Source organism: Pristiophorus japonicus, chromosome 14 (assembly GCF_044704955.1).
Source record: "Pristiophorus japonicus isolate sPriJap1 chromosome 14, sPriJap1.hap1, whole genome shotgun sequence".
Taxonomy (NCBI): Eukaryota; Metazoa; Chordata; class Chondrichthyes; family Pristiophoridae; genus Pristiophorus; species Pristiophorus japonicus.
Window position 1 is genome coordinate 32,438,204 of NC_091990.1, and position 60,948 is coordinate 32,499,151.

The window sequence follows — 60,948 nt, forward strand, 5'->3', positions numbered from 1 at the left end:
ATTGTCTTTATAGATTCAGTCTCTCAGGTGGTCTGCGCTCTCGCGTGGAGCGTCTTAGTTGTGGTTCAGTTGTTTGCCTTGGTGCCTGTTTTTCGTTCGGTGCGATTGCTGGTATCTCGCCTGGGCTGTGTGTTGAGACTGCCCTTTCCTCAGGTTGTTCCACGTGTCTGTCGCCCAGGTGTGGTGTGAGTTCCACATTGTGGTCTGCCTCTGGTTCTTCAGTGTTATCAGTGAATGTACTTTTTACTTGGTCTGCATGCCTCCGGCAGGTTTGGCCATTGTCCATTTGTACAACCAGTAGCCTGTTTCCCTCTTTTTCTGTTACTGTCCCTGCAAGCCATTTGGGACCCCGGCCATAGTTTAGCACAAACACTTTGTCCCCGATCTCATTCCACCTCCCCCTCAAATTTCGGTCATGGTACTCAGTTAGCTTTTGACACTTAGCCTCAACAATTTCATGCATGTCTGGGAGGATTAACGAGAGCCTGGTCTTTAAGGTTCGTTTCATCAATAGTTGCGCGGGGGGAACCCCAGTGAAAGAATGCGGATGAGATCTGTATGCCAGCAGCAGTCGCAACAGGCGGCTCTGCAGTGTGGGACCTTGGATTCTGAGCATGCTTTGTTTAATGATCTGCACTGCTCGCTCCGCCTGGCCATTGGAGGCCGGCTTGAAAGGTGCCAACTTAACATGATTTATACCGTGTCAACTATAAAATCGTGAAATTCTGCGCTGGTGAAGCACAGACCATTATCACTGGCCAATATGTCAGGAATGCTGTGCGTTGCAAACATGGTTCTAAGACTCTCCACAGTGGTAGAGGTGGTGCTCGAGTTTAAAATGGTGCACTCGATCCATTTTGAAAATGCATCAACGGCTACGAGGAACATTTTGCCCATGAATGGGCCCGCATAGTCGACATGCACCCGTGACCACGGTTTGGTGGACCAAGGCCAGGGGCTTAGAGGGGCCTCCCAGGGAGCATTACTGAGTTGGGCACAAATGGTGCACCGACGGATGCTGAGCTCCAAATCCGCGTCAATGCCAGGCCACCAGACATGAGATCTGGCTATGGCCTTCATAAGGACGATCCCCGGGTGCTCGCGATGGAGCTCCCGGACAAACGCCTCCCTTCCTCGTAAGGGCATAACCACTCGGCTGCCCCACATCAGGCAGTCTGCCTGTAGTGAGAGTTCATGCATGCGCCTATGGAAGGGTTTGACCTCCTCGGGGCAGGCATCGCGAGCCTCTGCCCAGTCACCGGTTAAAACGTATCTTTTAACGAGAGATAACATGGGGTCGCTGGTCGTCCACACTCTGATTTGGCAAGCCGTCATGGGCGAACCTGTGGATTCAAAGGCATTGATTGCCATGACCATCTCACAGTACTGTTCGTCGGACCCTTCTGTGGTCGCCAGGGGTAGCCTGCTAAGCGTGTCGGCACAGTTGTCTGTGCCTTATCGTGTAGTCGTAAGCCGCAAGCATGAGTGAACACCGCTGAATGCGCGCCGAGGCGTTGGCGTTGATTGCCTTGCACTCGGATAGTAGGGACGCGAGGGGTTTGTGGTCGGTTTCTAACGCAAACTTGGCCCCGAAAAGGTATTGGTGCATCTTTTTGACAGCATACACGCCGCAAGCGCCTCCTTCTCAACCATACCGTCTCCTTCTCAACCATACCTTACCGCGCTCCGCCCGCAAAAGTGACCAGGAGGCATAAGCAACGGGCTGCAATTTACCCACATCATTGACAGGCTGTAAAACGCACCCGATCCCGTATGCTGACGCATCACATGTAAGGAGTAACTTTTTACCTGGGTCAAAAAAGGCTAAAACACTCTTGGAACATAGAAGGTCGCATGCCTTATCGAAGGCACGTTCTTGGGTGTCCCCCCAAAACCAATCGCACCACCTTCTGAGTAGCACGTGGAGAGGCTCCAGCAGCGTGCTCAAGTTCTGCATAAAGTTCCCAAAGTAATTGAGTAGCCCGAGAAAGGCGCGCAGTTCCGAGACATTCCGGGGACTGCGTGCCAGGCGAATCGCTTCGGTTTTGGATTCTGTTGGGCGGATTCCATCAGCGGCAATCCTTCTGCCCAAAAATTCAACCTCGGGCGCGAGAAACAGACACTTGGATTTCTTAACTCTTAGGCCTACCCGATCCAATCGACTTAGTACTTCGTCAAGATTGCGGAGATGAGAGTCGGTGTCCCTGCCCGTGATGAGTATGTCATCTTGAAACACAACCGTCCCCGGGATGGACTTGAGCAGACTCTCCATGTTGCGCTAGAATATAGCAGCTGCCGACCTGATGCCGAATGGGCATCGATTGTACACAAAAAGGCCTCGATGTGTGTTGATGGCGGTGAGTAGCTTAAACTCTGTGGTCAGTTCTTGCGTCATATACACAGATGTGAGGTCAAGTTTCGAGAAAAGTTTTCCTCCAGCCAACGTGGCAAATAGGTCCTCCGCTCTGGGCAGCGGGTATTGGCCCTGTAGGGAGACTCTGTTTATGGTAGACTTGTAATCCCCACAGATTCGCACGGATCCATCAGGCTTCATGACGGGGACGATGGGGCTTGCCCAGTCGCTGAATTCCACGGGAGAAATTATGCCTTCCCGCAGAAGCCGGTCCAGTTCGTTTTCAATATTTTCCCTCATCACATAAGGCACAGCTGTAGCCTTGTGATGGACCAGTCTGGCATTGTGTGTGATGTAGATTCTAACTTCAGCCCCTTTGAAGGTGCCCACACCTGGCTGAAAGAGATGTTCAAAATGGCTTAGAACTGTTGAGCAGGAGGTCTGTTCCTCTGACGACATGGCGTGAACATCATCCCATTTCCAATTAAGTTCTGCTTGCCAGTTTCTCCCCAACAGGGCTGGGAGATCCCCGGGGACAATCCACAGGGAAAGTCGGTGCATCATCCCTTTGTGTGTGACTGAGAGCATGGCGCTGCCAAGGACTGGGACGATTTCTTGAGTATAGGACCTTAGTTTGGTGTCGATCTTTGAGAGTTTTGGTCTGTTGCTTTTGTGCGGCCACAGCTGTTCAAATTGTTGAACACTCATGAGGGATTGACTGGCCCCCGTGTCCAGTTCCATGTTGACGGGTATCCCATTGAGTAGAACCCTCATCATAATTGGAGGCGTCTTGGTGTAAGAACAGTGGACATTGATCGTGTTAACCCGCTGTACCTCGGCGTCCTGTGCACTGTTCCAACCGTCTTCTGGTCCGCTTTCCGACCCTTCAATTCGTATACCAGCCGAGCTGCTGTTTTTCTGCACATGCAAGCAAGGTGCCCTGTGTAGTGGCAGTTTCTGCAAACGGTATGCTGAAATCGACACACCCTGGTTGAGTGCCTTCCCCCACATCTCCAACACAGACCGTTTCCATTGTTTCCGAAGGATGAGCTGCGTCTGGCTGATCTCCCTTGAGCTTTTCTCAATCTGTTGTTGATTGCTCGCATTGTAGGTTGATGAGGTGTGATCGGCCGTTCATGTGGTCCTTGATTTTGATGGCTTCTGGCGCCACTGTCTGCTGTTGAAAGCCTGCTCTCCTGCCTTTGTCTGTGTGTGGGGGTAGCGGTTTGTTTCACAATGTGAATCCCTTGTTCTGATGCCTCGTTGGTTGTCGTACCCGAAGTATAGATCAGCCACGTTTCTTCTTCGCCTGCCAAGAACATCTGTGCGACCAGTGCTGCTGCCTCTAGAGTCAAGTTCTTAGTCTCTATAAGCTTTCGGAATATGCCTGCATGGCCTATTCCTTCAATAAAAAAGTCTCTCAGTACTTCTCTCCTTAGTTCATCGGGGAACTCACATGAACTAGGCAGCCTCCAGAGTTCCGCCACGAAGTCGGGTATGCTTTGGCCCACGCAGCGTCTGTAGTTGTAGAACCTGTGTCTGGCCATGTGTCGGCTGCTCGCTGGCTTCAGGTGGTCTCTCACCAGTGTGCTCAACTCCTCAAATGACTTACTTGCTGGTTTCTCGGGTGCCAGCAGATCTTTCATTAAAGCGTATGTTTTCGAGCCACAGCTGGTCAAGAGATGGGCTCTTCTCTTGTCTGCCTTATCGTCACCCAGCCAGTCTTTGGTCACAAAGCTTTGCTGGTGCCTTTCTATAAAGTCATCCCAATTGTCTCCAGCATTGTATTTCTCATCTGAGCTGGTGGTAGCCATTCTGTGGATTCTGTGATCCCGTAACTCGTCGCCACTGTTAAGTCCTGACTCTAATGTACTGACTAACACGATCACATGCTGAAGTCAAGGTCACTCAGGACTTGCACCTTTAATTCCAGCTCTCGAATGCCACACTTGCCTGAGACCTCCCTTTATATACCTCAGTGGTACAAGTATGGAGTGTCTCCTGCAAGTGCACCCCTGGTGGTAAGGTAAGCTTATTGTTACAGGTCATATCCAGTTACAGTCACGTATAGCATGGTAAGATAGAGTTATATACAGTAATGTGAGATACATGACAGTACAGCAATGTATTTCCAAGTCAGGATGGTGTGTGACTTGGAGGAGAATGTGAGGTGGTGGTGCTCCCATACGCCTGCTGCCCTTGTCCTTTTAGGTGGTAGAGGTCACAGGTTTGGGAGATGCTGTCGAAAACTAATCTGTGGGACAACTTTCTCAATTTTGGCATAAGTCTGACTTGGCTGGGTGTGCCATCATCATGTAAAAATCCAATGCCGAGGTCAATGTCGATTTGAACAACAGACATAACTTCACCGAGTACACTGTGCCAACTTCGATATCAAGGGAAACTAAAGCAAATCTTAGACATCTCAACATGGCTGACCTCAACATTCCAATCTTCATGCAAAAAAAATGGAAATTGTTTAACCTTTAAGCAGACATTTCCTGCTTAATTCATTTTCGAAATGTGGGTGTCAATGGCAAAGCCAGCCTTTATTGCCCATCCTTAAATACAATGTTAAAGTGATGGTAGGCCATCTTCTTGAACCGATGTGCAGTAGTTTGATATAGCTGATTAGCCTAAAGGGCCATTTCAGAGGGCAGTTCAGAGTTTACCACATTGCTATGGGTCTGGCATCATATAAAGGCCAAACCGGCTAAGAACAGCAGGTTTTCTCCCATAAAGGACATTAGTGAATCAGTAGGGTTTTTCCAACAATCTGATACTGAAAGCATCTGTCACCATTACTGATACAAGCTTTTTATTCCAGTTTTATTTAATTAAATTCAAATTCACGAACTGCCATGATGGGATTTGAGCTCAAGTCTCTGAATTATTAGTCCAGGCCTCTGGATTACTAGCCCAGTAACATAACACTATGCTACCATAACCTTCCATTATTTGAATTCTTAAATTTTGTTTAAACTACAATGAGATCAGATTCAGCTGGAAACACTGTAGCTTCAAATGATAGCAGAAGGAATGTATTCAGCATTGAAAATGATGGACTGTTATATTAACCGTTCCTTGTGGCAATATCACTCTTTGGTGGCTTGTTCAGGTTGTTTGGAAAGAGGGCTGGCTTAGATCTGCTTGTAAAGTCTGGAAGCACCATATTGTTATGGGATTCCAGAAACAGTTGCTAGAGGCATCTGGGAGGGAGGAGAAGGCATTTTCCCCAGTGAATTTAACATTGTCTGTTAAAGGAATACCCTGCAGTGCCCTTACCCTTGAATAATCATCTTACAACACAGCCCTGTAATTTAATTTAAAAGAATTAAAATTCACTACAAGGTGGTTGGTCTTTCAGTGAATGTCACCTTAGTGTTTCCAAGGATGTAATGTGGAAATAGAATCGGTCATCATCTAACAGTATGCCCCAATACGCTATTGTTTATGGAGAACAATCAGGGAGGAGTTTGACGGAGGGGGTGAGGTGGGGAAGAGGGAAGAAAATATTCGGGAGAAAATTGCAGTCAGAGGCTTCCTTCGGGCAAACGCTTCCGACCGGAAATAATTTTACGTAAATACCTGGTGGTCCCGGAGGAACGTAGGATTGCGGTCGGAGGCCTTGTTTCGCAGTCCAGTGTATGGGAACATGTCTTCCAGGTACATATTCGTATCCTGAGACCATGTGGGCCTGGACCACCAATGTACATCTGGTATTCTCATTGATAATAGTAATGGGAGCTCCAAGCTCTCATTACTATCAATGAGAATACTCCTAAAAACACCAGAACACAATTAAAAAAAAACTCACATTTAAAATTAATTGAAATTTATATTAAATGTTTTAGAAAAAAATTATTTTTTTGAATTTTTTAAAATGTGTTTTAATAAGGTTAAAAATAAACTTAATGGACAGGGTTTTTAATATAAAAATTATTGATTGAATTTAATTTTTCTATGTTTTAAAACTCTTACACTGGTAAAAGTAGGCTATACGCCTGCTTTTACCAGGAGTAAGAGTTTGAAGGACATTCGCTGGGCAAGAGTTGGGCAAATAGCCCAATTTCTGCCCCGCGGATGTCCTTCCTGCGGGGACGAGTGTGATCTGTCAAAAGAAATATTGATCGATCACAAAAGCTGGTTCTCGCTGAATGCGCATCGCTCGCCGAGAACTAGCATTTGCGAGGCCTCTTCGGGTGCGTGCGCACATGGTACGCACCCGGCGAGGCTGCACTTTTCGGCCTACTGGATATTGAAGCATAGCCCTGGAAATACCAATAAAATAGTGTCCCTGAATTAGTATGAGATAGATTCAACTGTGTTATTGAGTTTTACCCTGGAGTTAAGAGTTTCTAGAAAATATAGCGGTTTCAAGCAATGTTCTACTCATTTTTTGGGGTGCGTAGCCCCTTAAAGGGGCCGCGTGGGCCAGAGTTTCACACATGCGCGGGATTGGCAACAGCTGCATGGCCACCCAGCTTAGAGGAAACGCTGGTCTACAACCTAATTGATAGGTTGTAGACCACTGAGGTCCTTATAGACAGAAAGTATTTGCAACAATAACAACTTGCATTTATATAGTACCTTTAATGTAGTAAAATGTCCCAAGATGCTTCACAGGAGCGTGATCAAACAAAATTTGACACTATAAGCTTCACTGCTTGCTCATTGCTGAGACGATGACTTGCAGTTCAGCCTCTGAATGTGCGCAGACGCAAGCGTCGTCAGCGTACTGTAATTCGACGAGAGGATAGGACGGTCTTGGATCTAGCCTGAAGGCGATAAAGGTTGAATAGGTTCCCACTGGTTCTATAGTTTCTATATTCACCTCAAGTCGCTGGAGAAATACCACCAGCGATTTCTCCGCAAGATCCTGCAAATCCCCTGGGAGGACAGACGCACAAACATTAGCGTCCTCATCCAGGCCAACATCCCCAGCATTGAAGCACTGACCACACTTCATCAGCTCCACTGGGCAGGCCACATAGTTCGCATGCCAGACACGAGACTCCCAAAACAAGCGCTCTACTCGGAACTCGTCCACGGCAAACGAGTCAAAGGCGGGCAGAGGAAACGTTACAAGGACACCCTGAAAGCCTCCCTGATAAAGTGTGACATCCCCACTGACACCTGGGAGTCCTTGGCCATAGACTGCCATGAGTGGGGGGGAGTGCATCCGGGAGGGCGCTGAGCTCCTCGAATCTCGTCGCCGAGAGCATACAGAAATCAAGCGCAGTCAGCGGAAGGAGCGTGCAGCAAACCAGGCTCCCTGCCCACCCTTTCCCTCAACGACTATCTGTCCCACCTGTGACAGAAACTGTGGTTCTCGCATCGAACTGTACAGCCACCTAGGAACTCATGCTAAGAGTCTTCCTCAATCCCGAGGGACTGCCTATGATGATGATGATGGAGTTTAGTTCCACTCCAGCGGGGAGCTTGTTGAGCGTGAGGTGGAGCATTGCAGCGAGGAAGATCGAGAAGAGGGTTGGCGCGATGACGCAGCCCTGCTTGACCCCCGAGAACAACTTTAAGGGAAAAGCTTTCTCAGCACGGCTGGGGAGTTCACGAGGGCATCCAAATGAAGCAACCTCTAAATCCCACACAATTTCAGGCTGGCTAATCAAGCGCAGAGAAGAAACTCAAACCTTTAATTGAAACCATGTGCTGCACTTGTAAATTTGGCCCACAAAAAACAAACAGTATTTCTTGCAGGAATATGACATTTAATTTCCATAAATGCTTGCATTTATAGTTATTTAGTAAGTACTGCCTGGGGAGATCAGGGAATAGGGAAAATAACTAAAGCAAATTCAATCATCTGTAGTTTGAGGATTCATTAGAAAATGGCATGTGAAACTGCAAATGTGTCTGTGGGCTCCCAGACCAATGCCTGTATGTAAATGTGAGCCCACTTTAGGGATAAGAACATAATAGCAGCAGGAGTAGGCCGTTCAGCCCCTCGAGCCTGCTCCGCCATTCAATATCATGGCTGATCTTCTACCTCAACTCCACTTTACTGCACTATCTGCATATCCCTTGATGAGATGGGAAAAGCCCCAGACATGGATGTCTGCAAGGCAGTTGAAAATGAGTCAGTTTATTCCATTAGTGGGGTTGTTCCAATATTAATTATCCTCCCACTTGCTATAGCAGTTCTGAATGCCAGGAACATCTACAGGAGCATTCACCTTTAAAGAGTTTGACGAATTGAATTCCTCACATTGTCATCCCTGTTGTATCCAGGCACCATAAAATGGCAACATAGTGATACGGCATTACTAGACTGGTGTCTGAGCTGTGTCTAGCACAGTATGCAAAGACCACCTCTGCTCCTCCTTTCTGAATGCAGCAGACCCCAAACCTTAAAATAGAGGCAACAAAGGGAGCTTCCTCTACTTTCCATTGTGTTACATAGAAACATAGACATAGAAAATAGGTGCAGGAGCAGGCCATTCAGCCCTTCTAGCCTGCACCGCCATTCAATGAGTTCATGGCTGAACATGAAACTTCAGTACCCCATTCCTGCTTTCTCGCCATAACCCTTGATCCCCCGAGTAGTAAGGACTTCATCTAACTCCCTTTTGAATATATTTAGTGAATTGGCCTCAACTACTTTCTGTGGTAGAGAATTCCACAGGTTCACCACTCTCTGGGTGAAGAAGTTTCTCCTCATCTCGGTCCTAAATGGCTAACCCCTTATCCTCAGACTGTGACCCCTGGTTCTGGACTTCCCCAACATTGGGAACATTCTTCCTGCATCTAACCTGTCTAAACCCGTCAGAATTTTAAACGTTTCCATGAGGTCCCCTCTCATTCTTCTGAACTCCAGTGAATACAAGCCCAGTTGATCCAGTCTTTCTTGATAGGTCAGTCCCGCCATCCCGGGAATCAGTCTGGTGAATCTTCGCTGCACTCCCTCAATAGCAAGAATGTCCTTCCTCAAGTTAGGAGACCAAAACTGTACACAATACTCCAGGTGTGGCCTCACCAAGGCCCTGTACAACTGTAGCAACACCTCCCTGCCCCTGTATTCAAATCCCCTCGCTATGAAGGCCAACATGCCATTTGCTTTCTTAACCGCCTGCTGTACCTGCATGCTAACCTTCAATGACTGATGTACCATGACACCCAGGTCTCGTTGCACCTTCCCTTTTCCTAATCTGTCACCATTCAGATAATAGTCTGTCTCTCTGTTTTTACCACCAAAGTGGATAACCTCACATTTATCCACATTATACTTCATCTGCCATGCATTTGCCCACTCACCTAACCTATCCAAGTCACTCTGCAGCCTAATAGCATCCTCCTCGCAGCTCACACTGCCACCCAACTTAGTGTCATCCGCAAATTTGGAGATACTACATTTAATCCCCTCGTCTAAATCATTAATGTACAATGTAAACAGCTGGGGCCCCAGCACAGAACCTTGCGGCACCCCACTAGTCACTGCCTGCCATTCTGAAAAGTACCCATTTACTCCTACTCTTTGCTTCCTGTCTGACAACCAGTTCTCAATCCACGACAGCACACTACCCCCAATCCCATGTGCTTTAACTTTGCACATTAATCTCTTGTGTGGGACCTTGTCGAAAGCCTTCTGAAAGTCCAAATATACCACATCAACTGGTTCTCCTTTGTCCACTTTACTGGAAACATCCTCAAAAAATTCCAGAAGATTTGTCAAGCATGATTTCCCTTTCACAAATCCATGCTGACTTGGACCTATCATCTCACCATTTTCCAGATGCACTGCTATGACATCCTTAATAATTGATTCCCTCATTTTACCCACTACTGAGGTCAGGCTGACCGGTCTATAATTCCCTGTTTTCTCTCTCCCTCCTTTTTTAAAAAGTGGGGTTACATTGGCTACCCTCCACTCCATAGGAACTGATCCAGAGTCAATGGAATGTTGGAAAATGACTGTCAATGCATCCGCTATTTCCAAGGCCACCTCCTTAAGTACTCTGGGATGCAGTCCATCAGGCCCTGGGGATTTATCGGCCTTCAATCCCATCAATTTCCCCAACACAATTTCCCGACTAATAAAGATTTCCCTCAGTTCCCCCTCCTTACTAGACCCTCTGACCCCTTTTATATCCGGAAGGTTGTTTGTATCCTCCTTAGTGAATACCGAACCAAAGTACTTGTTCAATTGGTCTGCCATTTCTTTGTTCCCAGTTATGACTTCCCCTGATTCTGACTGCAGGGGACCTACGTTTGTCTTTACTAACCTTTTTCTCTTTACATACCTATAGAAACTTTTGCAATCCGCCTTAATGTTCCCTGCAAGCTTCTTCTCGTACTCCATTTTCCCTGCCCTAATCAAACCCTTTGTCCTCTGCTGAGTTCTAAATTTCTCCCAGTCCCCAGGTTCGCTGCTATTTCTGGCCAATTTGTATGCCACTTCCTTGGCTTTAATACTATCCCTGATTCCCCTAGATAGCCACGGTTGAGCCACCTTCCCTTTTTTATTTTTACGCCAGACAGGAATGTACAATTGTTGTAATTCATCCATGCGGTCTCTAAATGTCTGCCATTGCCCATCCAGTCAACCCCCTAAGTATCATTCGCCAATCTATCCTAGCCAATTCACGCCTCATACCTTCAAAGTTACCCTTCTTTAAGTTCTGGACCATGGTCTCTGAATTTACTGTTTCATTCTCCATCCTAATGCAGAATTCCACCATATTATGGTCACTCTTCCCCAAGTGGCCTCGCACAATGAGATTACTAATTAATCCTCTCTCATTACACAACACCCAGTCTAAGATGGCCTCCCCCCTAGTTGGTTCCTCAACATATTGGTCTAGAAAACATCCCTTATGCACTCCAGGAAATCCTCCTCCACCGTATTGCTTCCAGTTTGGCTAGCCCAATCTATGTGCATATTAAAGTCACCCATTATAACTGCTACACCTTTATTGCATGCACCCCTAATTTCCTGTTTGATGCCCTCCCCAACATCACTACTACTGTTTGGAGGTCTGTACACAACTCCCACTAACGTTTTTTGCCCTTTGGTGTTCTGCAGCTCTACTCATATAGATTCCACATCATCCAAGCTAATGTCTTTCCTAACTATTGCATTAATCTCCTCTTTAACCAGCAATGCTACCCCACCTCCTTTTCCTTTTATTCTATCCTTCCTGAATGCTGGATCAGATAGCATAAGACACAAATGCCACCTCTGCTATTCACAAACCAATTCTTCACAGAATTCTATCAGCTCACTCAACTTTTACAATACCAGACCCTTGTGCTGATCACCATGGCAACTGTAATGCAGCAGCACTCAGGAATTCTCCAACCCTAATGAGCGCGCAGAGATGATTATTCTTTTCCCAGGATTCTTTGCTGAACCTGGTTACCAAGGGAACTACCTTCCAAGGAAATTTGAATAAATAAATGCGTCCCCTTGATCTGCCAAAAGTAGTGCTGCCCTCGTGTCATTAAATATTCAAACCATGGTTGTCATAGTTATGCGGCAAAGTCTGCTTTTTGTTTGTAATTGCACATTTATTTGATTTAAGGGTAATGCACATAGACAGAGAAGAGTTCTAGTTGTTGGACACCAGTTTTTCAAATCTTTGATCCTAGCTGCAAACATATCTCATGATCGAGCTGCTTCTCCATGACCAAAATAACCTGTTCAATCTTTTCACCTTTTCCGGGAGACATTGGCTGAAACCTATGAAGGTAGAAAGCCAAGAATAAACAATATGTCTCCAGGATAGTAGGAATGTATGGATCAGGCATTGTTATTAGAAAAGGCCATTGCATCCAAAAAGCCTACTCTTTCCAGAGACCTCAAAGTTTGCCCTGTTGTAGGGGGTGATGTGTGGGGTCAGGTTCACCTCTGACCTTCTGAGCGGTTCGAATCGCTCCCACTCGCTGGCTTCTAGACTCTGGATTTATTTGGGGGGGGGGGGGGATAAAGTGCAAGAGACAACTGGTTTGGTGCAAAAGAACTTCGATTTTATTAAAGACAAGAAAATACAATGTCAAACTTATAATCACTTGAATAAAGAACACCATATCACACATTCAAAGGGGTTACAGAGAATAATACACCTCCCACCTCCCAATGCCTAACTCTGACTAGGTTAAACGCCAGGGCAAACAGGGACTATGTTCACCAATCCTTTATGGTCAGTTAGCGGTGGTTCACGATTTCGGGGTTCGCTGGATTCTGTAGGTTCTGCTTGCCGTACCCTGAACGTCGTAGAGGACTTCTCACTGCGTAGTCTTCAGTTAGGTGGTGTCCGCTGATGCGCATTTTGGATGTTTGGGGTAAGTACCCACGTTCATTCGTTAGAAATAGGTTTTAAAGTCTCTTGGTACTGTTTTCAACTGCTGGTGGTCAGGTTGTAGAGTGGAAGCTTTCGATTCTTCGGTTTCTTCCTTGCGGAGTTTTGTTTCGAAGTTGGTCGATCGCGTTTTTGGTGGTACCACGTTGGCTGTGGTCGGTTGCTGCTGCGATGGTGATGTTCTTCCTTCCTTTTCAATAACGGGACGTCGAGGCTGGAGAAGCTAGTTAAAACTGCTGCGGTGGTCTTTCTCCCTTCTTGATGCTCTATGATGCTAGGCTGCTGTGTGCATACCTTCTGCTAAGCGTCCCTAGCAGTGTCTTCTGAAGCAAAGCATGCATAAGGCATACCCTTTGTTAAAGCAGGGCCCAGTTATACCTTTGGAGCTGTTCTACTCTTCGTGCCAAATCAGTCCAAATTCTTTGTTTAATTTTGGCGGGCCCATTAAAAGTTAACCTGTCTCGGATGTGTCGATCTTTTAAATGTTTCTTGATGGAAATATTAGCTTTGATATTTGCAGTGTCTGTCTGTGCTTGGGCTTTTCATGCAGGCTGGATGTGTCGTTGTTATTATGCATGTGCTGGAATGGTTTTCTAGATCAGGATGATGGTTAGCTATCTCTGGGTTAATTGTTGCTATGTTAATGTCTCCTAGGGAGAAGGGTTTTCGAGTGTACACAATTCTCCCAGACAATTTGTTTTAGCTTCAATACCCAGACAGTTTCAATACTTAAACCTGGTTCCTTTGAAGGATAGTTCCTTTAGTTCTTAGCTCTGCGCACAGATCCATTCTGTCTTGTAAAATCCCAAATTCGATTAAAGTTCGTAGTTTCTTCCATGTGCACTTTAGGATCTCAAACTTTCTGGTAGATAGTTCCAAATTAAATGTCCTTTCCAATGAGTCCAAACACTGCAGGGGTGGGGGGGGGGGGGAAAAGAGAGGGTTCCCACGAATTTTGCAACTCTTCAGTGCCATGGACTCTACCTAATTTTCTTAATATACAGATGGCAGGTTTTGCAAAATTTCCCCTGTTCTCCCCTCCCCAAAAGGTAACAGAACAGAGTTCCAGAATATATTTGCAACCTTAACTGCTCCAATTATGTATTTCTAATCAGTTGTTTCTATTACATATTTTCAAGATCCCAATAGCTCAGAAACCAGTTTCGAGGAGTATTTCATCCCTATCTATATTATTTTTATAACAACCAATCCTATTCATTCATCTTTCTTCCTTTAAAAAAAAGAGTTAATCAGCACATCATTAACTGTTTTTATTGAGAGGATATTTCATAAGAACATAAGAAATAGGAACGGGGTAGGCCATATGGCCTCTCGAGTCTGCTCCGCCATTCAATAAGATCATGGCTGATATGATAATAGACTCAGCTCCACTTCCCCGCCCGCTCCCCATAACCCTTTATCGTTTAAGAAACTGTATATTTCTGTCTTAAGTTTATTTAATGTCCCAGCTTCCACAGCTCTCTGAGGCAACGACCCTCAGAAGAAATTTTTCCTCATCTCTGTTTTAAATGGGCAGCCCCTTATTCTAAATCCCTCGAGTTCTAGTCTCCCCGATTAGTGGAAACATCCTCTCTCCATCCATCTTGTCAAGCCCCTCATAATCTTATATGTTTTGATAAGATCATCTCTCATTCTTCTGAATTCCAATGAGTAGAGACCAAACCTACTCAACCTTTCCTCACAAGTCAACTCCCCCATCCCCGGAATCAACCTAGTAAACCTTCTCTGAACTGCCTCCAAAGCAAGTATATCCTTTCGTAAATATGGAAATCAAAACTGCACACAGTATTCCAGGTATGGCCTCACCAATACCTTATATAGCTGTAGCAAGACTTCCATGCTTTTATACTCCATCCCCTTTGCAATAAAGGCCAAGATACAATTGACCTTCCTGATCACTTGCTGTACCTGCATACTATCCTTTTGTGTTTCATAGAAACATAGAAAATAGGTGCAGGAGTAGGCCATTCAGCCCTTCGAGCCTGCACCACCATTCAATAAGATCATGGCTGATCATTCCCTCAGTACCCTTTTCCTGCTTTCTCTCCATACCCCTTGATCCCCTTAGTCGTAAGGGCCATATCTAACTCTCTCTTGAATATATCCAATGAACTGGCATCAAAAACTCTCTGCGGCAGGGAATTCCACAGGTTAACAACTCTCTGAGTGAAGAAGTTTCTCCTCATCTCAGTCCTAAATGGCCTACCCCTTATCCTAAGACTGTGTCCCCTGGTTCTGGACTTCCCCAACATTGGGAACATTCTACCCGCATCTAACCTGTCCCGTCCCGTCAGAATCTTATATGTTTCTGTGAGATCTCCTCTCATCCTTCTAAACTCCAATGTATAAAGATCCAGTCTCTCCTCATATGTCAGTCCAGCCATCCCGGGAATCAGTCCAGTGAACCGTCGCTGCACTCCCTCAATAGCAAAAATGTCCTTCCTCAGATTAGGAGACCACAACTGAACACAATATTCCAGGTAAGGCCTCACCAAGGCCCTGTACAACTGCAGTAAGACCTCCCTGCTCCTATACTCAAATCTCCTAGCTATGAAGGCCAACATACCATTTGTCTTATTCATCGCCTGCTGTACCTGTAAGCCAACTTTCAATGACTGATAAACCATGACACCCAGGTCTCGTTGCACCTCCCCTTTTCCAAATCTGCCGCCACTCAGATAATATTCTGTCTTCGCGTTTTTGCCCCCAAAGTGGATAACCTCACATTTATCCAAATTATACTACATCTGCCATGCTTTTGCCCACTCACCTAACCTGTCCAAGTCACCCTGCAGCCTCTTAGCATCCCCCTCACAGCTCACACCACCACCCAGTTTAGTGTCATCTGCAAACTTGGAGATATTACACTCAATTCCTTCATCTAAATCATTGACGTATATTGTAAAGAGCTGGGGTCCCAGCACTGAACCCTGCGGCACCCCACTAGTCACTGCCTGCCATTCTGAAAAGGACCCATTTATCCCGACTCTCTGCTTCCTGTCTGCCAACCAGTTCTCTATCCACATCAGTATATTACCCCCAATACCATGAGCTTTGATTTTGCACACCAATCTCTTGTGTGGAACCTTGTCAAAAGCCTTTTGAAAGTCCAAATACACCACATCCACTGGTTCTTCCTTGTCCACTCAACTAGTTACATCCTGAAAAAATTCCAGAAGATTTGTCAAGCATGATTTCCCTTTCATAAGTCCATGCTGACTTGGACCGATCCTGTCACTGCTTTCCAAATGTGCTGCTATTTCATCCTTAATAATTGATTCCAACATTTTCCCCACTACTGATGTCAGGCTAACCGGTCTATAATTACCCGCTTTCTCTCTCCCACCCTTTTTAAAAAGTGATGTTACATTACCTACCCTCCAGTCCATAGGAACTGATCTAGATTCGATAGACTGTTGGAGAATGATCACTAATGCATCCACTATTTCTAGGGCCACTTCCTTAAGTACTCTGGGATGCAGACTATCAGGCCCCGGGGATTTATCGGCCTTCAATCCCATCAATTTCCCCAACACAATTACCCACCAAATAAGGATATCCTTCAGTTCCTGTTCTCACTAGACCCTCGGTCCCCTTGTACTTCCGGAAGGTTATTTGTGTCTTCCTTCGTAAAGACGGAACTAAAGTATTTGTTCAATTGGTCTGCCATTTCTTGGTTCCCAATTATAAATTCACCTGAATCTGACTGCAAGGGACCTACGTTTGTCTTCACTAATCTTTTTCTCTTCACATATCTATAGAAGCTTTTGCAGTCAGTTTTTATGTTCCCTGCAAGCTTACTGTCATACTGTATTTTCCCCCTCCTAATTAAACCCATGCCTCAAACCATCAAAGTTCCTTTTCCTTAAGTTCAAGACCCTAGTTTCTGAATTAACTGTGTCACTCCATCTTAATAAAGAATTCTACCATGTTATGGTCACTCTTCCCCAAGGAGCCTCACATAACAAGATTGCTAATTAGTCCTTTCTCATTACACATCACCCAGTCTAGGATGTCCAGCTCCCTAGTTGGTTCCTCGACATATTGGTCTAGAAAACCATCCCTAATACACTCCAGGACATCCTCAGTTTGGTTAGCCCAATCAATATGTAGATTAAAGTCACTCATGATAACTGCTGTACCTTTATTGCACGCATCCCTAATTTCTTCTTTGATGCTGTCCCCAACCTCACTACTATTGTTTGGTGGTCTGTACACAACTCCCATTAGTGTTTTCTGCCGTTTGGTATTCCGTAGCTCCACCCATACCGATTCCACATCATCCAAGCTAATGTCCTTTCTTACTATTGCATTAATTTCCTCTTTAACCAGCAATGCCACCCTGCCTCCTTTTCCTTTCTGTCTATCCTTCCTAAATGTTGAATACCCCTGGATGTTGAGTTCCCAGCCTTGGTCACCCTGGAGCCATGTCTCCGTGATGCCAATTACATCATAACTGTTAACTGCTATCTGCGCAGTTAATTCGTCCACCTTATTCCGAATACTCCTCGCATTGAGGCACAGAGCCTTCAAGCTTGTCTTTCTAACACTTTGCCCCTTTAGAATTTTGCTGTAATGTGGCCCTTTTTGCTTTAGGTTTCTCTGCCCTCCACTTTTACTTTTCTTCTTTCTATCTTTTACTTCTGCCCCCATTCTACTTCCTTCTGTCTCCCTGCATTGGTTCCCATCCTCCTGCCATATTAGTTTAACTCGTCCCCAAACAGTATTAGCAAACACTCCCCCGAGGACATTGGTTCTGGTCCTGCCCAGGTGCAGACCTTCCGGTTTGTACTGGTCCCACCTCCCCCAATATCCCTGGAATTTGAATCCCTCCCTTCTGCACCACTCCTCAAGCCACGTATTCATCTGAGCTATCCTGCGATTCCTACTCTGACTAGCACATGGCACCGGTAGCAATCCTGCGATTACTATTTTTGAGGTCCTACTTTTTAAATTTAGCTCCTAGCTCCCTAAATTCGTCTCTTAGGACCTCATCCTGTTTTTTACATATATCATAAAAACATAGAAAATAGGTGCAGGAGTAGGCCATTCGGCCCTTCTAGCCTGCACTGCCATTCAATGAGTTCATGGCTGAACATGCAACCTCAGTACCCCATTCCTGCTTTCTCACCATACCGCTTGATCCCCTTAGTAGTAAGGACTACATCTAACTCTTTTTTGAATATATTTAGTGAATTGGCCTCAACAACTTTCTGTGGTAGAGAATTCCACAGGTTCACCACTCTCTGGGTGAAGAAATTCCTCCTCATCTCGGTCCTAAATGGCTTACCCCTTATCCTTAGACTGTGACCCCTGGTTCTGGACTTCCCCAACATTGGGAACATTCTTCCTGCATCTAACCTGTCGAAACCCATCAGAATTTTAAACGTTTCTATGAAGTCCCCTCTCATTCTTCTGAACTCCAGTGAATACAAGCCCAGTTGATCCAGTCTTTCTTGATGGGTCAGTCCCACCATCCCGGGAATCAGTCTGGTGAACCTTCGCTGCACTCCCTCAATAGCAAGAATGTCCTTCCTCAGGTTAGGAGACCAAAACTGTACACAATACTCCAGGTGTGGCCTCACCAATGCCCTGTACAACTGTAGCAACACCTCCCTGCCCCTGTACTCAAATCCCCTCGCTATGAAGGCCAACATGCCATTTGCTTTCCTAACCACCTGCTGTACCTGCATGCCAACCTTCAATGACTGATGTACCATGACACCCAGGTTTCGTTGCACCTCCCCTTTTCTTAATCTGTCACCATTCAGATAATAGTCTGTCTCTCTGTTTTTACCACCAAAGTGGATAACCTCACATTTATCCACATTATACTTCATCTGCCATGCATTTGCCCACTCACCTAACCTATCCAAGTCGCTCTGCAGCCTCATTGCATCCTCCTCACAGCTCACACTGCCACCTAACTTAGTGTCATCCGCAAATTTGGAGATACTACATTTAATCCCCTTGTCTAAATCATTAATGTACAGTGTAAACAGCTGGGGCCCCAGCACAGAACCTTGCGGTACCCCACTAGTCACTGCCTGCCATTCTGAAAAGTGCCCATTTACTCCTACTCTTTGCTTCCTGTCTGACAACCAGTTCTCAATCCATGTCAGCACACTACCCCCAATCCCATGTGCTTTAACTTTGCACATTAATCTCTTGTGTGGGACCTTGTTGAAAGCCTTCTGAAAGTCCAAATATACCACATCAACTGGTTCTCCCTTGTCCACTCTACTGGAAACATCCTCAAAAAATTCTAGAAGATTTGTCCAGCATGATTTCCCTTTCACAAATCCATGCTGACTTGGACCTATCATCTCACCTCTTTCCAAATGCGCTTCTTTGACATCCTTAATAATTGATTCCATCAACTTACCCACTACCGATGTCAGGCTTATAATTCCCTGTTTTCTCTCTCCCTCCTTTTTTAAAAAGTGGGGTTACATTGGCTACCCTCCACTCCATAGGAACTGATCCAGAGTCAATGGAATGTTGGAAAATGACTGTTAATGCATCCGCTATTTCCAAGGCCACCTCCTTAAGTACTCTGGGATGCAGTCCATCAGGCCCTGGGGATTTATCGGCCTTCAATCCCATTAATTTCCCCAACACAATTTCCTGACTAATAAGGATTTCCCTCAGTTCCTCCTCCTTACTAGACCCTCTGACCCCTCTTTTATCCAGAAGGTTGTTAGTGTCCTCCTTCGTGAATACCGAACCAAAGTACTTGTTCAATTGGTCCGCCATTTCTTGTTCCCCATTATGACTTCCCCTGATTCTAATTGGTACCTATATGCACTACGACAAATGGCTATTCACCCTCCCTTTTCAGAATGCCCTGCATCCGCTCAGAGACATCCTTGACCCTTGCACCAGGGAGGCAACATACCATCCTGGAGTCTCGGTTGCGGCCGCAGAAATGACTATCTATTCCCCTTACAATTGAATCCCCTATCACTTTAGCTCTCCCACTCTTTTTCCTGCCCTCCTGTGCAGCAGAGCCATCCATGGTGCCATGAACGTGCCTGTTGCTGCCCTTCCCTGATGAGTCATCCCCCCCAACATTACCCAATGTGGTGTGTGTGTTTTGCAGGGGGATGACTGCAGGGGACACCTGCACTACCTTCCTTGCACTGCTCTTGCTGTTGGTCACCCATTCCCTATCTGGCCATGTACCCTTTACCTGCGGTAAGACCAACTCACTAAACGTGCTATTCACGTCAACCTCAGCATTGTGGATGCTCCAGAGTGAATCCACCCGCAGCTCCAGTGCCGCAATGTGGTCTGTTAGGAGCTGCAGGCGGATGCACTTCCCGCACACGTAGTCGTCAGGGACATCGGAAGCGTCCCTGACTTCCCACATAGCACAGGAGCATAATACGTGTCCGAGCTGTCCTGCCATGACCTAACTCTTAGATTAGCTTAATTTGGCAACAATGCTAAAAGGTTACTTACTGATAAAGAAAAGAAAAAGAAAAACTACTCACCAATCACCAGCCAATCACTTAACCCCTTGGCTTTGATGTCACCTTTCGATTTCTTTCTACTTCTTTTTTGCTTTCTCTCCCTGCTGCAGCTGCACCAGCTGGCCTCTCCTCAACATTGGGCCTTTTATAGGCCTCCCCCAGACTTCAGCTGCTTGGACTGCTGCCTCTCCTCAACATTGGGCCTTTTATCGGCCTCTCCCGGACTCCAGCTGCTTGGACTGCTGCCTCTCCTCGACGTTGGGCCTTTTCTCGGCCTCCCCCGGACTCTCGCTGCTCATGCACAAGTACCCCCAGGTCCCGCTGTACTGCGGCACTTTGCAATCTTTCTCCATTTAAATAATAACTTGCTTTTTGATTGTTTCTGCCAAAGTGCATGATCTCACACTTTCCAACATTATACTCCATCTGCCAAATTTTTGCCCACTCACTTAGCCGATATCCTTTTGCAGATTTTGTGTGTCCTCCTCACACATTGCTTTTCCTCCCATCTTTGTATCGTCAGCAAACTTGGCTACGTTACACCCAGTCCCTTCTTCCAAGTCGTTAATATAGATTGTAAATAGTTGTGGTCCCAGCACTAATCCCTGCGGCACCCCACGAGTTACTGGTTGCCAACCAGAGAATGAACCATTTATCCTGACGGTCGGTTAGGTAGGCAATCTTCTAGCCATGCTAATATATTATCCCCAACCCTGTGAGCTTTTATCTTGTGCAGTAACCTTTTATGTGGCACCTTGTCAAATACATTCTAGAAGTCCAAATACACCACAGCCACTGGTACCCCTTCATCCAGTTACCCCTATTCGTTACATCCTCAAAGAATTCCAGCAGGTTTGTCAAACATGACTTCTCCTTCATAAATCCATGCTGACTCTGCCTGACTGAATTTTGCTTTTCCAAATGTCCTGCTACTGCTTCTTTAATAATGGACTCCAGCATTTTCCCAACTACAGATGTTAGGCTAAATGGTCTATAGTTTCCTGCTTTTTGTCTGCCTCCCTTTTTAAATAGGGGCACCTATCCATTCCTCGGTAAGCACTTTTATATGTTAGAGTGTTTTATCCTGTTTCTGATACCTCATGCACAGCTTTCCCCTTCATGCACTCCACATTGAGGAGCTAATCACTGCTGCGCTGCTTGGCTCCACTGCTAATATGGAGATCCATAGACCAGTAGGACTGGTTCCCCAAATTTACTTTAATTAAATCCATGGTCGCAAATCAACAGTACATACGAGACCCCCATTTCTATGAGTTTATAATGCCTTTGGTTTATTGTAGGTCAGGTGGTTGATTTATGGAACACAGACAATGGAGGAAGAACCCTCTGTCTGAAGTCAGCCACACACCTGTGGTGTAAAACAGAAACACCTTCTTAATTCACTGCCTCTTCAGCTTTGACAAAGGCTACTGAGGAGTTGAGATGTCATTTAAGGCTTTGTGAATTTTGGTCCTCGTTAGGACACTCCCCTTTAAAAGTGTCCTCATCCTTTTCAATTTTACTCACATCTGATTTTCCTGTGATAGTCCGAGTCTGCACCAACTTACTGGTGTTGGGAATAATTATGCAAATGAACACCAGAAAATTTGCATTTGAAGTTTCAAACAAGATTTGCACCAATTCTTAACTGAACCTGCAGATGAAAATCAGCTCCACAATCTCTCTCTATTCAACATTTATACCTACCACACACACACACACACACACACATTTTTGGGTCAATTTGTTGAGAAGCTCTTGGCTTAGTTCATGGCTACTGTTGGTGGCCCATGTATAATTCATCTTTGCACCATTTCCACATTCGATCCTGTGGATTCTGCTGGGATTTCTCCCTGGAATAAGGAACGTTGCTTTGATGCACCTGGTCATGTATCCTACATGGTTACTGCTTGTACCATTACAAGGTGTGCCACCAGAGGGCACTGCAGTGGGAGACTTGTAGGTTACCTGTACAGGTGTGCCAGGCCTAGTATAAAAGGCAGGCCACCATGTGTGATCCTCACTCTGGAGTTACATTAAATGGACTAAGGTCACTACAGTTCAAGCACAACACATTGGGCCCAAGTTTCCACACGATAAAAAACGGGCGCTCCTCTGAGCTGGGCGCCCGTTTTTCACGCCTAAAATGGCGCCTAAAAAAGAAAATCGCGATTCTGGAGCATTTTGCAGCTCCTTGTCTGCCTGGCGCGGCGCCCAGGGGGGCGGAGCCTACACTCGCGCCGATTTTGTAAGTGGGAAGGGGCGGGTACTATTTAAATTAGTTTTTTTCCTGCTGGCAACGCTGCGTGTGTGCGTTGGAGCGTTCGTGCACGCGCAGTGTGAAAAAAACATTGGCACTCGGCCATTTTTGTAGTTCTTTGTAGCTTTGAACATTTTTTTAAATAAAAGCACATTGCCATCAGCACTTGCAGCCTTCTCACTGTCTCCTTCCCCTTCCCCCTCCCCCCCCGCAGGAAGAACGGGCACCTCCTCCCCCCCCGCGGGAAAGAACGGGCGCCTCCTACCCCCCGCGGGAAAAAACGGGCGCCTCCTACCCCCCCGCGGGAAAGAACGGGCGCCTCCTACTCCCCTTCCCCCGCGGGAAGAACGGGCGCCTCCTCCCCCCCCCCCCGCGAGAAGAACGGGCGCCTCAGGCTGACTGCAGCATTCTCCGTGCCTTCACACAGGTAGGAAGATGGTTTATTTAATCTTTTCTTTGCTTATAAATGTTTATTCAGGTTGGATTTATTTGTATAATATTTGTAGAAGTATAAATAAGGATTTATTGTAGAATTTAATGACTTCCCTTCCCCCCCACCTTGTTCTGGACGCCTAATTTGTAACCTGCGCCTGATTTTTTTAATGTGTAGAACAGGTTTTTTCAGTTCTACAAAAATCTTCACTTGCTCCATTCTAACTTAGTTTGGAGTACGTTTTCACTGTGGAAACTTTGAAATCAGGCGTCAGTGGCTGGACACGCCCCCTTTTGAAGAAAAAATTCTGTTCCAAAGTAGAACTGTTCTACCTCACTAGAACTGCAGAAAAAAAAATGTGGAGAATTGCGATTTCTAAGATAGTCCGTTCTCCACCAGTTGCTCCTAAAAATCAGGCGCAAATCATGTGGAAACTTGAGCCCATTGTCTCATGGAGTCATTATTAGAGCATCTAACACCCGATTAGCAGATTTTTCAAGAATTTACTCGTCTTTTTGGAATATTACAGAAAGCTTTGGCTCTCGAAGATCTACAATTTGGCCCTCAAGATCATTTTATCAAGTGGATCACAATGTTTCCAGTGTTCCATGAGGCAGGGTAAGGTGGCACTAAATGAATTACAGGTTGAGCGTCCAAAAATCGGAATGTTCTGGAATCCGGACTGATCCGTGGCGGGGTTGTCAGAAATCCTGTCCCGCTGCCGCCGCGCCCCCCCCCCCTCCACTGCCGACTCCCGTGGTCGGCTGCTGCCCAGACTTCTCACCCGCTTGGCCGCCACCTGGACCCCCATTTTGCTCAGTAGTAACTATTGTAGGTAGTGACACGAGTATAATTACAGAAACAGTGAATCGAGTTATTTGTGCAGTCCTGTTGACATCGGTTGTCTGCCTGTTACAAGAGAGGCATAATAATCTACATATGTCCAGGATTGAACTCGGTCTGAAATAGTTTCGTGATTTTACTGTTATCCACCACCCTCCAGCCCACACCTCAGCCCAGGCATTTCCGGATTTAAACTACATTATATTAATTGAAAAATAAGCAATGACTCAACTATAGAAAGAAACAACCCAGTCCAATGTTGAACTGTTTATTTACAGATGTGACATTTTGCATGTCAGAAAGAGGTTCCAAAATCTAGAAAGTCCTCGGTCCCAAGATTTCCCCGATATCGGACGCTCTACCTGTACCAATAAACGCATATTAAGATCCAACACCAGGGTAAGAGCTGCTAACTCTCCCTGCAATCAGCCATGACTATTCAGCTCCGCAACATAAATACCTTTACTTCCTGTGTTTCTAGTGGCAGCAAACACATTAGGGATACGTGCAAAATGTTAACATACCTTTCTTTATCTTTCAGACACTACAAATCTGCTGTTTGTTCCCAGCTTTTTTTCCTCATTAATCTGAAATATGGCTTGTCCAGCCTGACAAAATGTATCTCCTCAAGCCATGAAAAGTGGCATCATATAATAAATGTTAGCTTTCCGCATTATTTAGCAGTCAAGAAGACCGATTCTAATTTTCTATTTTGTGTCATATCCCCAAGCCATGATCGCCACGTTTGAGTGTCATATGCTTGGATACATTCTTGTCAATATATGAGCTACAGCTATTGGAGCACATCTCGATGAAGCCGTGATATCAACTGAACAAACAATTTTCTGAAAGTCTAGCCCTTGAACTTCAATTCTCTGCAATCAGCAATTTTAATATCCAGGGTATACACAAAGCTCTGCTCAGTGCCATATCAAGTAAATTAAAATACTGCCCATTAGAAGAAAATATCCTTTTACTTCTAGCACCTGGAATTCAACCCAGAAACCAGCGTATCTCCTTTCCTGGATGGTAAAATGGACAATGCAAATTATTCAAGCACTGTCTATGGTGATGTAATGTAGGATGAAATTTATGAATATAATCACAAACATACAAGACCGATAATGAAGAAAACCAGGAAATAAAAAGCACTGATCATCACTCACATTTTAAACATTTTATAGAGAGCGAAATAAAGATTGGGACAGACACATGGGGTTAATGTAGAAGCTGAAATATCAAAAATAAATTTTAAAATTTCGATTTAAAAAAAAAATCTAGCAATGTTTATCATAATGGAGACATTTGACATTCCACAAGTATAAAATTAGTTTTTCAGGGCCAGAACAGTTGTTCAGCAGTCAATATGCCATTAAAACCCCAGATAGACCTATTTCAACAAAACTTAACTTTTTATGGGGTGGTTAACTCCGCAATTAGTACAAAAAAGGGGACGTTTTCATCAGTTTTACTGCTATCATGGATTGCCGACTATGGGAGCAGCGAATGACTGACTGCAACTTCAGAATTTTTGCTTTATCGGTACTTGCACTGAATCCTGAAGTTGCGGTCAGTTTCAGAGGGGTAATGATGGCGAAAGCTGACAGTTTCGCTGTCATGACCACTGCAAAATCCAGGCCATTATTTCTCAATATTCCTGGTGCTAGTTGAATGATTTTAATGAGTGGATTTTCTTTCCTAATTAGATCAGTGTAGGTTACATATTGCTAATCAGCTACAGATAGTTTTACAAGAATGAGGCATTCAAAACCATTTAATTAATTCTGCCAATGAAGAGCAGTTTGGGAAATTTCAAAGACAAAAGAATAACAATTAATCTCCCAACTACTAGGAACATAACACAAAAAAAAATTTCGTGAAGTAAAATTTTCATCTCTCTCAGATGAAAGATATTATAAATTAAAAAACATGCACATCATAACAAACAATAACCAGTAGCAAAGCTCTCAACAATCCTACTGCCAATTACACATGTACTGATCTGTGGGAGCATAGACTCAAAGGGAGCTGAAATATCTTTCGATACAATCTGTCTCAGACAGAGGAGATAGTACAGCTTGGGGACTACATGGCTTTGGTATAAGCATCTGTGAGAAATTATTATTGGTGTCATAGGTTCATTCATGAGGGCTCTGTCGCCGATGACCATGGCATGACGCCATGCTCCATAGTGGACTGCAGTTTTGATTCCATGGATTAGAACTCCATACACGTGGGTGTCGAATCCTTCGCGCTAGCCAAAGTGCAGTGAAAGCTCCACGATAAGCCATGATCTTATTGAATGGCGGAGCAGGCTCGAGGGGCTAGATGGCCTACTCCTGTTCCTAATTCTTATGTTCTTATAAGACAGTCCAATGCCTCCAGCAATCGCTTAGTCAAAAACATTCACCTTTTTAAATATGGGCCCTTGAAGTTAGCATCCTTCTCTTATTTAGAGACGGAGTGCGAGTTGTACCGCCAGTCAGCTCATTCCTTTTCCTCGTTTGCCACCACCACCTGCTCGTTTAACTTTATGGATCCCGTAGTGTATTCCCGTCAAAAGCTCAATTTTGCAGGGTGCATATTCCCAGGCCGGTGCTTAGAAGGGGAAGATTAAGTGATGGTGCATCTTAAGGAGGGCTTTCCTCATCATTCTCCCTGAACCCCAAGCCAAAGTCACCTGTCTGACCTAGGGATGAAGAGACGAGACATAAGGGTATGGATATTGCTTCAATTGCAATAATTAATTTTGATCATTTTCAGCAAAGGACAAGACAAAGTTTGCATGTTCATTAGCGAACTTGGTTGTAGTGAATCTGGCAGTGAATGAAGGGGTAAGCCTTGAAAAACAAGATGGACACGTTGTCCACTCACCTGGGAGCAGGCCTCCAGCTTCCATTCCCTTGTAATGGCGAGAATCTGGAGTTTCTGGGTGCCTGTCCTGGTGTGAAAACAATCTCTTGTTTCGGGAAGTTTTCTCCTGCGTGAAAAGTATAAGGAGATAAATAATGATAATTGGTAAAAGGGCTTTCTGCTATTACCATGTCTGTATGATGACCGGAACAAGCGTCAAGCTTTTATAATAGATGGGAGTTGCTAAGGGAAGTACCTTTTCAGAGTATGAAGATAAGCAGAAAGATGGTACAGCAAGGAACTCCCTGCTGCCTAATCGGCAAACATGGGACGATTCCAAGGAAGTGACAGATCAGGAGGAGGTGGACAATCGCCATACCCTGCAGAGTGGAAGCAATCAGTGCAGTTCCTTCCTATGCACACCCGGTAAAGCAAAATTAATTAATTTATTTCACCATTGTAGCCAGGTCCTTGGGTATATGCTGCTGTATTGACATGGCTGCCAACCTTCTGCCAATTCTACACTAACTCTCCGTGAGGCACAGCGTCCATCCGAGGGGAACTGGATGTCTCACCGGATTACTATGACTGTCAAATAGTCCCTGCATGAAAACTTAACACCCCGCTGCTCTCTCAGGTAGGTTATACATCAGCAAAAGATCCTGAATTGAAACACCCTGTTGCTCTCATCTATAGGTTATATTTCAACAAATATTGCATTCCCTTTTTGATCGGGAACAGTGCACTGTAAAGTTTGGTGTGAATCTGTAAATAAGTTACAAGCTGTGATTGTTTGCAACAGTTACAGGTGAGACTTGTCAGGACTATTAGAACCCTCAACACAAGTAGATGTGTTCACTGGAAGTGTGAATAAAATGATGATGATGCATTTAGATCGGATGAACTGACAGGAAATGAATTGTTCACCTCAATGGAATTTGATTTATATTTTTGGTAGCACATAAGTATTCACTAGAGTTTAGAAGAATGAGGGGATCTCATTGGAATGTATAAAATTCTGCCAGGGTTGGACAGACTGGATGCAGGGAGGATGTTTCCCCTGGTTGGGAAGTCTAGAACAAGGAGTCACAGTCTCAGGATACAGGGTAGGAAATTTAGGACCGAGATGAGAATTTTTTTCATTCAGAGGTTCATGAACCTGTGGAATTCTCTACCACAGAAGGCAGTGGAGGCCAAGTCACTGAATATATTTAAGAGATAGGAGCTAGATTTCTAGACACAAAAGGCATCAAGGGGTATGGGGAAAAAGTGGGAATATGGTGTTGAGATAGAGGATCAGCCATGATCATATTGAATGGTGGTGCAGGCTCGAATGGCCTACTACTGCTCCTATTTTCTATGTTTCTATTACATAGGATATATGGTGCAGAAAGCAAGCCATTCGGCCCAAGCAGTCCATGCCGGCGTTTATGCTCCACTCAAGCCTCTGCCTGTTTATCTCAAAGGTAGTAATCTAAGGATTGCTACCAGTGCCATGTGCTGTTCAGAGTAGGAATGGCAGGATAGCAAAGATAAATATGTGGCTTGAGGAGTGGTGCAGGAGGGACAGATTAAAATTCCTGGGACATTGGAACCGGTTCTGGGGAGCTGGGACCAGTACCAACCAGATGGTCTGCACCTAGGCAGGACCAGAACCAGAATCAATGTCCAAGGGGGAGTGTTTGCTGTTGGGGAGGGGTTAAACTAATATGGCAGGGGGATGGGAACCTATGCAGGGAGACAGAGGAAAGTAAAATGGGGGCAGAAGCAAAAGATAGAAAGAAGTAAAAGTGGAGAGCGGAGAAACCCAAGGCAAAAATAGAAAGGGCCACATTACAGCAAAATTCTAAAGGAACAAAGTGTGTTAAAAAGACAAGCCTGAAGGCTCTGTGCCTCAATGCGAGGAGTATTCGTAATAAGGTGGACGAATTAGCTGCGCAGGCAGCTATTAACGAATATGATATAATTGGGATTACGGAGACATGAATCCAGGGTGACCAAGGCTGGGAACTTAACATCCAGGGGTATTTCAACATTTAGGAAGGATAGACAGAAAGGAAAAGGAGGTGGGGTGGCGTTGCTGGTTAAAGACGAAATTAACGTAATAGTAAGGAAGGACATTAGCTTGGATGATGTGGCATCTGTATGGGTAGAGCTGCGGAATACCAAAGGGCAGAAAACGCTAGTGGGAGTTGTGTACAGACCACCAAATAGTAGTAGTGAGGTTGGGGACAGCATCAAACAAGAAATTAGGGATGCGTGCAATAAAGGTACAGCAGTTATCATGGGCAACTTTAATCTCCATATAGATTGGGCTAACCAAACTGGTAGCAATACGGTGGAGGAGGATTTCTTGGGAGTATATTGGGGATGGTTTTCTAGACCAATATGTCGAGGAATCAACTAGAGGGCTGGCCATCCTAGACTGGGTGATGTGTAATGAGAAAGGACTAATTAGCAATCTTGTTGTGCGAGGTCCCTTGGGGAAGAGTGACCATAATATGGTAGAATTCTTTATTAAGATGGAGAGTGACACAGTTAATTCAGAGACTAGGGTCCTGAACTTAAGGAAAGGTAACTTGGATGGTATGAGACGTGAATTGGCTAGAATAGACTGGAAAATGATACTTAAAGGGTTGACGGTGGATAGGCAATGGCAAACATTTAAAGATCACATGGATGAACTTCAACAATTGTACATCTCTGTCTGGAGTAAAAACAAAATGGGGAAGGTGGCTCAACCGTGGCTAACAAGGGAAATTAAGGATAGTGTTAAATCCAAGGAAGAGGCATATAAATTGGCCAGAAAAAACAGCAAATTGGGACTGGGAGAAATTTAGAATTCAGCAGAGGAGGACAAAGGGTTTAATTAGGAGGGGAAAAATAGAGTATGACACTAAGCTTGCAGGGAACATAAAAACTGACTGCAAAAACCTCTATAGATATGTGAAGAGAAAAAGATTAGTGAAGACAAATAATGTAGGTCCCTTGCAGTCAGAATCAGTTGAATTTATAATGGGGAACAAAGAAATGGCAGACCAATTGAACAAATACTTTGGTTCTGTCTTCACAAAGGAAGACACATATAACCTTCTGGAAATATTAGGGGATCGAGGGTCTAGCGAGAAGGAGGAACTGAAGAAAATCCTTATTGGTCAGGAAATTGTTAAGAAAATTGATGGGACTGAAGGCCAATAAATCACCAGGGCCCTATAGTCTGCATCCCAGAGTACTTAAGGAAGTGGCCCTAGAAATAGTGGATGCATTGGTGATCATTTTCCAACAGTCTATCGATTCTGGATCAGTTCCTATGGACTGGAGGGTAGCTAATGTAACATCACTTTTTATAAAAGGAGCGAGAGAAAACGGAATTATAGACCGGTTAGCCTGACATCAGTCATGGGGAAAGTATTGGAATCAATTATTAAAGATGAAATAGCAGCACATTTGGAAAGCAGGGACAGGATCAGTCCAAGTCAGCATGAATTTATGAAAGGAAAATCATGCTTGACAAATCTTCTAGAATGTTTTGAGGATGTAACTAGTAGAGTGGACAAGGGAGAACCAGTGGATGTGGTGTATTTGGACTTTCAAAAGGCTTTTGACAAGGTCCCACACAAGAGATTGGTGTGCAAAATTAAAGCGCATGTTGTTGGGGGCAATGTATTGATGTGCATAGAGAACTGTTTGGCAGACATGAAGCAGAGAGTAGGGATAAACAGGTCCTTCTCAGAATGGCAGGCAGTGGCTAGTGGGGTGCCACAGGGCTCAGTGCTGGGACCCCAGCTATTTACAATATACATCAATGATTTAAATGAAGGAATTGAATGTAATATCTCCAAATTTGCAGACGACACTAAGCTGGGTGGCGGTGTGAACTGTGAGGAGGATGCCAAGAGGCTGCAGGGTGACTTGGACAGGTTAGGTGAGTGGGCAAACGCATGGCAGATGCAGTATAATGTGGATAAATGTGTTATCCACTTTGGTGGCAAAAACATAAGGCAGAATATTATCTGAATGGTGGCAGATTAGGTAAAGGGGAGGTGCAATGATACCTGGGTGTCATGGTACATCAGTCATTGAAAGTTGGCATGCAGGTACAGCAGGCGGTGAAGACAAATGGCATGTTGGCCTTCATAGCTAGGGGATTTGAGTATAGGAACAGGGAGGTCTTAATGCAGTTGTACAGGGCCTTGGTGAGGCCTCACCTGGAATATTGTGTTCAGTTTTGGTCTCCTAATCTGAGAAAGGACATTCTTGCTATTGAAGGAGTGCAGCGAAGGTTCACCAGACTGATTCCCGGAATGATGGGACTGACGTATGAGGAGAGACTGGATCGACTGGGCCTGTATTCACTGGAGTTTAGAAGAGTGAGAGGGGATCTCATAGAAACATATAACATTTTGACGGCACTGGACAGGTCAGATGTAGGAAGAATGTTCCTGATATTGGGGAAGTCTAGAACCGGGGTCACCGTCTATGGATAAGGGATAAGCCATTTAGGACCGGGATGAGGAGAAACTTCTTCACTCAGAGTTGTTAACCTTTGGAATTCTCTACCGCAGTGTTGTTGATGCCAGTTCGTTAGATATATTGAAGAGGGAGTTAGATATGGCCCTGACGGCTAAAGGGATCAAGGATTATGGAGAGAAAGCAGGATAGGGGTACTGAGGTGAATGATCAGCCATGATCTTATTGAATGGTGGTGCAGGCTCAAAGTGCTGAATGGCCTACTCCTGCACCTATTTCCTATGTTTTCTCATCTAAATCTATCAGCATAACCCTCTATTCTCTTCTCCTTCAAATGCTTGTCTAGCCTCCCCTTAGTGTATCTATACTATTTGCTTCAACCACTCTGTGGTAGCGAGCTCCACATTCTCACCACTCTTTGGGTAAATAATTTTCTTCTGAATTCCCTATTGGATTTCTTGGTGACTATCTTATATTGATGTCCTCTAGTTATGTTCTTACCCACAAGTGGAAACATTCTCTATATAGTATTAGTATTAGGCAGTCACTCGTATCGAGGATGACCCACTTCCACACCAAAAAGGGATGAGTTCACAGGTGTTTCAATGAAGGAACTGGCATTCTAGGTCCCGAACTACATAAAACCTTTCATAATTTTAAAGACCTTTTAGGTCACCCCTCAGGAGAAATGCGACCCAGTCTGTTCATCCTTTTCTCATGTGTATACCCTTGCATTTCTACCATCATCCTTGTAAATCTTCTCCGCACCCTTTCAGTGCTTCTATATTCTTTTTATAATATGCCGACCAGAACTGTACGCAGTACTCGAAGTGTGGTCTAACCAAGGTTTAATACAGATTTAGCATAACTTCCCTAAATAACTGAATGGTATCCTGGTTTTGTTTGAAATGGCAGTTCCTTAGAATATGGGAAGAGCGAAGATTTTTGTATATTTATTTTGAAATTATACATACATACACACACACACACACACACCACATATATACTTAGTCTGTCCTGTAAAAACGTGGAGAAATTGTGGAATAAGGTTTACTATCTGGAGAGGATGTAGAAAAGATTTACAAGGATGATACCAGAAATAGTATATGGCCCTGAAAAATGTCTGTTTTTTCAGAAACAAAGTCCTTCTCATTCAAGTCCTCATTCTGGGTCTGACCAAACCGACTGGTGAACAGTGACTTTCTTCTTCAATGAAGCCATCCTGTTCTGCTCCATCACATCCCATCCCAGATTATCATGTAGGGTTACTTCTCACCTTGACCTATCTCCATAGTCCTTCAGCACTTTCTCCATGTCCAGTTGCTTTGCACTTTTCCCACCTCTCCCTCAAAATCCTCGTTTAATGACCCCCTACCCCACCAAGGACCTTGGCCTCTACCCTACCAACCTCTGCTCTGAAATATCACTCAATTATACTAAGCAACTCATTCTCAATTATTTCAACATTCATCTGAACTCACCTTGCATCGTCTCCATCAGCTTCTGCCCCCTTTGCCTCCCTGGACCTCACCCTGCACATAAACACGGCCACCAATGCACATAATCATACTTTCTGAACCTTATGTTCATATAAGGCCTTGCCGATCTTCATTTAAAATTATTTCCTCTACCTATGCTGTCTTCGATATTATGGACTCTGGTATTCTCTCTCCTACACTACCTGTCGTGTGCAGTTCATCTCAACAACCTTCTTTTCCTTCATATATCTATCTTTCCACATTCTGAATTTTTTTCTGGAGGAGTGAGCTACAAATGCAAATTGTTGCTGAAGCTGAACTGTGTGGAGTCAGGACCAATGTTAAGATTGCTGGAAAGAAACAATAAGGAGCCTTGTGTAGGTCAGATCTCAATGTCTATCTATATTGTTAAAATAATTTCTGGCATATTATTGTAATCTATTTAACCAGTCAGAACCTTCAACGCACTATCCACCAGCAGCAGCAAGGAGAGATTAGAGCCCAATCCATACAAGTACATGAGCAATGCCACGGGAGAGAAAATGTTCCTATCACATTTCACCCATGTATTTCCAATCAATACCAGTGATGCTACATGTTGCAGTTATGATTTAATTTGCCTTAAATTTTCGACAGTCTGAAGTCCTGTTAAGTCAGACTCAAAGATAACGGCCGCGATTTTACAAACCTGGGCGGATCCGTGGTGGTCAATGTTGGTGGCGGGTCCCAATCCTGCTGCTGGCTCCATCCCGGCCTCTGAAATGAATTTACCTTGATTGGGCTTGTTAAGCCCGCCCACGACGTTTCCCAGCCAATTCGAGAAAGCGGGTATGTGACGTCATTTGATGACGCACCATCAGCCAGTTTCCTTAAAAGGGACCATGTCCAACTTTATTTTGACATTTGTGCGTTGAGGTGCTGCAAACACCGCACAGAAGTGCAGGGCTGCACCCAGGCTGTCCCATGACTCCCTCCATATGCTTATGGAGGGAGTCACAGCACGCAGGGAGGTCCTCTTCCCTTCCTATGGACAGAAGAGACCTCCCCAGGAGATCAGCACAGCCTGCTTGCACATTGCAGAGGAGGGCACAAGCAGGAATGTGGTCAGGAAGACCTGGGTGCAGGCTGGCATACATTTCAATAATCTTAGTAGATCACGAAAGGCAGTACAAAGTCACACTCATCCTGCTGTGCCGCTCATCACATCCACATCACTCTGCCTTCCCTACCCTACCCTACCACTGCACATCCTTACTCACACCTCCACCCATCCCTCTCTATCTACATTATCACATCCCCATCTCACTAGCTACCCCTCACACTCATCCTAGTGCAATCATACCAACTAACACATAAGGGTAAACACTTGGGTGTATTATGCAATGTTCATGTAAAGTTTCTGTCCATTTGCTGTCAAGCATGTGAGATCTTTATTTTTAACACTTTCTATTTTTGGGCATATTTGCGTGCACCTTTGGTGAGTTGCAGTGAATGGTGAGATGTAACGGTACCCCCACAATGGTGATGTGTGAAGGGAATGGCTTGGGCATTGTCGGGATGCTTTATGGTGTTGGTGTGGGGTGGTGCCAACCTGGTGTATCATGTGGCAGCCAGGGTGTACAGCATCAACTAAGTCAATCTGGCTATGCTGACACCATCCCTGGCCTCCCGGTCAGCAATGTGGCCAGGTGCTGATGCTCTGTGTCCTGTGGAGCATCAGTTGATTGCAGAGTAGGTTAGTGGTGTTGTTGGTGCTGCTGGTGTGCCTGGTGCTGATCATGGTCGGATTCTGAGGACCAAGGTGAGAAAGTTTCAAGGGCACCTATGCTGATGGAACAGGTGGCAGGTGAAGTAGAGATGACCAAAGTGATCTGTCAATGGTGGGAGAGTTAATGAAGTCAGACTGGATGGAATACTTGCAGCATCCTGAATCTGTAATGGAAATGCAGTTTAGAGAAGCTAGTGGTTAAGGGAACATGTCTCAGTTAGCTGGGAGCTTTGACTTGACATTTGAAGCTGTCAATTCACCAGCTGATTCAATGATCAATGACCTCCTGCCTCATCTTAACAAACGAGGTCTAAGCACAGCGGGAAACCAGTAGGCGATCTGTCAAATCCAAAAAGCTGGGAAAAAACATTGATAACTGGTTGTAAACAAGCAATTAATGATTTTAATTGCCTTCCCCACAGCGACCCACCACCCATCCATCTGCTGAGCGCTGGCAATATTCCGGCCAATGTTCCTGCTTGTATGTCCTTTTCCGAGAACGAAAATGCATAAGTCACTCCAAGCTCCTGGCACCCTTGTAGTTGCACAAAATGTATTTGTCTTTCATAGGATATAGTTAGTAGCAAGCGGGTGCTTGAATTCCATCAACCCCTGTGTGATCTGTGTTCAGACTTCCAGCATCCGCAGGAGTTTGGTTTTGCCCTGTCTACTTTGGCACAGAATTGCTTCTAGAAGAGAATGTGCTGTGGGATAACTTTGAACAGCATTCAGTGCAAGCAGAATAAATAAATAAATAAATAAATAAATAATAAATAATAATAAGAAGAAGAATAATTTTTTTTAGGGGGAAAAAGAGGTAAAGTCTGATTTCACCAAGGTTCACTTTGGAATTAATGATGCTACCTTTGGAGCAACCGCACTATGACTACACATGACTACAGGGCAATAAGACCACCCGTCTGACTGCAGTTATCCTTCAATATTTTAAGTTAAAGTCAGCTAATATTGGCAAAGCATTCTGGTTACCCTGCTCTGCACATTCCTGATGTTGGTAGTTATTAAAAACCTGAGTGACCTTTGTACAGTTTACAGATCCAGCAGATGGACAAAGATTGAGAATAATGGGTGCTGACCTTTCAGCTGGCACACAGTTGCAATTTAGATTTCTGGAGGACAATCACTGACAGCAGTCCCAGAGGACACACATCTATAGCACAAAAACACCACAAATCTCCCTCTGAAAACACTGAAGTGAGTGGCTTACTTGTTCTATACATGTCAGAAACACTTTGTTACTTTGTTCACATTTGCCATCACTTAAAAAAAATCTAAATGGCTATTTGAATTTTAAATGGATGAGATGAATCCTACAACTCATACAGATTTGGTATGGAGAGAATAGGCAAGGGAAGAGCTGCAACAATGCAAAAAAGGGAATGCAATGAGGAAAAAAAGAGAAAAATGTGCCAGAGACTTGAAAAAAACTGGGAATGCTTGATGTGGCTGTTACAATTCAGGCTCCCTTACGTTATTCCCTTATGATTTACATTATTCATGTGCGCAGCAAAATGCAGTTTCCATACACAAGATCTGTGTCACAGAAACACAGAAAATAGGTGCAGGAGTAGGCCATTCGGCCTTTCGAGCCTGCACCACCATTCAGTAAGATCATGGCTGATCATTCACCTCAGTACCCCTTTCCTGCTTTCTCTCCATACCCCTTGATCCCTTTAGCTGCAAGGACCACATCTAACTCTCTCGAATATATCCAACGAACTAGCCTCAACAACTCTCCCATGATCAGAAATTTACACCCTAATGGAAATTGTGAATGGGGATATTAGGGCACAGGATTAACAATGACCCTTTTACCAAGATATCTAAGCACCTGAGATTGCATGGGCTAGCCTTCAACTCTCCTACAGAGGCAGAAAGCTCTGAAGTAGCATAAAGACAAAAAGCTTAGACCGTTCTGAATCAAAGAATCCGGGAGATTAAGAATACCCCTTTAAAAATGATTTGCATTACACATTGAGAAAGGCATTGTCTCCGTAACATTCTTCATTTACCCTCACAAATAGATAGAACATTGTTCGTGTCTAGGCACAAGAAATTAATTAATTTACTCTGTCTAGCATGCTCACTAAATGTCAGTCACATCTCTGGAAATGAATGTGAAGATTCTGTCGAAATAATCATACCAGAAAAATCTGCAATGCACAGTAAATTACTCATATGTCAACATAAAAGATTAAGCATGTGCTACCATCACAGTAGCTCCAGATTGTAATATATATGGAAATTGCTGTACATCTATATAACAGAATTATTACCAACATATTTGCGTCAATCTCAACAGGAGTTTAATTAGGCATTCTGCTTAAAGGGTTTAGACTGATTGCTGAAGAAAAATTAACTCTGACATTAGAAGACAGGTTAAATCCATCATCCCAGTAGATTGAGTTGGTGACTGCAGTTGTCTACTTGTTGCAACTTAATTGCCTTTTCATTTTGCTCAATTTCAGCTTTTTTTTTTAAATTAAAAGATGTCAATCGATCTAATGCGGTTTATACACTGGAAGTCATCCAAGAAACTGACCCCGCCGCACTTAGATGTCAAATCCAAAAGTGTGTTTTTGATCTGGTTAGGGTTGCCACCCTCCAGGATTATCCTGGAGTCTCCATGAATTGCTTAGTCTTCAGGATACTGCTGCCAGCAATCCCAGAGGAAAATCAGAGGGGCATTCAACAAAGTTGTACTTTTTTCATTTTCTTTGAACACTTTCATTCATTCGTTCTAAAAATATTGGAAATTGTGAAAGACTTTTTAAACCCTAAAAGTCAAGATTAATCCAATTGGGTAACAAGGAGTCTGTTCCTTTTCCAATTTGGTGTGGGAAGCCAGTGCACCTGGAGGATGGAACAGTGGCAGGAGTTTGGGGGCAGGGTGGTTATAGGCGAGAGGTCAAGTGATGAAACCTCCAGGAATACACCCAACCAGAGTTGGAAACCAATTTGCAGACAGTGTGCGAGGGGCATGGGATGTTGATGGTTGCAGCAGACCATAGCAGTCTACATGATTTAAAAAGACAGTATTAGAAGCATGGTTGCTAACCTCATTTTGTAGCAGGAGCTCCCTCTATCACCACAAAATTTCAGATTTATAACCTAGACTTTTCTCCTCTATCCCGCCAGTGGCTGCCCCTTCCCCACCTGGCGCATGCATGTTCGCAGCCCATTCCCGGCCTGTCCATCACAGCTCCCCGGGTCTGCCAGATGAAGGTCCCTGGAGTCAAAGCAGAAAGGCCCCAAAATCTTCTAATGGAGGGAGGGCTCAATAGTGGCCTCCTCTCCCTCAACTTTGGCCTGGTCCCTTACCTGATGAAGGCCTCACTCTCAACCGAGGCCTTCAGTGAATGATGTGCTGCAGACTTTAGTGCCCTGTAATCACAGAAACCATCAGCGGCAGGTCGGGACCATAAAAGGAGTGGCGAGCAGCGGCCATGGGCAGCATGGAGGCCCCGACCTGCGAGAAACCATCAGTGGCAGGTTGGGGCCATAAAAGGAGCAGCGACCACAGGCAGCATGGAGGTGTACCACTACAAGGTACGCGGGCTGGTGCAGGAGAGCAACGGCAGCGAAGAGTGACGTCAGCAAGGTCCAGGTCGGTGGGCAAATACAGCAGGAGCGGCGAGGTCGGGGCGAAGGAACGGCAAGAGATTGTGGAGGGATGTGATCGGGGCTCAAGAGAGGCGCGAGTTCGGGGCCAGGGGCAGCACGGGCCAGCCCACACTGCGAAATGTATGCGCACTAGGTCCATGCAGCAGAGCAGGTTTCCAGTTTTTTGGGTAATCCTTGCCTTTAGACCAAGACCTAGCTCTGTCAAGCCCGTGTGGTGGCTGGTGTGCAACGGCCACCACACGTTAAAAAAATCCAAGCACAGGCATCTTCCACCCTTGAGGACGTAGTTCAGCTTCTGCATTCGAAAAACCTGTGAACTCATCCTTTTTTTTTGCCGTGGAAGCAAGTCATCCTCGTTTCGAGGGACTGCCTATGATGAGCTCACACCGGTCACTGTACCGGTGATCTCATTACAGATGCGTCTGGATTTTCCTGCTTGCTGGTGGGAATCCCACTGTACATGGATAATGACCCTAAACTCAAGAAATTTTGCTGGGGTCATGACAAGGTCTGGTCAGCCAGCAGAGATCCTGCCGCTGCCGGGGTGAATTAAAGCGGATCCAGCCCCATGTCTTAAGAGTAGCAATTCATATAATTTCTTTGGGAATTTTTTCTTTAGGAACCATTTCCATAATAGTTCCCACTTTGTTAGGATATCTGACAACAATCTAATTGTCTACAATTATCACAAAATAGTACTCTTGAACACCTGGCAGTTTTTACCCCCTCAGAGTCTGCTAGGCATCTGTTGCTATGACCAGGACTGATTAGACTGATGTTGAGACTTGTGACTGCTCATCAGGGACCATTCAAGGTCCAGAGATGAAGCAATTCAGTCTTGTTCAGGTATCGTCTGTATACAGTGGCACAGGTGCAATAATGGAGCTGAATGGGTTAAACAGCATTCTTGCTGGAATTAGTAAAGCTCCTGCTCTTTAACCTTTGAGCCTCAGTAGATCTTTTTATCTTTTAAAATGCATTCCTGTTTCACAGGAGATCAATAATGCGATACGGTGTGCCTGAAGCGCCAGTCATTCAGGCACAGGAGACTTATAATATTGGATGTGGAGACTTGAAGCTTAGTCCACGAATAATGGGTATAATGTGCCGCAATGCAGTAGGGAAGTATGTTCAGTGCTTGTAACCTGTGCACAATCTGTGTGCAAGGCTCATTAAAGGTACAGTATTATAGAAATGAGGAGTCCTTCCCATAATACGGTCCGGAGGTTCAGAGCAACTAGTATTAAACAGGTGCGACAAGGAAGGTCTGTTTTTTTCTGTTGGGTCCTTATTCTTAAAGGTACATTGTTTCTGCAATGTTTTGAAAAGGAATTTATTGAAAATGACTGGGGTCTTCCTGATAGCTACTTAAAGCTGTACTCAGTGACTCATGTACAACTGTAGCTATTCAAGAGCTCTTGCACGTTCAGCTATGGCCATCTCTCTTTATTTTAAGGTTCTACAAAAGAGGATCAATGGATGCATGCCAGACAGGTGACATTGCACTTTAGACGGTCCATTCAAACACATTCTTACGCTGAGACTCGTGTACTGGGTCAGGATGTCTTATTTGCAACTGTCTGGAGAAAATAGTCAGTGCCAAGTTAGATTTCTGAAGGAAGCCACCACTGAGCTCTGCACAGACTTGAAGACCAGTTCCAACACAAGGATGACTCGGTCAGTGGCTCTCAAGGCTGCAGGTATTTTTATGCAATAGGCTCCTTGCAATTAAATGTGGGAACTTCCATCAGAGTTCATAAAATCATAGTAGGTTATAGCAAGAAAGGATGCCATTTCGGCCCATTATGTCCGCGCCAGCCAACAAGAGTCTATCCAGCCCAATCCCACTTTCCAGCTCTAGGTCCGCAACCCTGCAGATCACGACACGTCAAGTGTACATCCAAGTACTTTTTAAATGTGTGAGGGTTTCTGCCTCTACCACCCTTTCAGGCAGTGAGTTCCAGACCCGCACAACCCTCTGCATGAAGAAATTTCCCCTCAAATCCCCTCTAAACCTTCTACCAATTACTGTAAATTTATGCCTCCTGGTTATTGATCCCTCTGCTAAGGGAAATAGGCCCTTTCTATCCACTATATCTAGGCCCCTCATAATTTTATACACCTCAGCCTCCTCGGTTCTAAGGAAAACAAGCCCAGCCTATCCAATTTGTCCTCATAGCTAAGGTTCTCCATTCCTGGCAACATCCTCGTAAATCTCCTCTGTACCCTCTCCAGTGCAATCATGCGTTGACCAGAACTGCACGCTGTACTCCAGCTGTAGCCTAACCAGTGTTTTATCATCATCATAGGCGGTCCCTCGAACAAGGATGACTTGCTTCCACGAGTTCACAGATGTTTCAATGAAGGACCCGATGTTCCAGTCCTGAACTTCAGTTGAGGGGGTGGAAAATGCCTGTGCGCAAGTTTTTTTTTTTTAAATGTGTGGTATCCGTTGCACATCAGCCACCACACATGTATATAGCTCAAACATAACCCACCTGCTCTTATATTCTATGCCTCGGCTAATAAAGGCAAGCATCCCATATGTCTTCTTAACCACCTTATTCACCTGGCCTGCTACCTTCAGGGATCTGTGGACATGCACTCCCAGGTCCCTTTGTTCCTCTATACTTCTCAATGTCCTACCATTTAATGTGTCTTCCCTTTCCTTGTTAGCCCTCCCCAAATGCGTTACCTCACACTTCTCTGGATTAAATTCCATTGCCATTGTTCCGCCCACCTGACCAGCTAATTAATATCTTCCTGAAGTCCGCAGCTTTCTTATTATCAACCACACAGCCTATTTTTGTATCATCTCCAAACTTCTTAAATCATACCCCTATATTCACGTCTAGATCATTAATGTATACCACAAAAAGCAAGGGACCTAGCACTGAGCCCTGCGGAACCCCACTGGAAACATCCTTTCCTGTGTTCAGCTGGGCATTGTATCAAGGAGGTGACTGATACATTGTTTACATTTCCTGTGGCAAGCAGTTAACAGGAAGTAAAGGCCCTCCACTTCTACTGTGTGGCAAGGATTCACACAAGGAGGTAGGCATCATTGACTGCACATGTGTGGCTCTATCCCCAGTGAAACTCCTGAACAGACATGATTATTTTTCCATCATTTTACATGTATCGAGGTACGGTAGCATAGTGGTTATGTTACTGGTCTAGTAGTCCAGAGATTGGGTCTAATGATCTGGAGATGCGAGTTCAAATCCCCCCATGGCAGCTGGGGAATTGATATTTAATTAAATAAATCTGGAAAAAATGGTGGGCATGAAACTACCGGATTGAAACACCATCTGTTTCACTAATGGGAAATCTGAATTCCTTACCCAGTCTGCCCTATATGTAACTCCAGATGCACAGCAATGTGGATTACTATTAATTGCCCTCTGAAATGGCATCTCACCACCAATTTCTCAAGGACAATTAGAGATGGGCTATAAATGCTGGTCTTGACAGCGATGTACACATCCCGTGAATTAATTTTTTTAATTGCCTATGACCACAAGAATATAATACACACATGAATGCACATTTGGCTGGAAACTCCCATGATTTATTCATCCCGTGGCAGTCAATGATGCTGGCCTTTTGGTGTTTCAGGCAAGACTCGAGAGATGGCTTTTGGGAAACCAACCATGTGCCCTGCAGCTTTAGCCCATCAGGACAGTATAGTACCCATGGCCAACGACCCGGGAGTGGTGTAACACTTCTGCCGGGGTCCTAGTAAAACAAACCCTCGTCACCCGGACGTTGCGATCGCGTTGTTTGGACTGGTTGGGGGATCTCTGCAGTGTAGAGTCTGCAATCGAGGCCTGCACAATGAATGTCAGCTGTTGGATCTCTAACATTGCTATACAAAGGGGTTTAATGCTGGTGCAGGCAGAGGAAGAAAAAAAATAAGAAGCTGACGAAGAAAAGGCTGGTTATGAGAGAAAATTGCCCGCTAGATTAACTCAGATGGTTACATTCATCAGACAGGATCCGACTGTCAAACCATTCATTGAGAACCTTTTCCTGCCAAAGCACAACAGTCTTTCCCAGAGGTAATCAATCTCCATGCAAAATAAATGTTCCCTATTGAGCCCAGCTGTCCATCATCACACTTGAATGCATCACTTTTCCCCAACAATCCTAAAAGACCTGTCGGGACACATTCTCGCAGCAGTCAGTACAACTTTTATTAATTCTTATGTTGCTGTGTTCAATGTATTTTATCCCAGTGTTTCCCCTTTGTCAATGTGTATCGTGTGTCCTTCTGCTTCCTAACCACATGCTAGTGATGAAACGGTTACCTGGGCAGAAGATATGCTGGATCTTACCTTTTTGCTCACATTCTTTGAACCTGGTCTCAGGTAAAGATGCTCTTTTGTCAGAACATATGACAATTTATCGTAATAGCACATCTCCACAGGGGCTCACATGCAGCTCAACTTAACTTCTGTTGCTAGTTACATGAAGTTCATTACATTTAAGCTTGCCACTGCACCATTATGCCCTAAACACATGACTGAGGTCATCCACACCCGAGCTCTAATATAAGGATATGGCTGAAGGCGAGAATCTATTGCCTGGAAACAATTTCTATCCACTCAGCTAATCAAATTCTGCAAATTGGCCAATGCAAAGGGCTTGTTTTTCAACAGCTGTTTTTTAATAGTTTCGGCACTGTGATTATCATCAGGAGTGGAACCATCTCCAGAAACTGGCATGCATCTTGGTTCAAAGTAATTATAGCTTACCCCAAAGTTAAAGGAAGGCAGCTGCTTGACTCCCATCTACAGCATCTGCCATTGTTTTTAGATACTTTCACTATGGGATGCAATTTGAACAATGCCTATTTGAGTAACAAAATAACCGTAGGCTTTTCCAGATCCATTAGCCAAATTCTCCAGTAGGAAAACTAAAACAACCAGCCTATGGATTAATTTGAACAATCCATTTTTAATTCTAAAGTATTTCCTACAATGTTGCAAAACTTGCAATAAAAATTCTTTACACCTAGGGCTAGAAATTTGTTTTTTGGCCATAGCGGTCTTTTTTCGGCATTTATCGCCAAAAATACCACGAATCACATCGGCATTTTTTAAAGCCCTAATTTTTTCACAAAATGCGGCCAGCGGTAAAAATTGTCGTTGCACGAAGATTCGCGGCGGAAACCGCGGACCTCACCAACTTTAGTCCGAGGCCAATTATCACTATGGGAGAGTCCTTAGGAGGTCCGAAAACACACAAAAAAAAATCACAAAACATTCAGGGCCCAATTTTCCCCAACCCCTTTTTTCGGCGCATTTACCCTAAATGTGCCGACTTTGCGCGCTAAAAAGATTATCCACTTTGGACCCAAGAAAGATAGATCAGAATTATTGGTGTGAAGCTTGGAACGGTGGTGCTTTAAATGTACTAACCTGCGCCGAATTCTTAACTGCCCACAACGTTTTTCAGAGCTGGCCACATATGCTGACCTAAGTCGATTTGGAGTAAGTTTTAGCTGGTCAAAATGGCATAAATGGCCAAAACTGGTGTAAGTGGCTGGGAACGCCTCCTTTTGAAAAAAAAACTCAACAAAAAAAAAATCGTACCTAACTGAGTTACTCTGAAGCAAGTTTATTGGGGAAAATTGAGTTTTTTTAAAACTTGCCAGAAAAACCAACTTACTCCAAAAAAATTGGAGCAAGTCATGGCCAAAATTGGGCCTTTAATTAGTGAATTGCTGAAAAAGAATTAAAAATTAAAACTTTAATTTACCTTTTTTGCAGATCTTCATATCTACTGCTGTTTTTGGGGCTGCAACGCAGGTTTTTCTCAGGCGCTTTTTCCGCCCAGAACACCGGTGCGCCGAAAGTCCAAACTACGGCAATAGCGGTATTTCCCGTCTTGCACGCCGGTGGTTCGCTTTTCAGTGGTATTTCAAAACTGCTGGTACAAGACTTCTGCGAAACTAGTGGATTGTCATTTATCGCCAAAAACAGCAAATATCACCGAAAAAACAGGCACAAGGTTGGTGAATTTCCAGCCGAGTGATAAGAACGCAGAACTCACTACCACATGGAGTGGTTAAAGCAGATAGCATTGATACATTTAAGGAGAAGCTTGATGCATAAATGAGGGGGAAGGGAATAGCGGGATATGGAGGCAGGGAAGATTGAATAAAGTGGGAGGAGGCTCGTGCAGAGTATAAAACAAGCATAGACCAGTTATACCGAATGACCTGTTTCTGTGCTATAGATTCTATGTAATTTTATGTAAATTGCACTTGAGAAGTGACTATAACCTACTTGTAACTTTGATGCCTGTGAATTGTCAGACTTGTAAAGACATTTATCAAATTACTCCACTGACCCAAATGCATCCTCCATCACCTAGAGAAATGGATATTTTCAGACATAAAACAGTGACACTTGCATCACCAAAAAAAAACTAATAAAAATTAAAGTTAGTTAATGACACTTATCATCTAACTCAAGTCTCATTTACAGAGCTATCACATGGGTGATATCCTCGATGTGCATGAAAGGATCTTTTCAGTGGTGAATTATTTATATTCAAAGCAAGGAGAGCCTAGACAAGAGAAACTGAAGCCAAACCTTTCAATGAATAGTTACACAGGTTGAAAAGAACCCTTCAGTTTTAAAAGATGAGATTTAAGTAATCTCATGGGTACCCTCTAATGTAGCCAATTAGATCTATTCTGTTAATAAGCTACTGTACCAAATATCTCTTTGGCATTAATTATCGGATTTGCAAATTCTCAGTTACAAGTACTTGTATCTTATCCGTGATCAATGACATCTAAACACAACTGCATGAATAATCATAGTGGCTTGGGGAGCAAAGAAATAGCTCTTGCAATTAATGTTTTTAAAAATTGCAAGCACCTCATCATATTTTATTACATTAATGAGAAGCAGGTGCCTCTGCATTTTAATCAGGCCGTTCAGCTATCAGGCTCCTGACATCAGGCTTTGAAACCTCCCTTTATCCAACTTGGGTTCATAAGGTCTCGATATTTACGGGGAGGCACCGGTGTGGGGACGCGAAGAGCCTGCCAAATTTAAAAAAAAAACGTCGCGTTTCCCACTCGGCAGCTGGCCAGGTTGAGAGGCTGTCCGGCTGCTGGGCGGGAAAGCCAGCGGCAGAAAGAAGGCCGCGGCCGGGGGACGGTTGGGGCTGGTCGCTGGCAGTTGGGGAGACCGGGTCGGCTTGACGGGCTGGGGGGCGGGCGGTGAGGTGAAAAATACACTCTGGCTCCTGCTGGCCCACAAGCAGTGCTCTAAAAAAAAATCATTTACCTGCGGGATTCAGCTGCTCCTACCTCCCTTTTGCCGCCAGGTTTCCCCCGAGTTCTGGGAAAAACCGGCCGGCATTACATTCAAACGGCCGGCAAAAAAACATGAGGGACGGCGCCTCGTTAACATATTAGTTTGGTGCTCCCGTTCGATTTGTGCTGGGGTTTTTTTTCCGGTACAGATCAGCTGAAATAGGTGTAACGGGAGCGGAAAGAGTGCGGAATTTTAAGCGCAAATTGCGTTGAGCGCCGCCACGCGCGGTTGCGCGAGTTTTACCGTGCTTGGAGCAAGCCCCGCCCCCAGGATTATCACCGTTGGGAGTTGCCGCCAATCGCGCGCGTTTGCTGGTCTTCACCGGGGCTCCAAAAGTGCAGCTGGATCTTTTGGTCGCAAAGACACCAACAGATACGTTTTGAAATGCGTTTAATTAATTCCTTTTTTTTTTACTAAGGAACTGACTACTGTACTCCAATCTAACTAGAAAATAAGAAATAGGAGCTGGAGTAGGCCATTTGGCCTCTCGAGCCTGCTCTGCCATTCAATAAGACCATGGCTGATCCGATCACCTTGGCTCCACTTTCCTGCCCACTCCCCATAACCTTTCACTCCCTTATCGCTCAATAATCTGTCTCTCTGCCTTAAATATATTCAATGACCCAGCCTCCACAGCTCTCTGGGGCAGAGAATTCCACAGATTTACAACCCTCTGAGAGAAGAAATTTCTTGTCATCTCAGTTTTAAATGGGTGGCCCCTTATTCTAAGACTATGTTCCCTAGTTTTAGTTTCCCCTATGAGTGGAACTATCCTCTCTGCATTCATCTTGTCGAGCCCCCTCATTATCTTATAAGTTTCAGTAAGATCACCTCTCAATTTTCTGAACTCCAATGTGTATAGGCCCAACCTATCTTCATAAGTCAACCCCCTCATCTCTGGAATCAACCAAGTGAACCTTCTCTGAACAGCCTCCAATGCAAGTATATCCTTCCTTAAATACGGAGACCAAAACTGTACGCAGTACTCCAGATGTGGTCTCACCAATACCCTGTACAGTTGGAGCAGGACTTCTCTGTTTTTATAAAGGCCAACATTCCATTTGCCTTCCTGATTACTTGGTGTACCTGCATACTAACTGTGTTTCAAGCACAAGGACCCCCAGGTCTCTCTCTACTGCACAACGTTGCACTTTTTCTCCATTTAAATTATAATTTGCTTTTCTATTATTTGTGCAAAAGTGGATAACCTCACATTTTCCCACATTATACTCCATCTGCCAAATTGTTGCCCACTCACTTAGCCTGTCTATATCCCTTTGCAGATTTTGTGTGTCCTCACAATTTGCTTTCCCAACCATCTTTGTATCATCAGCAAACTTGGCTACATTACATTCTGTCCTTTCATCCAAGTCATTAATATAGATTGTAAAAAGTTGAGGACCCAGCACTGATGCCTGCGGCACCCCACTAGTCACTGTTTGCCAACCGGCAAATGACCCACTTATCCCAACTCTCGGTTTACTGTTAGTTAATCCTATATCCATGCTAATATATTACCCCCAACCCTGTGAGCTTTTATCTTGTGCAGTAACCTTTTATGTGGCGCCTTATCGAATGCCTTCTGGAAATCCAAATACACCACATCCACTGGTTCCCCCTTATCCACCCTGCTCGTTACATCCTCAAAGAACTCCAGCAAATTTGTCAAACATGATTTCCCTTTCATAAAACCATATTGACTCTGCTTGATTGAATCTTGCTTTTACTAATGTCCTGCTACTGCCTCCTTAACAATGGACTCCAGCATTTTCCCCAATGACAAATGTTAAGCTAACCGATCTATAGTTGCCTCCTTTTTTAAATAGGGGCGTTACATTTACGGTTTTCCAATCTGCTAAAACCACCCCAGAATCCAGGGAATTTTGGTAGATTACAACCAATCCATCCACTATCTCTGCAGCCACTTGACTTAAGACCCTAGGATGTAAGGCATCAGGTCCAAGGGACTTGTCTGCCTTTAGTCTCTTTATTTTACCTAGTACTACTTCATTTGTGATAATGATTGTATTAAGTTCCTCCCTCCCTAAAGCCCCTTGATTATCCACTATTGGGATGTTTTTAGTGTCTTCTATCGTGAAGACCGATACAAAATATTTGTTCAACGTCTCTGCCATTTCCCTGTTCTCCATTATTAATTCCTCAGTCTCATCCTCCAAAGGACCAACATTTATTTTAGTCACTCTTCCTTTTTATGTGCCTGTAGAAACTCTTACTATCTGTTTTTATATTTCATGCTAGTTTACTTTCATAATCTATCTTTCCTCTCAATCATTTTTTTAGTCGTTCTCTGCTGGCATTTAAAAATTTCCCAATCTTGTGTCCTCCCACTAGTCTTGGCCACATTGTATGCCTTTGATTTCAATTTGATACCCTCCCTTAATTCCTTAGTTCGCCACAGATGGTTATCCCTTCTCTTCCAGTCTTTCCTTCTCATTGGGATATAATTTTGTTGTGAGTTATGAAATACCTACTTAAATGTCTGCCACTACTCTTCAACTGTCCCATACTTGAGTCTATTTTCCCAATCTACTTTAGCCATCTCTGCCCTCATACCTTTGTAGTCCCCTTTATTTAAGCTTAGGACACTGGTTTGAGAACCAACTTTCTCTCCCTCCAACTGAATTTGAAATTCAACCATATTATGGACACTCATTCGTAGAGGATCTTTTACTATAAGATCATTTATTAATTCTGCCTCATTACACAGTACTAGATCTAAGATAGCCTGCTCCCTGGTTGGTTCCGCAACATATTGTTCAAGGAAACTATCCTGGATACATTCTATGAGCTCCTCCTCAAGGCTACCCAGGCCAATTTGCTTTGTCCAATCAATATGAAGGTTAAAGTCACCCATGATTATAGCCGTTCCTTTTTTACAAGCCATCATTATTTCTTGATTTATACTCCGTCCAACCGTGTAGCTATTGTTAGGGGGCCTATAGACTATGTCCACTAGCGACTTTTTCCCATTATTATTCCTTATCTTCACCAAACTGATTCAACCTCTTGATCCTTTGAGCCAATATTGTTTCTCACGAACGCACTGATCCCATCCTTTATTAACAGTGCTACCCCACCTCTTTTTCCTTTCTGAGTGTCCTTCCGAATTGTCAAATACCCCTGAATATTTAGTTCCCAGTCCTGGTCACCTTTCAACCACGTCTCTGTAATGGCTATCAAATCATACCCATTTGTATCTATTTGTGCCATCAACTCATCTATTTTGTTACGAATGCTATGTGCATTTAGACAAAGAGCTTTTAAATTTGTTTCTTTTTTACCCTTTTTCCTTGCTTGTTTCCTCTGTCCTTCAAACTCACTTTCTTCATTTTTGCTTTCTAATTCCAGCTTTACTTCCCTCCCTACTGAATCTATTCTCAGGTTCCCAGCCCCCTGCCAAGCTAGTTTAAACCCTCCTCAACAGCACTAGCAACCACACCTCCCCCCCAGCCCCCCCCACCCACCCGCCCGCGAGGATATTGGTCCTGGCTCTGTTGAGGTGCAAACCGTCCGGCTTGTGCAGGTCCCGCCTCCCCCATTTTAGGGTTACTCACAGGTTGGGGATTGACATTGTGATTAAAAATGCTTATTTTTTGTGATAAACCCATTTCCAGCTGTATTACTCAAACTTTACCAAGGTACTATGCAAATATATTAAGAAATATGTTTTTAAAGCAAATTTTTTTTTAAAACCTTTTAAAATGCTGCCCAATCTCGTTAGTTCGTGGCAGATTTTGCATTCACCGATATACAAATGAGTTTGAGCAGAAACTTGAGGGGAAAAAACTTTTCAAAACGGCCGCAAATTGCGCTGAATTCACTTGGGGGGGGGGGGGGCGGGCGGTGTTGTTATATATGTAAACTTGTATATACTCTGTACAGCTACCAGAGGGCTCATCCCCTGGAGTCCCAAGGGATCCCATAATCCCTTGGAAGCACAGGTACTTAAGGAGGCCTCACAGATTGGAGAGGCACTCTGGAGACCTGCAATTAAAAACTAAGGTCACACTTTACTTTGAGCTCACAGTATCCAGCCAGACTCTTTCTTCATGCATAATATGGCCAAAGTGGAAACTCTATCCCAAATTACAACCACGGACACAGCGCTCCAGAGCGGGTTACTCGGATACCCCAAAAACCCACCGCGGTTAAAGCGGAAGCAGGCACATTTGTGGCTGGTTGGGGTTGGATTTAGCAAATTTGCCAATTTAACCCCCACCCTGATCCTCTCCTGCTCATCGTGGAGGTTAAAATTCCACCCCATAGTTTCTGACAAAGGAGCTGTGCTATCCCATTAAGAACTGTTGTCTATGTTACACTTACCCCCTCCAAGTCATTATTCTGGAGTGCAATCCCATAGGTGCCAATTACCTTCTGGTATCTCTGTCAAGTGCACTTCTTCATTTCTGACCATTGGTACACTATTAGAATGCACAGAGCATCACATCTGAACTTGATCCTGTTCTCATCCAGTGTCCACAATTTAGCTGTCAGGAACAAGGACCTTGGCCAACTTCCCAACACCCCACCAGCAATTTGTATCATCTCCACTGTTACCCCAGCCAAGATCAGCCAACTCCATCCAGATCAGGGAGCACAACCTAGGACCTTTATATGGCTCATTATCACACTGCACCATCTACTGAACTATCAAAAGAGCTACAATGTGTGCAAATTGGCTGCACATCAAAGTACTTCAATGACTTAGAAGTGCTTTGGGATGTGCTGAGGATGTGAAAGGTACTATATAAATGCAGTTCTTCCTTTAACATGACAAATATTACCCATTAAATTGTCTATGAATGCTTTCAGTAACCTTTCTTCCTTCAAACCTTAGCTTTTCTCAAAAGCCAAGGCTTCAATTGGACATTTTTAACTTTACAACAGTTGTCCGGAGGTGTCAATCATATCTCTGCATGGTCATATAATCATCGACATTTACGGCACAGAAGGGGAGCATTCAGCTCATAGTGTCTGTGCCGGCTGAAAGAGCTGTCCAGCCTAATCCCACTTTGCAGCTCTTGGTCCGTTGCCCTGTAGGTTATGGCACTTCAAGTGCATATCCAAGTACTTTTTAAATGCGATGAGGGTTTCTGCCTCTATCACCATTTCAGGCAGTGAGTTCCAGATTGTCACCACCCTCTGGGTGAAAAAAGTTCTCCTCAACTCCACTCTAATCCTTCTACCAATTACTTTAAATCTATGCCCCCTGGTTATTGAGCCCTCTGCTGGGGGAAATAGGTGCTTCCTATCCACTATCTGGGCCCCTCATAATTTTATACACCTCAATCAAGTCTCCCCTTAGCTTCCTCTGATCCAAAGAAAACAACCACAGCCTATCTAATCTTTCCTCATAGTTAAAATTCTCCAGTCCTGGCATCATAGAATCATAGAATCAGAGAAAGGTCATAACACGGAAGAAGGCCGTTCAGCCCGTCGAACCCGTGCCGACTCTCAGCTAGTCACATTCCCCTGCCCTTTCCCCATAGCCCTGCAAATCTTTTTCCTTTAGATACTTGTCCAACTCCCTTTTGAAAGATAAAATTGAGTCTGCCTCCACCACCCTTTTAGGCAGTGCATTCCAGATCTTAACCACTTGCTGCATAAAAAGGTTTTTTCTTACATCGCCTTTGGTTCTTTTGCCAATCACCTTAAATCCGTGTCCTCTGGTTCTTGAATCTTCTGCCAATGGGAACAGTTTCTCTCTATCTACCCTGTTCAGACCCCTCATGATTTTGAGTACCTCTATCAAATCTCCTCTCAATCTTCTTTGCTCCAAGGAGAACAACCCCAGCTTCTCCAGTCTATCCACAAAACTGAAGTCCCTCATCCCTAGAATCATTCTTGTAAATCTTTACTGCACCTCTCTAGTGCCTTCACATCCTTGCTAAAGTGCGGTACCCAGAATTGGACACAATACTCCAGTTGGTGCCGAACCGGTGTTTTATACAGGTTCTTCATAATTTCCACATTTTTATACTCTATACCTCTATTTATGAAGCCCAGGATCCCGTAAGCCTTTTTAACTGCTTTCTCAACCTGCCCTGCCACCTTCAATGATTTATGCACACATACTCCCATGTCTCTCTGTTCATGCATCCCTTTAGGATTGTACCATTTAGTTTATATGTCCTCTCCTCATTCTCTCTACCAAAATGCATCATCACTTCACACTTTTCTGCGTTAAATTTCATCAGCCAGGTGTCCGCCCATTTCACCAGCCTGCCTCTGTCTTCCTGAAGTCCATCACTCTCCTCCTCACTGTTCACCATACTTCCAAGTTTTGTGTCATCTGAAAATTTTGAAATTGTGCCCTGTACACCCACATCCAAGTCATTAATATACATCAAGAAAAGCAGTGGTCCTAGAACCAACCCCTGGGGAACACCACTGTATACCTTCCTCCAGTCTGAAAAACAAGTTCACCACTACTCTCCGTTTTCGGTCACTTAGCCAATTTCTTATCCAGGCTGCTGCTGTCCCTCTTATTCCATGGGCTTCAATTTTGCTGGCAAGTCTATTATGTGGCACTTTGCCAAACGCCGTTTGGAAATCCATGTACACCACGTCAACTGCATTGCCTTCATCAACCCTCTCTGTAACCTCATCATAAAACTCGATCAAGTTGGTTAAACACGATTTGCCTTTAACAAATCTGTGCTGGCATTCCTCAATTGATCCACTCCTATCCAAGTGACTGTTAATTTTGTTCCTGATTACTGTTTCTATAAGCTTCCCTATTACCGAGGTTAAACTGACTGGTCTGTAATTGCTGGGTTTATCTTTACTCCCTTTTTTGAACAATGGTGTAATATTTGCAATTCTCCAGTCCCCTGGCACCATCCCGAATCTATGGAGGATTGGAATATTATGGCCAGTACCTCCGCAATTTCCACCCTCAATTCCCTCAGCATCCTAGGATGCTTCCCATCCGCTCCTGGTGATTTATCTATTTAATACAGCCAGCCTTTCTAATATCTCTTTATCAATTTTTATCCTACTAAGTGTCTCCACGACCTCCTCCTTCACTATATCTATGGCAGCATCCTCTTCCTTGGTGAAGACAGATGCAAAGTACTGGTTTAGTACCTCAGCCATACCCTCTGCCTCTATACATAGGTCTCTTTTTTGGTCACTAATCAGCCCTACCCCTCCGCTTACTACTCTTTTACTATTTATATGCCCATAGAAGACTTTTGGATTATCTTTTATATTATATTCTCATACTCTCTCTTTGCCCCTCTTCTTTTTCACTTCTCTGATCTTTATAGAGATATAAATATATATATATGTAGAAAGAAGCCAAACTGAAGGGATGAAAACCCTTACACAATGCATCAAATGAAGCCCAGGGTGGGGAATGGAAGCTGAACTGAAGAACCCTTACACTCTGCTACTATGCATCAAATGAAGCCTGGGAGGTGGAAGCCGAATTGAAGGTATGAGCACCTTCAATGCCACTATGCATCAAATGACAACAAAGAAGCTTATTCTGCTTCCGTTTTGAGTTTCTTGCAAAGGTACAATTTAATCATGAGGGCAATACTGACAATACCATACTTCGTACAAGCCTTCTGCATGATGGTGCTGTGAAGGAGACAATTGATTTGACGTCATCGCATGAGGAACCTCAGAGTACGTAGGATGATGGTGGGCAGGAGGCCTTACCCACGTCGGGTATATCGTGACAGACATTTGTACCTGCACTGGAGTGATGCAGAAGCATGCGTTTCCGCAAAGAAGTTGTAAGCGAAATCTGTGAGTAAAGCAACCTGCAACCTAGAAGCGTCAGGAGCACTGCTTTGTCAGTTGAAGTGAAGGTTACAGCTGTACTTTCATTCTATGCAGCTGGTTCCAGGCCACAACTGGGGATGTGTGCACCATTTCTCAACATGCAACACATATCTGCCCAGAGGAATGACTACATAAAGTTCCCCATGACCACCCAGGCAATGCGTGAAAGGGCTGTGGGCTTTCCCAGGATTTATGGCTTCCCAAAGGTACAGGGCTGCATTGATTGTATCCCTTGCGAACACCTTTGGAGGATTTCGAGATGTACAGGAACAGAAAAGGCTTCCACTCCGTTAATGTGCAACTTATATGTGACAACATACATCACATCATGTCAGTTGATGCAAGATACCCTGGGAGCACCCATGATGCGTTCATCCTGAAATATGGCAGATACAGCGAGAGTGCTATATCTGCCATATTTCAGCAGCAGCCAGAAGGGCAGAGCTGGCTACTGGGAGACAAAGGGTACGGCCTCGCGACCTGGCTCATGAGGCCCCTTCGTGTAACCCGGACGGAAGCTGACCGGGAATACAACATGTCACACATTGCGACGTGCAGTATAATAGAGAGGACTATTGGCATCTTGAAACAGCATTTCCAATGCCTGGACCATTCCAGAGGCTATGTGCAATATTCCCCTGAGATTGTTGGTCAGTTCACTGTTGTGTGTTGCATGCTGCATAACTTAGCCATCATGAAGACCTACCTGAGGTGATAGTAGCTGGTGATGAGAAGGAAGATGACGAGGAGGAGGAGGAGGACGAGGAAGCCATGCAACTACCTGAACCCGGAGCATGACGGCGAAGGAGGGCGGACCGCGTGTCCCTTTAACAATTGCTCAAGCCTTGTGCCAGCAGCTCATCAGTGAACATTTTGCTGCCTGAAGGCTCAGCGACAACTATTCCAAATGGACCATGTTTACAGTTTGGACCTGTTCCGTAATGTTGTGTTGTGTTAATGGAACAAGTAATGGAAATGATTCAGTTATAATTTAAAATATATTTTATTCAAAAAGTTTAACAAACATTTCTTTGTACTTAACTTAAATAAAAAATATTCTTATATCAAACTTGAACATTACTTACAAACTTTTAAACTTGTAAATTTACAACAACAACAACGAAAGGCTGCACCCATCTCTCCTCCACCTTATTCTAAGACTGTCTGCTGCCCTTGGTCTTGTTGACTCCACTTCTGCCCGCAGGTGGTGGCACAGCGTATCTTGGGTTGGTACCAATCTTATTCTTTTGAAAATCTCGCGTAATGTGCACTTCTTGATGGCGGGGTGGGGGCGGGGGGCAGCCGGTAATGTGGCAGGCCCGGCTGGTCTGGGGATTGGAGTGGGAGTGGCAGTTGATTCTGTCAATGGGCGCGAGGTCTATTGCAGCAGCTAACTCCGACATTCCCTCCCTCATGTGCCCTGAAAGTGTGTCGACTACATGCAACATTCCCTCCCTCATGTTTGCCGACAGTTTCTCAACTATCTGTGAGATGCTCTCCCTCATGTTGAGCAGCAGTGTGTCAATGACCTGCAACATTCCCTCCCTCATGTTCCTGGACAGTGTTCCCATTTCTCGTGAGAGTGTTGTTACTTCTCCTGACAGTCCCGATACCTCATCGTCCACCCCACTGATGGTGTCCAGCGGTGATCGCGTAAGGTCAATGCTCTCCGCACTCATTGGCATCATCTGAATCACATCTGTTAGATCCTGCACCTCAGGAGAACGCTGTCGAGCTCTCCTTCCCCTCCTTACCCTCGGTCTGGCGCACTGCATCCCACTGGGACCCACAGCCTCGGACCATGGGGCCCTGGGTGTGTCTCGCTGCACCCCACTGGAATCCCCAGCCTCGGACTGAGCGAAACTATGGAATGTCCCAGCAACACTTGTACCACTCAGGAAAAGGGCTGGCACCTCAATGGGTGGCACCTGCATCTCCTCCAAAGTGAGTATAACAGTGGGGGCTTCATCCATCACCTCCCCCTTACCCCTTGCTCTCGGTCTGGAGGGTGGGATTGGAAGATGTTCTCCTCTTCAGGATTGTCCGTGTCTGACTCTTCTTCAGCCTCATCAGGGCTGGACTCAAGTTCTGCAAAATATAAAGCAGAACAGACAAATGGTTAGCAGCAGAGGAGGGGGCAGGGTGGGTGGCATGAGTAGGCTCACACAGCGCAGGCAGCAGGCTCATTTGAAGGACCATGATGAATGATAGCACATTGCATCAACCGAAGCGTAGCTGACGGAGACATCCCCATGAACCGACGCATGGCTAGCCCGTGCAGTACTTAACATTTAGCAAAAACAGACTATGGAATTTGCAGGATTTACCCTCTCCCTCGAGTGTGGGCCCAGCTTGTGCAGTGGTGGTTGCTTTTCTCCAGGCAGGACCCATCAAAGCAACAACCCTGTCTTCCAAGGGTTCAATGGGTGCAGATTTGCCAGGCCTCCTCCTGTTCGAGTTATTTCCCTTTTGTTGTGTGCCAACTTCCTCTGCAAGGATGAAAATATAACTTTTTAGGTAGGGTGTCTTTCTGCTGGGTGGGACATATACAGCTGGTCACATTTACAATTACAATTCCATTGAATAAATGAAAATATTACTTACACTAACTACTTGACCAAGGTCCTGCCATTTCTTTTTGCACTGGCCTCTAGACCTCAGGGTGGTCACCATTGTACAGTAATCTTCTGCAAATTGGTTCCAGCGTTTCTTCATTTCTTTTGGTGAAACTTTTATATGGCTTCTGCTGGTGTCCAGCTCGTGCCACCTGGCCTTAATTACAGTATCTAGTGCCTCCACTTCATCCTGTAAGAAATGCTTGGTGCTTGAGCCGTGTTGCATCTTGTTTTGCATCTGATTTTTCCAATGAAAATTAAAGGTCTCACACACAACTGGCTCTTTAAAAATGGCGGAATGCAGACCGAGAGGTGTACTGGGCATGCTCGCCTGTAATATCTGTAAGCTTGTAATGTTTGCAGCTCCACACTGTGGATGTGGAAATATTGTGCACTGCAAGTGCAGGGTTAATAATAAACAGCCCAGGCAGATTTCCGGAGACTTCTGAGAGAGCTGCCTGCCATGTTAGGAAGCTGTTTGTGCTGTGCTCTGTGAATATATCACATTTGGCGACTGAGATGGGATTTTTTGGATGATTTAAAGCTGAAATTTTGTTGGTGAAGGATTCAGCCAGCCATCAGAAGACTTTGGAAGTTTCTGTCTTTGAAGAAAGCTACAAAATCCGAGGTAAAATACAGCAAATGGTGTGAACAGCTAGAGATTAAAATGGCAGGTGTATTGGGACATTTGGGAGAATATAGACATGACCGGGAACATTTTTAAGCGTATCTGGGTCGGCTAGAAATGTATTTCACTGCAAATAACATAATCGAAGTTCCAGACAATGCAGTCCAGAACCGGGCTGTGTTGGAACGTAAGAAAGCGATCTTCTTATCGGAGGCAGGTCCGACATTATACGAAACACTTGTAAATCTGCTTGTGCCTGACGAACCAAAGGACACGACGCTTAAAGAGATTTTAATGAAGCTGGAGCAGCACTATAACCCCAAACCGTTAGAAATTGCTGAAAGCTATAGTTTTGGGATTCGGAATCAAAAGGCTGATGAAAGTATCAATGATTACATCATGGCATTAAAAAAGCTATCGATACACTGTAATTTTGGAAACTTTCAAAACCGAGCATTACGGGATCATTTTGTTTGTGGATTGAAAAATGATCCCGTAATCAGAAGGAAGTTATTGATGATGGATGACTTGACTTTTGAGATTGCTTGTCAGACAGCGAGGTCGATGAGCATGGCCGAACAATATTCCCGAGAATTAAATAATGATTACGGTCGTCAGTCAACTGAGGTAAATCACCTGCAGGTTCAAAGTAAAAGACGGGCATGGCTGAAAGTCTCAGAGACTGGAAATTCTAACAAAGCGTCAAGTCGTGCTATAGGTGCCTGGGACAACACATTGCTCAAAGTTGTCCATATGTGAAGGCAGAGTGTTTCTTCTGAGGAAAGACTGGGCATCTTGCGAAGGCATGCCGACTGAAGGGTAAACCAGCTTCCAAAGCTATGAGTCCAGCGTTCAAAGCTATGAGTAGAAATCCAAAGAGACTACATAGCATGGAAGAACAACAACAGGATGAGGATATGTTAGAGTTACACCTCATCAGGAGCACAAGGTTAACGGACAGTGATTCGGAAAGCATCAAAAATCCACATAAATGTTGCTGGATTGAAGATACCAATGGAAATTGACATGGGTGCATCCGTGAGTGTAGTACCGGAGTCACTATACTGCGACAAATTGCGTGATTTCCAACTGGAGAAATCCAAGATAGAGCTGCGAGGCTACTCGGGAGAGAAAATTCCTGTGGTAGGTCGTATCACCGTACCGGTGAAATATAAAGATCAATTTCAGAACTTGCCTCAAATAGTAGTGAAAGGAGACAAGCCGACCTTACTAGGAAGAAATTGGTTGAGCTCACTGAAGCAGGATTGGAGTAAGATTTTCTGTGTGGAAGCGAGATTTTCATCAACGGATGAGGTTATCAAGAAGTATCCGAAGGTGTTCTGCGAAAAGGGCAGTCCGATCTAAGGCTTCAAGGCAAGTGTCAGGGTTCAGAAGGACGCTAGATCGGTTTACTACAAGCCACGTTCCATACCATATGCACTCAAGGAGAAAGTTGAGCAAGAACTCAAAAGACTTGAGACTGAGAACATTATTTGTAAGATAGATCGATGTAATTGGGCTACACCCATTGTTGTTGTACCGAAGTCCGATGGTAAGGTAAGATTGTGTAGTGATTATAAAGTAACCGTAAACCAGGTTCGAGAGGGTAATGTCCCCAGTACATTGCCGAATATAGAAGATTTGTTCACAACACTGACAGGTGGTCAGATCTTCTCAAAACTGGCTCTTACGAATGCCTACTTACAGCTTGAACTAGATGAGGAGTCCAAGTCATGTTTGACTATAAATACTCATCTACGCCTATATCAATTTAATAGGCTACCGTTTGGAGTGTCTTCTGCCCCTGCCATATTCCAAGGGGTGATGAACCAGATTTTGCAAGGTATTGAAGGGATACTATGTTATTTGGATGACATACTAATTTCAGCACCAAATAGGCAAATTCATAATAACATATTGAATGAAGTCCTCAAACGGCTAGAGAAGCACAGAGTACGAGTGTCTGCTCGTAAGTGTGAGTTATTTAAAAACTCAGTGGAGTACTTAGGGTACAGAGTAGACAAAGATGGTTTACATCCAACCATGGAAAAATTGGATGCAATTAGAAATTCACCCACTCCCAGGAATGTCACTGAACTTCGTTCATTCTTGGGTCTTTTGAACTATTATGGGAAGTTCCTACCAAATTTGGCTACAGTATTACATCCACTGAATGAACTTTTGAAAAAACAGGTCCATTGGAAGTGGTCAAAAGAATGCGATACAGCTTTCAAGGAGTGTAAAAGCAAATTGGTAGAGAGCGCCATGTTAGTTCACTATGACATATCTAAGGAGATTAAGCAGCATGTGATGCCTCTACGTATGGAGTTGGGGCAGTGATCTCTCATGTATTAAGTAGTGGGGAGGAGAGACCAATTGCTTTTGCTTCACGCACTCTCAGTGCCAGTGAGAGTAATTATACGCAAATTGAAAGGGAAGCTTTGGCATTAATTTTGGGGTCAAGAAGTTTCACAAATACTTGTATGGTCGTAAGTTTACCATCGTTACGGACTATAAGCCCCTAACAGCAATCCTCCATCCAAAGTCCCCAGTTCCAACATTAGCTGCAGCCCAAATGCAGAGATGGGCTTTGATTTTGTCAGCATATACATATGATATTGAATACAGACGATCAGCTGATCACAGTAATACTGATGCAGATCAAGTTACACCCGATAGGGAAGAAGTGTTTTATTTTTCATGCATTGACGAACTGCCAGTCACAGCTGAAGCGATTGGTAGAGCAACCAAACGTGACCCAGTGATGTCAAAGGTGGGTGAGTATATTGCAAATGGATGGCCAAACCAGGTAACAGACAAAGATACACATCCATTCTTCATTCGCAGGAATGAATTATCAGTTGATAAAGGTTGTATCATGTGGGGTGCAAGAGTGGTTATACCAAATAAATTCAGGCCCAAATTATTAGGAGACCTCCATGACCAGCACCTGGGAATGTGCTTGACCAAGAGTTTTGCACACAGTTATTTATGGTAGCCCGGTCTTGATAAAGATATAGAGTACATCATGAGTCAGTGTACAACATGTCAATCGGTAAGCAAGCAAGCACCACCAGTACCATTACAGCCATGGTAATGGCCTCCCAGGGTGTGGCAAAGGCTACATATTGATTTTGCTGATTTAGAAGGACAACAATTGTTCATTGTGATTGATAGCCATTCGAAGTGGGTTGAGGTGTTTCCAATGTGGAAAATAACAACAAGTAAAACATTGGACATTTTACGAAAATTATTTTCTGCATTTGGCCTCCTGAAGAAATTGTTTCGGATAATAGACCACAATTTCGTTCAGAAGAATTTGCACTGTTCACGAGCAAAAATGGTGTGAAACATAGCAAGGTTCCACCATACCATCCTGCTTTGAATGTTGCAGCAGAGCGCACTGTACAAATTGTAAAACGTGTCCTCATAAAACAAATGTTAGATCCAAATCCAAGGAAACGACAATTGTCATTGGATCACAAATTGGCTAATTTTTTGATTACATATCGAAATATTCCTCATACAACTACTGGTAGAACACCAGCAGAGTTGTTTCTCAAACGACAACCATGAACCAGATTCTCGTTGTTAAAGCCAAATTTGGCACAGTCCGTAGAAGAGACACAATTAAGACAGAAAGAGAATCATGAAAGAAGTAGAGTAAAAGAGAGAAGTGTGAAATTAAACCAGTAGGTGAGCTAGAAGAACCATCACCATAAATGGTTAAAGTAGTTACCAGGAAGAGTGGTGAAGATATGTGGTCCTCGCACATATTTGGTAAAGATGTTTGATAATGGACAGGTTAGGTTGTTCATATTGGTCATATTTTACCTACAGACATGGAAGGAGTTGAAGGTGGGAATGATTCAATTATTTCTGACTCATCAGATAGTTTTGATATACCAGTCACAAATCCTAAATCCAATGTACTGGAAACAAATCCAGGCGAGAATCAGAATGAAAGTCTTGAGTCCGAGTCAGGAAAACAAAGAGCCTGAAGTTAGAGTGAGTTCAAATGAAAATCAAGGAAATTCCATGGAGGAAAATGTTCCTCAGGATGAGCCTCGAATGAGTTTAAATTTGAGACCATGTTTGGAAGATTCTGTTCGAGAGCGAAAGTATCCTCTTCGAAACAGAAAACAAATGGTAAAGTTAAATTTGTAAATATGGAAAAAAAAAAGTTTATATCCTGTGTTATGTATAAACATGAAAGTTATGTATGATGTTTGTTATGATGGCTTCTTCATTAAGGAGGGAGAAGTGTAATGTCTGTAAGCTTGTAATGATTGTAGCGCCACACTGTAGATGTGGACGTATTGTGTACTGCAAGTGCAGGGTTAATAATAAACAGGCAAATTTCCGGAGACTTCCGAGAGAGCTGCCTGCCATGTAGGAAGCTGTGTGTGCTGTGATCTGTGAATATATCACAGCGCCCATAGCAATCATGTCAAAAATGTTCTTTTTTTTCCGCGCATGCGCAGAAGGCGGGGGCATTGTTTTTTCTGTGCAGCCATTAGGCTCCAACCCCTCGAAGTTACAGGACTGGCTGCGCCAATATAAAAAAATAGAACAGGGAAACTTGCTACTTATTTTTTTTGGAGTAGTTGGGCCCAAAAAAGACGGGCGTAACTCTGGCAA

At 44.3% G+C, this 60,948-nt stretch overlaps 1 long non-coding RNA gene across 4 annotated transcripts; it reads right to left on the reverse strand.

The window, feature by feature from the left end:
- Positions 1-24,907: 24,907 nt before the first annotated feature.
- LOC139279343 (uncharacterized) lies at positions 24,908-45,566 on the reverse strand. Of its 4 annotated transcripts, XR_011596448.1 has the most exons (4): positions 45,220-45,481; positions 44,206-44,289; positions 26,576-26,681; positions 24,908-26,390 (listed from the first exon to the last, which is right to left on the reverse strand). It is a non-coding gene; the product is annotated as an uncharacterized lncRNA (long non-coding RNA). The 4 variants fall into 4 exon arrangements; XR_011596449.1 differs by lacking the exons at positions 44,206-44,289; positions 45,220-45,481 and adding an exon at positions 45,493-45,566; XR_011596447.1 differs by lacking the exon at positions 44,206-44,289.
- Positions 45,567-60,948: the final 15,382 nt, after the last annotated feature.